At 39.9% G+C, this 60948-nt stretch overlaps 1 protein-coding gene and 1 pseudogene across 2 annotated transcripts; one reads left to right on the top strand and one right to left on the bottom strand.

Moving 5' to 3' along the window:
- Positions 1 to 1171: 1171 nt before the first annotated feature.
- fam163ba (family with sequence similarity 163 member B, genome duplicate a) lies at positions 1172 to 31749 on the bottom strand. 2 transcript variants are annotated; one of them, XM_031278001.2, is made up of 3 exons: positions 30624 to 31749; positions 7332 to 7447; positions 1172 to 3859 (listed from the first exon to the last, which is right to left on the bottom strand). In XM_031278001.2, the coding sequence occupies exons 2-3, from the start codon at positions 7422 to 7424 to the stop codon at positions 3419 to 3421; spliced, it is 534 nt and encodes a 177-aa protein (XP_031133861.1). In that variant the 5' UTR covers positions 7425 to 7447; positions 30624 to 31749; the 3' UTR covers positions 1172 to 3418. The 2 variants fall into 2 exon arrangements, with proteins under 2 accessions (XP_031133861.1, XP_035852431.1); XM_035996538.1 differs by lacking the exon at positions 30624 to 31749 and adding an exon at positions 17073 to 17487.
- LOC116034930 lies at positions 9691 to 49818 on the top strand (annotated as a pseudogene).
- The last annotated feature ends 11130 nt before the right edge of the window (positions 49819 to 60948 follow it).

The raw sequence follows: 60948 nt of genomic DNA, 5'->3' as shown, positions 1-60948 counted from the left end.
AGTGACAGTAATTCCCTGTTACAGTGTCATGTAGAAATAAATGAGAGTTTGAATATAGCCTCATCAAAGAGAATCCATCACAATCTGAAAGGTTTTTCATGTCTGAAGCAGTGCTGTTGTATTAATGCCATCACAAAATGGCTATTCACGTCTCTGCCAGGGAGGCCTCAGTTTGATATGAGCTCCTCTACGCCTCCATCTGTCTATGTATTCTGTGGTATGTGCTATTTCTCATTCATTTGCTCTGACTAATCCTTCTAATAACTACCTCTATTTTCTCTCTGAAATAGTTCTCAGTTGTTTTTCTATTGTATGATTAGTCTGCTTGCCTATCTGACTCACTCAGTTTATTGTCAGAATAAAGCTTCCCATTTTTGTCTTCTAGCCGGATGACTTCTCCTTGTGGCTATCATCTCCTTGCCTCTGACTGTCAGGTTGGTTTATTGGTTTATCGTCACACTTAATGTAAGCATCACATTCTTGTTTCTCAGCCTTCCTATTCAAACATGTTTGCTGTCATGACTCTCACCTCGTCACCTCAGGGCTGACTGGATCTGTGTGCACTGTCTGTGTGTACAGACTTCGCTGTTGTTCTGGTTAGAGGTTTGGCAGGCTTCACTGTTTTATCAGCTACAGTATGTCTAAAGCATATTAATAGGTTCACTGATTTAATTAATACTAATGTTTATAGTATATGATAATTACACCTGTGTTTGGCTGCCGCTGAGCATAACAGTAAATTTCCTCTATGAGTTAAGATGATGAACAGGTGTTGTCTTATGAGCTTCATCAACAACAAAGAGACAAACATGCACCAAGAAAAACATAATTAGATTGCTGTTTTCAATCTACAATGGGTCGTTTTTCAAAGTATATATTGCAGCTAGCTGATATATGCGTTTAACAGTTCACTAAATAAGATAATCCAGGATGAATCCACTGGAGCCATGCCCAGGCAATGCACATTCTCATAAATGTCCATTCATAATCCTTATCCCTATATCAATAGGCACTTCATATAAAAGTACACAATGCAAACATAGTTGTAAATGTATAAATTACTTGAATTTGAACTCCCCAGGCTTGTCATTTATAAACATTTGAATATAAATTTGAGCCATAAGAAATACAAATGATTGAAAATAACAGCAACAACAAAACAGATCAGAAGGATTTTCACACCATTTTATTAGCAACAATGTGTCTGCTAGTTATATATTAGAAACAAGGACAGAAACATTTCTGCTGTACTGTACTGTGTCTAAAAAACCCAGCTGGATCATAAAATAAAGCAAGTAATTCAAATACTGTAGGGAGAAGCAACACTGCATTTGAATATACACTTGTAATAATAATAATAATAATAATAATAATAATAAATTGCTCTCATAATTCTATATGGCACAAAGTTTCCTGTGCAACTGTCACATCTGTTTAAAAAGTAAGGAAAGCATAGAATTGACAACTGTGTGTGTGTGTGTGTGTGTGTGTGTGTGTGTGTGTGTGTGTGTGTGTGTGTGTGTGTGTGTGTGTGTGTGTGTGTATGTGTGTGTGTGTGTGTCATAGTAGTGTATTTGCAGGAAAGCACGTCACAAGAGGAAAAACTCAAAACAAAATCACTCACTGTTTCACCCTTTGGGAATATAAATGGGCATGACTGCTGATAAAATCAACAGAGAGAGAGAGAGAGAGAGAGAGAGAGAGAGAGAGAGAGAGAGAGGTACAACAGCATTTACCATCCATTTTAAGAGGGGGGAGGCTCCAAGAAGGACACTCCAATCAGTTTCATGCCCCTCAGACAACCACAAGCAGTTCTTCTTGAAATCAAGCAGTAAATCATTTCATTCATCGTGTGTCCTGTGTCCATAAAACTCAGCCCCTGTTCCTCCGCTCAGAAAATCAGCCCTCCAGCCAGGCCAATCAGCCAAGCACAGAAAATAAAAACAATCCCAGGAAGGAACTCTCTGAGTACCTCAGAGGAAGAGCAAATATTCCTCAGTCTATCCAGTCGAGAGAAGAGAGACACTGGAGTGTATGCTATGGCCTGTTAAATATTTATAGATGTGCCTTTAAAGGTGAATTCATCTTTTGCCCATAATTCCATATATCAACAAATCAGAGATGACAAAATAGAATGCACTGAGGAGTCCACAAAGTTAAACTTCAGTGAATAACTAAAATGAACATCAAACTCTAAAGTTAAGTGTTGCTGTAAAAACGTTTTACTCCTCTGACTGCCACCTACAACTTGAGTGTGTTATAGCATTGATCAGTAAAAGAAACATTTACAAAATAGATTTTGTCACGTCATCTGGTTGGGTAATTCTCGCATTAGCATAAATTTAAAGGTAAAGTGGCAAACTAATACAATCCCTTCACCCTTTACAAGTTTAAAATATTATTGCTACCCACCGCTAGGTTTGGTATACATAGGGGTGACAGACTGTGTTTAATTGTATGGAATAAGAATCCTGGGGTAACAACTGATCCAGTTATACACACACGCACACATGCATGCAAGCACAGTCACACAAATGCAGACAAATGCAAGAACCTATCCCCCTTTGGCACCTAGTCCACCCTGCTTGCAAGAACTCAGAGGTCTGTCTCTGATGAAGTGTAGTATATACTGTACACTTTGTGTTGTCAGCTCAGAGAAACCAGCCTCCCGTCAAACTGGAGACCTCTATGAAAGGATGTGGAAAACAAGCAGGGATTTTCATCTTCTGTGAGCCCTTTATGTCTTTTATGCCAAATATTAAGTAAAGTCTATCTAAACTGCCAGTGGGTGGCAGCTAAAACATGACATCCCCCTTCCTCCACTGGTGGTGAGTGATATTTTATAATCTCTATAATCGGTGGATGGAGGAACAGACAGATCATCCCATCATAGGAGAGGGAATCACTGGATTTCTCCTAATCATATTTTGTTTGTACAGTAGCAGCTATGGCAGAGAGAAAATCCCTGCCGGTTATGTCATTTTGACATGGCGGGAATCTGTGTATTTTTCAGGCCATGGGTAGAAGAGTCCAGAGGAAGTAGGGCTAAACAAATTCTATCAAATTGTGAAACAAATTCCATTGTTGTTGTTAAAAAAGAGCTATTCAAAACAATACGAAAAGAAATTCATGTTATTGATAATTTAACTTTTTTATTTTTTTTGAAATACTTTATTGGCCCAAGTGTTTAGTCCTGGACCTGAGCATAGTACCTTTAAAAATCCTGTCCTGAGAGCCATCTGAGTCCTCCATTCTGCAAGAGGTGACTAGTAGAACAAGACCAGACTAGATCATACCATACTAGACTTGACTAAATTGGTCAAGATGACAAAAACACAGTCTGACTCAAGCCCAGTCCGGCCTAGGCCATCCCAATTCATTTAAGCACAAACTTACACAGAGTTCCAACCGTGCCCAGCTAAACATCAGTGCTGATGCTACAGCTGCGTGTGAACATGTCCCTCATGGTGACTGATCGGGCAAGGTTTGGTTTACGGTAGTTTGTAATGTTAACAGGCACTGGCAGGTCCAGATCCTGCTGTTGGACGCTTCGGTAGATGATCCGGTCACCTCCGTTCCTCAACCCATCAGGTTGATGATGGATTTGCGGCTGAGGGGGGGGCTGGAGGTAGAAAGGCAGCTCATAGTGTGTACAGGATGGACAGAAGGTCTGTGAGCGCGTTAGTTTCCTGGCCAGTGGAGGGGTGGGGAAAAGGGCGGGGCCATTTGGGATGGAAGAGGCGGCAGCCGTCGCCGCCACAATGTTGTGATTGGAGTGGACAGGTGGAAGGCGGGACGTAACCGCAAAATCTGGCTCCTCCTCCTCCGACTCGGACTCTTCCTTCTTGCAGCAATAATACTGGTGGTGAGAGAGGAAGGAGGAGGGGATAGGAAGAAAAATTATGATGGGGAGAAGAGATGAGAGAAGAAAAAGGGAGGGAGAGGCAGGGATAATATTAGAGCAAAAAGATACCGAATGGTGTAAAATGAAAGAGAAATGAGGGAAAGAAGACTGGAGTTAAAAAGAGGCATAACAGAATAGTGGATTAACAATTAATGCTTACAAGCAGAAAGTAGGAGAGTTTGTACATATTGAGTAGAAGAAATGGCAAATAACATTCCATATAAAATAAATATAGCTTAAATGTATGCATTTACACATATATAACGTCAGGCTACCACAATTGTCTGTGGTTTTCAAACTATGGACAGAAAGCATGCATTCACTCAACACTCTTTAGAGAGAGGAGGTCTCTCATAATCCAACCTCACTTTAGCCCATTTCCCCATGAGGTAATCGCAAATCCACATGACCCCATGTTCATATGTGAAGCTGCACCTGCATGTGCGCATGATGTCAAAAAGGTTTTGTCTGTGATTATTTTCTATCGTGCCAAATCCTCAACTATTACAGTTCAAAAAGATTTGTGAACAGAATCCACTTCAGTGGAGAATTTGTGGTTGCTATTTCTAGCTCACAAAATGCTTTCAAATTCATTCCTGGCATCCTGCCAATTTGAAGCCAAAATCTGTGGATCACTTTTGATTTTGCTGTGAAATATAGGAGTCCCAAGAACTGTAATAAGATCTAAGTGGAAAGGATCATATAGTTTATTCAATTGCTGCCCTACAATTTGCCTCTCATTCTCAGACACACACACACACACACACGCACGCACGCACGCACGCACGTACGCACGCACGCACGCACGCACGCACGCACGCACGCACGCACGCACGCACACACACACACACACACACACACACACACACACACACACACACACATGGCAGTGAGCTACCATACGAGACCCTAGCCTGACCATTGGATTAATGCTAAAGTGATGTTTTACATCACTTTTTTAAGGTGGTAAATATCTCTAGGGTGTTCAGAGCTTTTGAATCCCTATATGTTGGACACTTTTGCCAAAGCCTGATTTTTAGCCATTATGCACATATAAATGTACACATATGATCATCCCAATTTTGACTGTCATAACATATTTTTTCATTTGTTCTGTTCCTTTTAAACTTCATTAAGTAATATTTGACTCCATGCAATGTGAAAAGATTTCTAGTACTGCTTACCCAATTGTGCAGCATTCAGCTAATGTCAGCCCATTGTTTTGGTTTCCAAGCTCCCCTGCTCCTTTTCCCATATAAACTGTGGGCAGGCTGTTTGATTGACTTCTGAATCCCAAAGAATTAAGTGCAGATACACCATATCCACATGCAAAGCATTTAATGAAAAAAGAGAGTCTTGCTCACAGTACCTTTAAGTTTTTGAGATAATGGCAGTAACAGCATTGTGTCCAATCAATTAGGATGAGCTGAATAAACTGCTCTTGTAATTTTTTTTTTAAAATAAATTTGGGGTTTAGAGCAAATCTTATAAAAATATTTTAAGGACCTTTGGAAATTTGGATTCTTTGGTGAAAATATCATTTATGCTCTCTAATGGAAAATGATATATTTTTCATGTCCCTAGATTAAACTGTTGAGACCCAAATGTTGTGTATATTAAAGCTAAATAAATGACTTTATGGTTCACAAATGTTCAAATGAGGAGAGCTGATAACAAGATTATCTTTTTGTCAATTCAAACCACTTTGGTGGGAGTGGCTATAATGCATTGTGATTTAGGGTTCACTTTCAGGGCATTTAGACTGTTGAAGTTGCAGTTTGTTCAGCTGCACAACAGGAAGCAAATATGGGGTTGTTAATAAAGTTGATAAATTAAGGCAGAAGTTTGTTTCAAATGCACAGGGGATCAGTTCAGTGTAACAAAAAGTGTACAGTATAATTTAAAACAGAAACAAACCCACATGCTTTAAAAGCAATCCACACTGCAGTAAGGCTTCCAGGTGGTGTTTCAACCTAATTGGAGTTTGTCAAGCATGAAAACACAAAGCAGTTCTTATCACCTAATTCCATTTTCATTTTATTCTTACAGAATACAGACAACCTGGCCAAGACCAGTGATCTGAACATCAGAGCACAATCCCATAGAAAGATTGACAGCATGATAACTTTTAAACATGAAACAAAAATGAAACTGAAGTCTGTAATACAACTAATGTGGGATAAGGATCAAAGGAGCGTTGGCTCTAATTTTTGTGAGTGCAGACATGGCTAATATTCCTCACAGTGTTGTAGCAATCTTGGGCATTTCCTATTCTACTACTGTAGAAAAGATGATTCACCTGAAGTTACAATTATGATCTGTCATAGCGAGCAGTCACCGAGAGCCAAAGAACCAGATAAAGAACTACTACATACAGAAACGTTTTGCTTCATTACCGAATGTACATTTTAGCCACGCTAGCAGCATGCCTCTAGAGATGGCAATGGTCATTCGTACGATCGGTCCACCACTTTGGTCCAGACTGAAATATCTTAGCAACTATTGGAGGGATCACCATGGAATTTGGTCCAGACATTCATGTTCCCCTCAGAATAAATCGTGTTAACTTTGGTGATCCCCTGACTTTTCTTCTAGCCACATCATCAGGTCAAAATGTTCATTTGTCCAATACTTTGGTTTATGACTAGTCTCGCATTGCCAGACCTCCCTCCACAGTGCTGCGAAGGAGGGTCTAGCTAGTCCACACAGCAATCCAGGATGGGGGAAAAACGTGCTCTTGTTTATTGTCATTTCTTTAAACCAATCACAATTGTCTCAGGCGGTGCTAAGCGCCTAGCGGAGCAAAATAGCCTCGGGAAGGAACTTGTTTTGGTGGAACGTGTACGTTCAAAGGTTGTTTTAGTCGTGCAACAGAAAACTCTGCAGAGATCTGAGGAGCAGTTAACCATTGTCCTCATAAATCATCATCACCCATCACCCATCATCCTCAGCTGTACTTTGTGTTTAGTGCTATTGAAATGTTAGCATGCTAATATGCTAAACTAAGATGGTGAACATTGTAAAGACTATGCCTGCTAAACAAGAACATGTTAGAAATGTTCTTGTGAGAATATTAGCAAGCTGACGTTACTGTAAATTACCATTACTCAGTGGTAACTAAGGGGACTTTCTTTCCTTACAAAGACCAACTATTCTCAGATAGGCTTAACAGGTCCACCTAAAATCATGGCCACCATTCGCCAATTAGCATAAATAGATTATTATTGTATTTTTTTGCAATTCTGAATACAGCTGCAGAGACATTTTCTGTTCAGATAACACAGATGATTGTGCAGTCTTAGCACACACTGTGATTATCCTGTGACTTACAAAGTTCTATACAAGGACATCCCTTACTTGCAGCTCTGCAGAATTTCAGAGGAAATAAAGTGAATGCAACAGTGTCTTAAAGCAGCTGTGGCCTCACCTGTAGCCTACAGTAGCACAGTACTGCGATGATAAGGAGTAATATAACTGTAGCTAGAATTCCACCAGTGATGACCACTGTCCCGGCTGTCATTCGAATGGCTCTCCATCAACACCCTGCAGAGAGCAAGAGGAGGAAAGGATGGAATGAGAGGAGCAGTGAGAGAGAAAGAGTAGAAAAGAATAAAGGAGGGTAGGGAGTGATTGAGAGAAAAAATTACAGAGGAGAAAGCACACAATTCATCAGCACAGTGGCTTCATTAAGTAGATTATAACTGTGTGTCATCTCAGTGGTGCTTATTGAATTATCCAGCAGTTAGGAGACATGTAATAGAATCATCCTACAAATGCTGCTCATAATATAGACGGGATCTCAGGCTGGAACACATAGAAAAAAGAAGTGTGAGAGAATGAAGGAAATCAGCATTCAACAGCAGAGCAGCAATAGAAATGAGAAGGAATGGCAGGGGAGAGATAAACTGATGGTAAGAGAGTTAAAGTGACTGAGCAGAGCAGGCGAAACAAAGACAGAGTGAATGGCAAATTGACATGGAGCGAGAGGGAGAAAGAGGTCAAGATGAGCGGAGTAATAAGGATAGAAAGGGATTTGACGAATGGATATGAAACAGAGAAACAAAATGATGAAGGGGATGAAGAAGGTGCTGAGAGAGTTAGATGGGGAGAGGTAAAACATAAACAGAGGGCAGATGGAAATAAAGAGGAGTGGATAGAAGAAAGAGGAGATAAAGAGGTTATGACAAAGAAAAAACAGGTTCAAAATCACATAGTAACATACTATTCCTGGCATAAGCAGTAACATATTTAAGTGTGCTGGTACACAGTCTGCTGGTAAATCGTTAATTTAGTAGGCAGTATGCAGTATGTTAGTATGTGAATTTGAACACAGATAGGGTTGTTAGATGGCTAAAAAGATTGAAAAAGTTTAAGAGAAAAAGCAATAGAAAAAGCGAAGGGATTTTGCTGAGATTATGTTTTTCGTGAAATTTTCAAGCCAGGTACATGGTTGAATGAATATTTATATATTGTGCACCTAGGACTCATAAATGCCCAATCCCAGAGACTTTTGTTCATGCCCACTGCTTATGCAACATGCAAAAGTAGTAGTAATAACAGTGTAAAACATCTTAATGTGGTCTTAATATTAGTACCAGAAATATATACATAGATAGCTCAGTGGGTAACACCATTGACTTTCATGCAAGAGCCCGGCCCGGGGCGTGGTTAGGGTGTGGCTAACATCGAATCGTCTTCGGCAAGACCCTTCCGAGCAAAACCGAGCAAAATCACAATTAGGAGAGTCATACCGGCTTGAAAGTGGGTCAAAAAGGTCTGCGTCAGGTGTCAGGGAACCAGGGCAACCTGATGAGAAATGGGCTACTGGAACAAGAACATGAAATTCTTGGAATTGGGCGGAGAAACCCAACATCAGAGTTCAGTATTCCAATATCCGCAGCCACAGACTGATATCACAACTAGAGATTAACGAGGTACAACAAAGATGCTATGGCAAGAAGGTGCCAGGACGCAAGAGCAGCTCAGGCTTAACACAAGGGCAGATGACCTGAGAGAGATGATCACAAGTGGCTCACTGATCCACATCACAAGGCTCTACAGCAATGACGTCGGAATGTCATTTGGATCAGATAAATGTGGTCGGATGGTATCAAAGAGAGGTAAGGTGGTCACAACTGTTTGGGTGGAACTACCAGACAACATAGCTGTTCAGGACAGCAACAAATACCTTGGAATACCGCAGGCAAATGGAAACCATGAGTCGGCCACAGCCAAGTATCTACACAGAGTAAGGCAGCTCCTGAAGAGCCAGTTGAATGGTAAGAACAAGGTCCGAGCCATCAACACATATGCACTGCCAGTCATTAGATACCCAGCTGGCATAATAACCTCGCCAAAGGAAGAGATAGAAGCTACTGATATCAAGACAAGAAAGCTCCTCACAATGCTAGTTAGCGTCAGAGCCATAACCTACTAAGATAATTTCTAAGGCAGCAGAAACCCGGTGATGAGGAGACCCTTGCATGACATGTACCACCGACAGATAGAAGAAGTAGCTGATATTGAGAAAACAACCAATGGCTGGAAAAGGCTGGTCTGAAAGATAGCACAGAGGCACTAATCATGGCAGCACAAGAACACACTGTGAGCACAAGATCAATAGAGGCCGGGGTCTACCATACCAGACCCCAGGTGCAGGCTGTGTAAAGATGCCCCTGAGACAGTCCAGCACATAACAGCGGGGTGTAAAATGCAGGCAGGTACGGCATACCTGAAACGCCATAACCAAGTGGTTGGCATAGTGTACAGGAATATCTGTGCCGAGTATGGGCTGGAAGTCCCAAGGTCAAAGTGGGAGGCACCTCCAAAGGTGGCAGAGAATGACAGAGCTGTGGGACTTCCAGATCCAGACTGATAAAATGGTGATGGCTAACCAACCGGCCATCGTGGTGGTTGACAAACAGCAGAAGAAGGTGGTTGTGATAGATAGACAGCAACATCAAGAAGAAGGAACACGAGAAGCTTGAAAAATACCAAAAGCTTACAAAGGAGCTAGAGGAGATGTGGAAAGTGAAGGTAACAGTGGTTCCAGTGGTAATCGGAGCAGTCAGGGCTGTAACCCCCAGACTGGGACAGTGGCCCCAGCAAATTCCAGGAACAACATCTGAGATCTCTGTCCAGAAGAGCGCAGTCATAAGAACGGCTAAGATACTGCACAGTACCCTCAGGATCCCAGGCCTCAGGTAGAGGACGTGAGCTTGAAGGAAGAGGACCGTCCAGGATGGGCCGAGTGGGGAATTATATATGTATAAACAAAATGTCTGTGTTTAAATGGAGGCTATAAGGTCAGTATCTGAAAGTGTTGTCAATACCAATGAAGTGAAAGAGGAAATCAAACAAAAAATCAGCTCAGAATTAATACAGATAGTCAGTGATTTATGGTTCCCTATATGCCTCTCTTTTAAACATATAAGCACAAAAGTATAAGAACAATGTCTACAAAGACATTGACTGGACATCTTATGGACGATGATGTATAACAGGTACTGGAGAGAAATGAAATTCAAATAAGCTTTAATGGCATGACAGACCAGTATATTGCCAAACCAGTACAGAAAATTATTAATCAAATCAGTCTCCTGAGAGGGCTTTTAAAGTCACAATGAAACAGCATTCTAAGAGCAGTGCGTCCTTAATTAGATGCATATCTTGGTGACACAGGGAACATTTACAAGTCTAGACTAAGGGAATATCAGATGAAGGAGAGAAAAAACAAATTAAAAATAGATATTTTTCATTTTGCTCTGATTTATTAATGAGCAGATCAAAAAGAAACAGAATAATGTAAGTGGACAGAGATAAAGATCATGACCTTTATTGAAACATCCACCCAGACAGCTGTGGGTGAGCTGTGAATTCTGACCTGAAGTAAGAGGTAACAACAAAGACAAATGGAGATGTTGACCCATGAGCTTTGAGTTCATGTTCACTAACCTCTGCTTAGAATCGCAGCGCGATAGTTACTGTAACTATCTAATCTATCTTGTTTTTATGTGATTGCAGTTTCTTTTTGTTACTTGCTTTTGTGCAAAAATTGCATGTTTCATTTGTATTTATATTTTTTCAACCTTTATTTATCCTTGAAAGATCGAGGGGCGGCCCTCATTTGCAATGTCATCGAGTGAAATTACAAAGACAACAACAAAACAAACAACACTAAAGAATACACCATCACAAGAAAGATAGAAAGACGATACAACTTTCTGAATTGGGAAAAATTATTTGATAAATAAATTAGGATATTACATATGCAAAAGAAAGTATGTGAATTAGTTACTATGTAAAGCAAGTACAAGTAGAAGTTTGCAGGTTTAAAACCAGATTTCTAAATTGTCCAAAAGGCACAAATGAGTTGATTTTAAGGAAGTGCTGTAATTCCAGGAGTCAGGTGCACTAAAGTTAAAAGCAGTTTTTCTAAGTTCAGATCGAGCTTGTGGAACATGAAGCAAAAGCCAGTCACCGACTCTGATAATGTCCCTCTGAGGAACAGGAACAGAGAAGTTCCGTAAGGTAAGATTATAGTTTTCCAACAAGGGCCTTATAGATAAAGAGATACCAGTGAGTATCATGTCTCTCTTGGAGAGAAGACCACCCTACACTTTCATATAAAACACAATGTTGTGTACCATTGACATGACTGGTTATGAATCTTAAGGCAGAGTAGACTGAGTCCAGAGATTTAAGAGTTGAAGAGGATGCATGTCTATAAATCACATCACCATAGTCAAAGACCGACATGAAAACTGCTTCAAAAACCCTTTTCCTACAAAACATGGGGAAGATGCTTTTATTCCTGTAGAAATGGAATAAAGTTTTTGCCTGAGTCGGCACACACGATTATCAATGTGAAATTTGAAAGAGAGCTTTTCATCAATCCAGATGCCGAGATATTTATATTCTGTGACTCTCTCAATCATAAGTTTGTTCATAGTGGAAATATTAGTAGTAGTTAGTATAATCTATAGCTCTGGCTCTGGAAAATAACATAAACTTTGTTTTATCAGCGTTTAGTACAAGTCTTAGGTCTTTAAGAGCTTCTTGCAACATATTAAAGGAACGCTGAAAGTTTTCAACTGCTAGTTGAACATAATCAGCAACATAATACAGCACTGTATCATCCGCGTACCAATGGGCATGACAGTTTACCAATGATGAAATTATATTATTGATATAGATGATGAAAATAACTGGACCTAAGATTGAGCCCTGTGGAACAACTTTTCTTACTGTTAAAAATTCCGAATTGTAGCTTCCCAGTTTAACTAATCTTTGGAAAGATCAATAAATAGTGCAGCACAGTACTGTTTTTTTTTTTTTATCTAAGGCTGATACAATGTCATTTATGACCAAAGTAACAGCAGTTGTAGTACTGTGCCCTGCTCTAAAGCCTGACTAAAATGGGCTCAAAATGGAAGCACCTTTAATTGATCTGTCTCTTTACTACATCTCAGCAATGTTATTAATTGTCTATTTCATGTATATTATGTTATCACCATATCACTTTCGCATATCCATCGACTTACTTACACCTCACTTTGCACCGGCTTGAACTGCCTACTTAATCTGTACCTTTGTAGCCTATTGTATTTTGTTCTCTTGCACTATGTTGATTGTGAAACTATATGTTGTCTTGTACGCTTACGCTTTTCTTGGCCAGGTCGCTGTTGTAAATGAGAACCTGTTCTCAACGGCCTACCTGGTTAAATAAAGGTTAAATAAAAAAAATAAAAAAATGACCAGAGATTCCAGGACCTACCAGACATGGCAGTTTGGATATTGGTCTATAGTGGTTGAGATAGTCTTTATCACCTCCCTTATGTAGGGGTACAACATGCGGCATTTTCTAAATACTGGGAACAATATCAGAGGAAATTGAAAGATTGAAAATACGAGTTATATTCAGTTCTGAGATAATATGGGCTGAGAGCCTAAGAAAATAGGTGTCCAAATTGTCCTCTCCAGTATAATTCCTGCGATCGATGGTAAGGAGAACATTTTTAACTACACTTGAGCAGACAGGATCGACGGTAAATGTATGCCTGCGATGAACAGTGAATACATTGTTATCAGTTAGAAGGCGATCCAATCCCCCATTCTCAAAAAGGTGACCGGCAGCTACAAAATGTTTATCGAAGGCTAAACTAATCTCTTTATGGTCAGACAATAGACAGTCATTGACCTTGATCTGGGTAGGAATTGAGGAGAATTTGTTATTTTTATTCGAATTTACAGCCTTCCAAAAATGTAATTGATTGTAGTGTAGCTATCCTGTTGTGTGATTCACAAAAACCAAACCATGATCTTTATGTTATCTAGACTACATTTTTTTGTTGATTCAGGTAGTCAATGCTAGTTTTGTTCACACGCAGATAGAAATGAATGCTACAGAATGTAATAAGAACATTTGTAGCAGTAAGATTGACTTGAGACTGAACTGACCTCATTCTCAGCTTATTAGATCAATGCTTCCCTTTAATTACCTCTTTTCAGTCTCTACAGCAGCTGGATTACAGGAAGAAGCCTCGAGCCTAGAGGCTTTAAATATTAATTTTACTCTAGAAAGTAACGTACATTAATCACAAACATTGTGATGTCATTTAAATAAAAAAATGTAATTCCTTTTTTCTGATTTCCCTTAGCTGTACAGTCTTTGAGGCTGTCACATAACTGAGGAGTTTGATCCCTGCAACAGCCAGTGTGTGTACAGTGTCAACAGTACGTTGAACCCTTACGTGCTCACTTATACTACAGTATATTGTGCTACATAACAACAGCAGTTAAGAGGAACCTTAGCTGAACCCATATGGAGAACATGCATCGCTACACTGACCTCAGTGGGACATCACAGTTGAGTATGGTCATGTGTGGTCTGTTACAGTTATAGTCGGGTACTTATGATGACACATAACCGTAATGTATTATGACACAATAATAATTTTGAAGTGCTGTAATGTGTGCAGGGTTTCAGTATGATTACCGTTAGCATTACTGCATAAATTGCACTTGCAAGCTCAGACATTTGTTCATTATCAATGTATTCTTTTAGGTAACTAGAGTATTTCTTGAAAAGTCTTGTAAATCCACAATGTCACCCAATGTTACAGTCACAGCAACAACCGCAGGAACAGTATCTCCGATGCTCTAATTGCATTTCATGCATCTTATCTGACCATCCTTTCTACTATGTATTTATATAACATATAGGGGTGGGAAAAAAAATCAATACAGCATAGTATTACGATATTTTCCGTGGTAATACTGTATAGATACACAGACGCCAAGTATCAGTTTGTCTGCTTGACAATCCCATTTTGCAGATCGCAGTAATATCGTATCGTGACATGAGTATCGTGATGATTTCCCAGCCCTAATAACATAATGCACATTCTAAGTACTCAATTATATTTTAAAGTATAATAGTGATATATAAGTAAGAAAAAATGAGAGTTGAGATGGATTTGTAAATCATGTTTCTTGTTTAAATCAGGCAGAAATGAAATAAATCAGCAATTTAAAAAAGAAAACACTGCAAAAGCTTGAGTGTGCTACAGGAATGAAGCAAATATTTGAGGTAAAAACAGTAAATTATGCATTCAGTTTTTTTTCCTCCTTTCCCATAACTTAACATTGTCTTGCAGTGCCCTTTTGCCCTCTTGCCTTGCGGGTATACTTCACCGCACCACACAATTATTATTTTTTTCAAATAGATAAAAAAAAGTTATTACTCAGTTCCCAAGTTTAGTAACATTCTTGTATATTTGGGGAAAAACCTGCAGACACTTGACAGATGTGGGTACAGACCTTCTTTCTTTTATTACATCCACAATCTGTAAGTGTCATAGGACTACTCCCTCACACTGCATTGTGGATAATTGCCTGAAACCAAAAATAGCACAGCAGGCTTGTTGCTAAGCTATGACTCAATGGTGCAAGACATAATCAGCAGCAAGCACCCAGCAGCATAGGCTGCTGTTGTCAACATGTAACTCAACTAGGACTTAGACACACCCTAAAATAAAAATAGAGAAAAAATAAGCAGGACTGCCAAAGTCATATGGAGCATTGTGAGGTAAATGTAAACAAACATTCCTAATATTTCCTGCTTACCCAGTTCGCAATCTACATCGACTTTATTCAAGTTTCCATTTCCACATCCTGGAGTAGACAGTGCTCTCCATCAGCATCCCTTAGCCTGCTCACATACACTTTACTATAGTGTGGACTATTAACCAAGTGACTGACAGCTCTGATTTTCTCTACTCTAAACCACGTTGAATTCCTCTGTGGGTAACTTGTCTAAACCATGTTAGCTTTCATTGTGAGATGTCTCTCCAGAGATGCTCTATAACGTTAGAATGGATCAGACTGTCTCTACAGTAGCTATCTGACCTGTCTATAAACACAACACGGCTACTCTCCCCACAGGCTGGAATACAGCTGGACTCTAATCCAATCTGCAGCTCACAGTCTACCAACCAAATCAATATGAAGGAATAACAAGAACAGAGCGTTATAGGCTTTGAGTTAAATTGAAGAGGGAAATGTGGTGATTTTGGGACATTTTTGGTGTCAGGAAAAGAGAACAGGGAATGGAGGTGTATTGAATGTTTATTTGACATTTAGGTGACGCGGAGAGTTATTGATGTAATGTAGCCTACTGCAGGCCTCTAATCAAGTCTTCACATATTGCTTAAGTCAGAGCTTTGTTAAAGAGGAACCTAAATTAAGAATTCCAATATGCTATTTCCATGGCCGTGGAAAAATTTTATTTTGTTGAACATGAGCTACTCTCTCCCAAACCAGAAGAGAGAAGTAAGTCTCAAATGTGTGATGTCATCAAGTATAAAGTCTGAGCTACTGCATAGACAATGAATGGGATACTGATTTTGTGAACCCACAGAATGTTTTTTTGATACCGAAATGAGCTTTATTATATTGTAGTGTTCTCAGTTCTGAAACAGAAAAGGTGCCCATATACTAAGAATATTCCCCTGTGTGATCTCAGTATGATCTATAATTTTTTTTCCCAATTTATTATCAATGGAGCAGTTTACACTATACTTCATGACATCATCAATTTTTGGATTTTGGAGAGAGTTGTTCATAATTACTTATATTTTTGGACTGTCTTAGAACATTGATATAACATGGAAAATGGATGTAGTTCCCCTTTAAAAAAAATCAATAACCTGTCTACTCATATTGATGAGCTTCAAAGCCACTAATCAATATTTTGATATTATTGTATCAATAACAGTGGGTTAAAACCCCTCAGCAGCTCTGCAGTTCGCCTCATCTTTATGGAGTGTTTATGCGTCTTTCGGCTCATTGTTTCTATTTTACAACTTCACTGTTTTAGTTAACTCTTACTGCTCTTATCAGTGTTGTTTCCGACCTCTGTCCTGCATCACCCTGTCAGGGTTCTAATTCACAATAATGACTGGCTGGCTCTACATTATCCCTTACATAATATGTTAATGTTTTGTTTACAGCTTGTTCTACTGTCCCCAAGTGGCCAAAAATACTGTACTGGTATTGGTACAGAAATACTCATAGTGCTTAGATTGCTACACTGCTGCCATGGTCACATTGTACGTATAGTATGCTGGCATTTTCAGTTTTACCTCACATAATAAATACAGCCAATGAGACAATTTTCCATGTATTGTTTTTTTAGTAAAATATACAAATTTGGATGTGATGTCACGTATTTGTTGAATTTCAGTTAAAGCTAAAACAAAACATATTATGCTATAGTAAAATATATTATCTATAAACCTGTAAACCTATCCATGTTATGAGCAGTGTTCCTGCGGTGGTATTCAACTGTTTTTGAGAAAAATGGTCTTACTCCGACCTTCTCTAATAAGTGCACACACACACAGTAATAGCATGCACAAAACACACACACACACACACACACACACACACACACACACACACACACACACAGACATGTACATGCAGGATCACTTATGTGCAGGGAAGGCAGGCAGTGTGTATCTCCTGGGGCTCCCTTAATCAGAACAGTGTGTGAGGGATGTGTTACAGAAGCGGTGAACAGTGTTAATTATTTAACCACACACACACACACACGCAAACACGCAACTCAGACTTCATTGTGAAATAGTACAGGAGAAAGACATACTTGTCTGCTCAGCTCCTTTCGCTGGTATTCGTCCACAGAAATGACAAGAGGTTTGGTTAGGCACAAAAAAGAATAGCAGTGGGGACACTCACACACAAACACACACAGACACTCACATGCAATCATTTTAGTACTAGCTAACATGCTCAGACAATGGGCTTCGGAATAAATTGCCACGCTTCGATGAAACATGGCAGGGATCACAACAGAGGTCTTGCTAGGAATAATGGCTGTTGACAGGCTTTCAGTTGAATGGGGAAGCAATACACAGTAGGTGGTGAATTCCAGTCATACACACGAGACAATAACATGCCTCGAGAACAATGGGATGAGCCCTATTACAGCTGTAGCTATCAAAGAAGGATTTCACACACATATTTGCAGCCAAAGACACAACGCATACACACATGCATGGTTCTCTAAGGAAATTACACAAGTCCTAAAAAATTTATTCATGTTTAAAAGTTTGGTGAATTATGTCCTTCAGAGTGCTCAAGTTTTTATGCCAGGTGTTGGTTTTCAACCTCACTAACTTTGATAACAGAGTTCCAATCTAATAATATAAAGAAAGACACAATGAACCCTTCTTCGTGACGTAATCTGATTACAGCTCTTTGTCCTTGATTAGTCTTTGTCTATCATCTAATAAGATATACAATCAGTGAGTATTCAACTAGTATTTGCCAAATTTAAATTTAACTTACATAACTTTCACCTACAGTATGTATGTTATCAGAGAAAATTACACATTCATCACATCTACCATCACTTACATATTGATGTGATGCGCCATCATGAAGATAATGATCCGTCATTGTGATCAATCTTGAACACTTCATTACTGTTCCTTTGGAGCACAACCTGTCCTGCTGTGATATGCTGATGATACAGCTGTATGGCTTTAAAGGAATAGTTCAACATTTTGGACTTTTTCAACTTTTTTTTGCTGTGAGTGAGATGAGATTATCGACCACCCTAGTGTTTGTGAGTTACGTGTGGAACTACAGCCAGGGGACGGTTAGCTTAGCTTAGCATAAAGGCTGGAAGCAACGCCCGCATCACTGTTGACGCAGCACCAAACCGCCTGTTCTCACGCTCCATTTTGCCCTCACTTGTGAACAATGCTCGTAGATACTTGAACTCCTTTGCTTGGGCCAGTAACTTACTCCCAACCTGGAGGCAGCAATTCACCGTTTTCTGGCAGAGAATCATGGCCTCAGACTTGGAGGTACTGACTCTCATCATCTGCATAGAGCAGAGACGCAATTCTGGGGTTCCCAAACTGAACAATCTCCTCTCTCGGGCTGGGCCTTGATATCCTGTCTTTAAAAATCACAAACCAAATCAGTGACAAGGACAGCCCTGTGGAGGCCAACACCCACTAAAATGCGGTTGACTTTGTACTGAGTATATGGACACAGCTCTCACTTCGGTTATACAAGGACCGCATGGCTCGTAGCAGCGACCTTGGTACCCCATATTCCCGCAGTACCTCTCATTGGATTCTACAGGGGAAAAGGTCATAAGCCTTTTCCCAGTCCACAAAACACATGTAGCATAGTTGGTCCACTGTTCCACAGCAAGAATGGAATCCGTATAGCTCCTTCTGGATAGGAAGTTTTACAATCAGTCAAAGCCTTTCCTTGGAAGCTGAGCAGTGTGATACCCCGAAAGTTGGAGCACACCCTCTGGTCCCCCTTTTTAAAAATGGAAGCCATCACCCCGCTCTGCCACTCCACAGACACTGTCCCCCACATGTCAGCCATGACAGCCCAACAATGTCCATAGCATCTCAGGGCGAATCTCATCCACCAATGGCACATAGAAGCTTTTTGACTACCTCAGCGATCTCTGCCAGGGATATAGATAAGTCCTCCCCCGAGTCTTCAAATTCTGTTCCTCAAAATGCTCTTTGAAATGTCAATGTGTCAGTACAATTTAGAATACAAATGATATTGAAGCATATGTGCATGTGCAAATGTTCCCCACAAGGAAGAAGATGAGTTCACTAAACAATAACATGATGACAAAGTTAAATGAATGAAAATGAGCTTTGTGATGTGATAGTGCAACGTTGATTTGACTGTATGTTTATTTATATATTTTTGATATCCATTGTGCTTTAATGCAAGCATTAATATAGACCCAAAAAAGCCTACAAATTCCTCCTCAATCCTTGTCACAATAGTATCCTGTCTGGCTGCACTGACCCTGATTGCTGCATCACTTGATTCTCCCTCTCAGGCTCCTGCTTACCCTGTTCCAGCATAAAATTTCACCAGGTGTACAAAAATTTATTTTGCCATTGTTTCTTTGTGTCTCTGCACTCGACTCCGACCTCATCCTTCTAATGAAAGGCACTGACACACTTAGCTTCCTGTTAACTCTGACCTTGAATCAGGTACCTGGGAAATCCCAAGGGCTGTCGGAGATAGAGGGAGAGTTTGGGGTTGTTGGGTATGAAGAAAATAGAGGTCCTACTGTAGTTTTTTTATTTTAGCGATGATTGGAAACCAGGAATAGTTTTATGCCTCTCATGCGTCCTTGTATTGCCTGGGAAACAATTCTGTAATTAGCGCCCCTCAATGGATGATATATCATAAAAATGTCTCTCGGCTAGAATATAGCACCTTGAGGACGTTTGAAAAAAACGTAATAGTGACCTGGGGGTCTTTTCATTTAATTACACAGCTCGCTAAATGTCTCTCATCCATCTGAATGACCTTGCTTAGTTGCTCTTCCAGTTCAAATATCATGCTGATGTAATGTAACTTTAAACGCGTTGTGCATGCACTGGAAGCAGCGGACCATGCCCTTCCTTGTCCACATGCTGTATTTTTAGACAGTGTATTTTTTTTAGGTTTTCCTCTGGAATCCCAATCCATTTTTAAGAATATGTTGTCAAATTGTAGAAAATGAAGCTGTTTCAGAGGAATATCATGGTTCTCAAAAATGTCTCTTTGGGCCTTGTCACAGTTTTTTGATATAAAACACAACATTGTAGTGTAGTGTTCCCACTACAATATTCCAGTGAAGAAAAACTCTGCAAGTGAGTTAGGTTAAATCCACAGCCTCCTTTAATCTGCTCTCTTCTCCCTCTTAGCTATAAATCTCTTTTGACTAATGTACGTGCATAATCGGGATCTACTATAACAATCACCTGTATTTACCTGAGTCGTGGCAGAAGCGGTCAGCTCTAGTATTTTGTACAGAAATGTAAAAGAACACGGATTGTTTCCCAGTATAGTGCTGTAATCTGGTCATGGAGAAAATCATGTTATGAGGATGCTTTCTTGAGTAGCATCAGTGCTCAGATAAAGGCTCTCATGTCAGTCTAAAAGAAGCAAAATGTTTAAACATATGTACGCCCTATGTTTGGTGTGTGTGTGTGTGTGTGTGTGTGTTTGCAACGTAGCAGCAGACAAACATCTCATGTCACTTCACTTTTAAGAATGATGTCCTTGTAGTGTAATGTGCAAACAATGCCTCTTTCACTTTGAACTGTCTAATTTTACACTGCAGATACAAATCTAACAAAGAAATCTTTTAAAATGATGTAATCTATATATCTGTCAGTACATTATTTTCCCAAAATTGTCCTTTCCCCTGAATGGTTAAAGAAAATGAGCTTTCACTTTCAAATCATCTCAAAATAATTGCATATAATCACAATCTGTCATTCTGTTTCTGCACTTCCTGCTCCTCCCCTCTGCCATGCCATGCTCTACCCTCTGCTGTGCAAATAATACCACTAGTCTGTGTGTGACAGGCCATAATTTTGGCACCAGCAGGCGCTAAAGTTGGCTCAGAGATACTACAGTTCTTTGAACTTTTCAGTTGATGGCTTGAAGAGCAGGTCTTAGCCCTGAAACTATGTGATGCAAGCGGTAAAAAGCGTCCTCAGCGCACTTCAGCTATTGTCATGTTTTAAGTGGGGAAATTATCTTATTATTATTATTATATTATTAGTGGAATTAAGGGCCAAGTTTAGGTTTTTGAATAGCTTAGACAAATAGACCTTAATCTTCATGCATATGTTGGGCATATTATGCCCAACATATTAAGATAATTTCCCCACTTAAAACAATAATCCTATTTTACAGAGCACACAGATTGGTTTCGGAAAAGGAGCCAAATAAGTTAATGAGCATCTGGATACATTAACTCCAGCACTAATGAAGAGAACAAGTAACCCTAAAAAAAGAGGCTGCAACAGGTGTTGGCATCAGTATTTTACCCCATTTAGGTCTGTCTAATGTATACAGTATTGCACTGACTGCCTCTACTGCCGATTCAACAAACTCAATCAGCCACTGGTGACTAGTGCCAGTAGTGTTGGACACACAGCAAAAACTACAGCCAGTGGTCTGCTACAGAAGCTCAGTGATGGCCCAGAGCCACCGGATGGATGAATGTCAGCTTGGTGTATCAGGGCCATTAGATACACAAGGTAATCAAGCAACAATTGCAACCAAGGCATTGATTAAAAACAGCCGTAAAGATAGAATGTGTGCAGACCTCTGTTTAATATACATAGTTGAGGCAAGTGCACATATTTGACTGTCTGTGTCTGTGTGTGAGTACATTATTGTCATTTTTAGGCGAGCAGAGAAGGCAATATTTAATGCTGTAGAGCAAACTATTTATTCTAACATCTCCTCACACACACATGCACGCACTCAAAACAACTTCACTCTAATAGCATGAATATTAGTTACTGTTTCTGCTTAGCGCTGCATAAATATAATAGACAAGAGCAGAGCATTACAGCATCTCCAGTCTCAGGGCCCCACAAAAATAAACTGCTGTTTACGACAGAATATCAGTCTGTTGAGAGAGATATTTATGCAAACTCTCCGTTTGTTCTTTCATATTAATAAATAACAATAACAATAATGAAAACAAAATCACAGCACGTTGCGCTCACCCTTGGCAATGCATAAACTCTGCATGTTTGTTTGTGTGCATAGTGTGCTCATAGGTGTGTCTGTTATTTTCTATTCTATGCTATTGTAACTCTAAAAGGATAATACCAGTAGCTGCTGCCTGGCCTGCTGCTGGTTCACTCCTGGTTTATAAGTTCAGTGTCGGTCAAATCTGCTCCTAAAAATCGCAGTGACAGAGAGGAGACAGTCTGTCGAGACACTCAGTTCGGTTAGGACGTCCTGGTGTGAAAAACATTACCCATGCAACACTAAGCAGATTATACTGTGCTCTGCCACTATGACAGGTTAATACGTTATTGCAAAACACTAAAATATAATCATATGTGGGCAAATACACACACACACACACACACACACACACACACACACACACACACACACACACACACACACACACACACACACACACACACACACACACACACACACACACACACACACACACACACACAGCCTTCCCTCTGGCTACATGGGCTGCTTAGGGTAATACATTACCCTCAAATAAATGCTCGATGGTGTTTTAAACCCCCAACGTCTCCTTCCAGGCAGCGCTGCGACCGTTGACTTCAAGGCACCTAACCCTAACCTTAACCCTAACCATAACCATAACCATAACCATTGCCTAATCCTAGTGCCTTCCAGGCAGCACTGAATGGAAGGAGACGTTGGGGGCTTAAAACACCGATAAACCAAATAAATCTAATTCCTTCTCCTCTTCCTGAATTAGATAAGACACCTTTAAATTATATTTGCTCCCTGACACTTGACAATGATATACTTTTTCCCCACTTTGCTTTCTTTTCCCAAGCAACAGCATAGTACATGTAACTTTGGCCATTGTTTGGGGGCCTGGTTAGCTTAGTTAGTTTGGGTTGACTGTTGAAAATGTGTCTTTAAACATATCCATGTTTAAGCTGCCAAATTTACACACACATATATATATATATATACTGTAACAAAAAAATGTGCGAGCCGTAAGGCCATGTACACGTTTGGAGACGTATCGTCCTTACTGTATTACTATAATCTGTACACACAGCAAAGTAGGCTATGAAAAGTATAAAGTAGCTCTGATGGGTGTGATGATATCTGGAGATGTTTAGCTTCACAGCAAAGTGGATCAAGTTGAGATCAAATGCTGTATTTTACATAATTAATTGCACTAAATGTTATTGGTTGCATGATTTTGTACCTTTTCATATTTCAGAGGAAACATTTCGTCTCACTGTATGAATGTGACAGGGCTGTTGCACAAAGAGCACATCTCTGTTTTTCTTCTTTTAACCAGTAGTTCACATTCAAAACTGGAGTCAACACTCCTTCGTTTTTTTCCAATTTTGGCGCCAGTCAACTCAGAAAAAAACTTGAAGGGCAAACAGAGAGTGCAGAAGTCTGCAAAGGCCATGCCCTATCTCGCAATGTTACCGAAAGAGTAAACATAATTAGTGTATCTGCCCTGTAATTCAGATTTGCTCCAAAATGTAATGGGTTCTTATTTGGTCCATGCTACACCCAGTTTTTCTGCATAATCCTGATGATAAGCAAACAAACAAACAAACAAACCAAAAACATAACCTCCTTGGCGAAGGTAACGACATTCTTGGCACCCTGCCAGTCATGTTATTCACTTTTTATCTTTCCCTTGCTTTTGCTTTCCGCTGCCTCTCGCTCTGTCTCCACTCTTGCTGTCTTTTTCCCTGTGCCCTTTCTCTGTCTGTTTATTCTCTCCTCCCATTTGCTTAGCTGTCTTTGTCCTTCTCTGTTCTCCACCACTCTTACTCTCTGTCTGTCCAGCTGATGTACACTGCCTTAGGGTGCATGGGCAGGTCTCTGTTTTAAACATCACTTTGAATGGCAGTGCCAGTCACAAGCCAAGACAGCGACTCTGACTCGGAGATTAATAGATCCTGCTGTGCGTCACTTTGCATATTCAAAGCGGAGTGTGTCAAGCAAACATGGTATTTACAAGAAGTCACAAGAGTCTCAGGGGAGTCAGATGTTACTATGCATCTGATGCACTGATGAAATCATCACAAAACTGTGGCATACAGCAAAATTGGGAAATTATACCCAGCTTCACACAAAAACGTGCACAGACACACACAAAATAAATAAATAAACTTTATGTTCCTCTCTCCCTGCAGCAACTGGTTAGTGCAGTGTGAAAATCAGTTTACAGAAACTTACGACAGATGTGAATTCCTGCACAGTGAACATTTTGTCTTCTTTTATTTTTGTCTTGATGTTTTTATCTGCTTGCGTTTAGGTAGGAAAACCTGTGCAATATTAAAAAAGTCTACACCGTGCCAAAAAAAAGATTTATTTAGGAAAACAAGGGGTACAGTACAGCCTTAATCTTAATTTCCCTTGGTCATCTTATCTGACACACACATGGTCCATGCAGGAGCAACAGTGGACATGCATGTAAACATGAAGAAGGTGGGCAAGATGGTAGAGATGGAAAGAGACAGCATGAGGAAAGTGATTAGTGGGAGTAAACAGGAAAAAAGAGTAGATGCAGAAAGAAAGGAGAGGAAAATGTAAGTGGAGAACAAATGAAGAACAAAATGCATCCTTTGTGAGGATAGATGTTCTTGATGAACTGTATAGATGGTTGAAGGAAATATTTTAAAGTTCAAAGCTGATGATTTCTTGGGTGTTAGTGCTAATGGTCATTACTCAATAGGCAGTGTGTGTAAAAGTACGGGTCTTCAGTTACTATGGCGACAGGGCTATTACAGACTGACATTTCACAATACCACAGTGTTGGGCAAGTTACTTCCAAAATGTAATACATTATAGATTACTAGTTACTGTCATTTGAGAGTAATTAGTTATATTACAATATTACTGTCTCTGAATTGTAATGCGTTACACTACTTTTGCATTACTTTTGAGTTAATTTCACCAAAATAACAGCGGAAGTTTGACTTGGCAGCTAGCTTGTGAATTTCACCACCGGATCAATAAAGTCTCCTCTTTATCCACTTTAATACATCATAGATTATTCATAATATTTTGTATAATTATTATGAATATGCAAAGTAACTACAGCTATAAAAATAGATAAGTAAAACGTACAATAGGCAAGTAGGAGAAAATGAAAATACTCAATTAAAAGTACCTTACATTGTATTGAAGTACGGCATTGTTGTAAAATGTTTGATTAAAGTACTCGAATAAGAAATTCATGTTGTTTAGTTTAAAACAGTCTAAAGGAAATGGTCAATTATAGTGTGATTACAACTTACTATTTACATTATTTACAGTACTTGATTTACAGCTGATATGTGAAAAGGTACACAACCTTATTTGTTTAACAGTAATTTAGTTTTACTGTGAACCGTCACAGGAAGTGCTTTTATTTTGCTTACTGAGATGAACCATGGATGTAGGGTCCTGACACACCGACCCGATTATCGGCCGTTGGACAGTCTGGCGAAGTCAGTGACTCGAGTCTGTTCAGTGTGTTCCATGCCGTCGTCCGTCGGAGGAGCTGTCGGCCTGTATTTTGGTCGACCCGACATGCTCAGTCGGAGACAGGGCAGTCGGGACTCACCCGGAAATGGCGAGCGGATGAGCCTCTCAAAATCTGACGAAAATCTTTTAAACTGACCTTTGTCGATCTGAAATGAAGACAGATTCAGCAACTGTATGCCCTATTTCTTGCTTAAAATGTTTTCAGAAACACGTTTCGGTGAACTATTTTAGTACAATATGAGATCGTATTCTGAACAAGCCGCCATGACAGTCTGGCTGTGAATTTCCGGAGAAAAAAGACCCACGTGACGCGTTTGTCCTATCAGCTGCCGGTTTTCATTTTCTGGAAAACAATACAGAGAAGCGCCGCCTGCTGCTATGGAGACGTATTACGTTTCGCGCACGCGCAGAGCATACGCTCAACTCGGCATCGCCTCAGTACGACGTACCATCAACTGTTGGGACACAGATGTTGTCCATAGTCCGTACCGTCTCTGGTTCTGGCTCTGACCACGGGAACAGTGACGGGACAGCTCGCTTCAACGCAGCGTAATAACTCCTGAAAATAATGTCCATCTCGCAAATGTATCTGTCTCTGCAGTCATCTCAACCATCGAATACAGCGACAGGAAATAACACTCACAGCTTCTTTTTTTTCCTGTGAAGAAATGTTTCGCGGTGTTGGTGAATTCTTAAAAAATCAACACCACTAAATGTTGCGTTAAAATGCATTGTAACTCGCGATACTGAGATTGTAACGGGTATAATATTACCGAAATTGAATTAGTAATGCGTTATATTACTGGGTTCCAGCAAAAAAGAATACATTTCTATAATTGCGTTACTTTTGTAACGCGTTACTCCCAACACTGCAGTACCGTCACCTTTTCTGTTTTTTGAGTGGGTGGTTTACACTTAAAAGTTCTAACCGTTGCTTGAACAAACCTTTCCCTGCTCACTCACTGTATGCTAATCTCTAAGCTTAGTGCAGTCAGGCAGAATTGCAGAGATGCATAATAAGATACAACACATTGGAAAGTGAGGAATTTATGAATGAGAATCTCTCCTCTCAAGTCCTGTTGTGATCAACTCTAAGTCACGACCTTGCTGAGATGACTTGTTCTTAATTTTTTTTTCTCCATTTCATCATTTTCCAAAAGGACCATGTCAACGTTTGTAGCTTTTTAGTCTCGGATTTAACATTATACAGCTAAACTTGGCTGTTTCCATAAGGAGCGTGTAGGCTTTGGACCATAAAGTTTGTAATGAGAAGGCCCCTCGGCTTCTTTGAAATGTACTGCATATTGTACGTTATACTTACAGACAAAATGCAAATTGTAAGCTTAGTCTGAGCAGCGTGCCGTCTGCCTTTATATTTAGTGTGAAATATATGCAGCATGTTGCAGGCCATATAGACAGACAGGCCAGTTGTGCAAGGCTTAAAGCGAAATTCACAACATTTTTGTAGCTTTAGCCATCATTCCTACCAGTTTTATTCCTGAGATCTGGGAACACAGCAACAGCTGGATAAGAAAATCCCCAGTTTCACCATATTGTCTTACATATTTAGAAGTTCAAAATATGTTATTCATACAATTATTGCATTTTCATTGCAATGATTGAATTTCATGGACATTTCAGATGTGTTCACCACTTTCCCTTCAAGCTAATTTCATCTTTGTTCATTGGAAATAACTGGAATTAACCAGGGTTTGTTTACAACCTGTCTGGTTGTAAACGGATGTTCTGAGTGCTCATCAGTGTCTAGTGATGTAATCCTGTCTTCAGATCCCAGCAATGAAGTTGTTGAGTAAGATGTAACGGTATGGCCACAACTATAGAAATGAGGCCCATCTTGGAACCCCACACACACACACACACACACACACACACACACACACACACACACACACTGTTTATCATATTAACTTATATAGTTATTGGCACTTTTCCTAAAATATGTGCATGGAAATCCAAAAGACACACATGATAATGAAGCTGCTATGAATGAGGTACAAGAAGGGAAGGACAAACAGCTTTTCTTCTGCTGCTGCCTCACCCTCTTCCTGTTCTTCTTCTCCGCCTCCCTCACCTCCCTTCTACTCCTTAGAATGAGCTTTAGTTTTTTTTTTTTTTTTTTTACAATCACTCACTGGGATGAGGGCAGCTGACCAACGGCTTGTGCATGCGCATGCTCGCGCCTGGAGCCCGTGCGCTGGTGATGTTGGTGTCTGCGTGGGAACCCATCTGTGCGTGAGTGTGATGTGTGAGCATGTCAGGGTGTAGCTGCGAGGGAGGAGAGCAGAGTGTGGTGCCGAGGGGGAGGGAAGGAGACACGGGTGGAGGAAGGGAGGAATGGGTGGTGACTGTTTAACATGATCATTGAGCAGCCATATTCCCTTCCCCCAGTCTCAATCCATCCACTCCACTTCTCCCCTCTCCTCTTTATCTCGACCACAGTGGATCTATCATGACTCCCCCTCCCAGTTGTGCATTCTAAAGGTAATTAAGCTGATATGTGAGTACACTTTAAACGCCCAGAAAAAAAAGAAGTGGATTTGCTGCTTCTGTAATTGCATTCACTCTTAGGTGGTTCTGCCAGTGTTTAAACCTACCCTCTTCCTCCCCCCTCTCTCTCTATTTCACATAGGTTCTCTCTACACCTTTCTTTATCTTTTCTCATCACTTATCTGTCTTTGAAATTTGCTTTTTTCCATCCTACTTCTGCTTGTCCTTCAACTCTCTCTCTCTCTCTCTCTCTCTCTCTCTCTCTCTCTCTCTCTCTCTCGCACTCTCTCTCGCTCTCTCTCCTCGTTGTCTCCCTCCTGCTGTAATGACTAAAGTGCTGGTAGAGCAGCAAGCAAGCAGACAAGAAACACACAGTCACTCATAGTCATGCTCCATGGGGGACTGTGTGTGTGTGTGTGTGTGTGTGTGTGTGTGTGTGTGTGTGTGTGTGTGTGTGTGTGTGTGCGCATGCAGGAGTATGACTGATCTCCCATGGGGGCCAAGGTTGTTCCAAGGGTCACCGAAGTCGCCATGGGAACACAAGCCCTGCCTTGTCTTTTATTGTTGTAGGCCCTCTAAAAGCATAGTATGTGTTCGTGTGTGAATATAAGTATATGATATATACATGATATCTATAATAAATTTAGTCCCAGTTGGCTTTCCCAATACTACCTTTAAGTAATGCTGTCTTAAGCTACATGAGGTGATATGGAGTGTTTAAAATCAGTCAATGTGATGCTAAAACAAAGGCAGCATGGGCATGCCTTAGAAAAATAACAGCACTGACATCATAACATAATTCATTGTAGCTCAGTGAACAGCCACACAGCAGAGGACTCCCAGGTATATCTGAGTAACTGTGGAAACTTCAGCCCTCTTTGCCCCCGGGAAATTAAAGGAAAAACCTGCCTAAAGCATCTTAGAAGGATGTTGGAGCACCACAAGCCTCCAGAGCCTCTCTGTAACTGTACTGGAGGGATGAACACCATTCTGCCTAAATATATTTCCTCATTTGGTGTTTTGCTGATGGTGGTGGAAAGTATTGAGTAATGGTGACTGTGAAAGCCATTGCATATGGTTTCCATCATTTTCATAAGTTCAGTGACCCTCCATGCCCTGTATGGAAGCATCTGCATTGTTTTGCTGCACTCATTTATTCAGGTTTCTTCAGTGGATTTGTCACACATCTGTATGTAATGACAGTGATTTGTTGATCTGGTAAGATTCAGTGAAAGAGGAAGATGTGAAGCATTTAGGGAGATAAGATAAACAGACACGAGAAACAACATGTGAGAATCAATATCTCCAAATCACATCTGCTGAAACATAAGCACAGTAGAGCCTGAACTGGGGTTGAACTCTGGAATGAAACAGCACAATGGAGTTTTGAGACTCTAAAATGTAGGGATGCTGTATTACATTGTGATGATATTTTCAAAGAAGGCATTTTACAATCTGGGCAGTATGAAATAGTGTGTTTAGTAAAAGACATCTCAGCAAATTTCCCCCAATACTTTTAAGGTCCATGCTTTCACTATAACACCAAAAACCTCTGCTACTGAGGAGGATGGTTTATGTCATGACTATTCCCAGTCAGACATAAGACACATGAACTACAGAGGTCAGGAGTTAACATCCCGTGGGTTGTGCAAATTCTTTTTTTTTGGCCCAATTTCCTGCTCCCCGTGTTCCATCCCTGTGCTGTTTTTAGAGATAGCAAATATTAAATTCTATCAGATCTAAATACTGTAGAAGCTGTAATTTCATCTTCCCAACCACACTTGTGGGTTTACATTTGAGCTGGTTAGTCATTACTTAATCTACCACAGTCTTTCAAAAACACCCAGTAGGTGGTGGGTTACATCCTGTGTGTTCCCTTGACTGAATGTTTTTTTAGTCACTTTAACTGCATTCAGTACAATGTTTTTGTGTTACGCGGCCTTAATGCTGCTTGAGATGCATTTCCACCCTGCCTAAAAATATCTGGAGCGAACAGTTTGGATGTGACCATGGCTAACAGTTGGTGACAGTAGCTGTGGCTCACAAGCCATGCTGTTTTGTCAGCATGTGACAAACCTGGCCAGCCAGCAAGCCTGTCATACAAAGCACTGAACCTCTCCCTCATCTTTACCCTCTCTTTCTCATCTATCTCTCTGCCTGTTTGTATATCTATATCTGTTATATATCCACTACTCTATAATGATTTAACTTCAGCTTCTAGAAACACACTCGTGTGTAGGCTACATTGTACTTGGATAGATGGACTATAATGAATAATAAATGTTCTGGGTGAAATCATATGAAAACCCTCACATCCTGCTGTAAAACAAGTGTGGTGCTGTCCATGGTGCTGAAACAAGAAACTCATGTAGCAATTTGCTTCTCAGTCCAAGCATCTATCCATCCCTCTATATATCTATCTATCTATCTATCTATCTATCTATCTATCTATCTATCTATCTATCTTCTAACAAGGAGAACAGCCAACTTCTCAAGTGCATGCATGACTCAACAAGCAGATGTATCCGTAAAACCAATGTAAAAATCCAACATAAGCATGAGTGAAATAGAGCAGAGGAGAAAACCTTGTTTCTTACAGTAAAGTGAATATTCTTACTTTCAGAGATAAGAGGAATCTCCGGGTCACATCTAGGGTAGTGGTGGCTCCTTGGAGCTCAGGTATCGACCTCTGCTGGTTGTAGTTTGTCTCGACCTCAGTCACTGAATAATGAGACCAATAGCAAAAAAGAAAAAAAGCGCCCAATCTCGGCTAAGTAATCAGCAAAACAGTGAAGTGCCAGCTATCGAAGTAGAGATGGAGCTCGACTTGAGTCCAAATAAACCCCGCTGGGCCTGATCCTCTTTAGTTGTTAATTTAAAAAAAAAAGACAAAATAGCATATGCCTTCTTTGCAAAATATTCTTCTATTCTTTGCTGACTACTTTTACAGACACATTCTTGTCATTAGCATGAAAAAACATGTTCTGTCCAATTCCAGACCTGCAGAAAGACAACTGAAAATACTCCAAAGACGAAAAAAAGCTCCAATAATAATAATAATAATAATAATAATAATAATAATAATAATAATAATATCTCTGGAAAGATGTGTCAGCCACACACTCAAACCCAGTTCCATCGACCGCTTGTCTGGAGTTGTTTGAACAGTAAAGACTGCTTTACGAACGCTGCCCGCAAAATAACACACTCCTACGCAAACATCATCATCAGCCTCAGCAGCATGTGTGTTGGAGGAGGAGACGGGGTAATGGAAAATCTCGACATCTCCATTTCAACAATCAGTTTTCCACCGTCCGAGGAGGTCGAGGTCAGATATTGTTGTGGTGCTGCTCCGGGTTCCGCGGCCAATCGACGCGGGGTTTTTCCCCTCCCCCTTCCCTTTCTATCCTCTCTATCTATCAATTAATCTATCTCCTCTCTTCCTCCAGTGGGTTTCTCTCTCGGCGCCCCATGTTTGGCGTAAAGCAAGCCGGTCAGTCGCTCTCTGGCTACAAAGTGTTTGCCGCTGGCTGGTTCCAGGGAATATAGGCTACAGCTGTATATTTGATGCACGGTGGCTGCTGGATTTCCGTAGGTTATATTTGCTAAATCCTGCAGAGCGACGTCCGGGGCTGAGCGGAGACGAGTCAAATGCGCTTTGAATTCAGAGGTGGCTCGTGCCTGCAGACCCAGTGAGTGAATGCAGCCCGGAGTGTGCAGCCTGAGAGATGGCGCTTTAGTCACAGGCTTAGATTGGCTGTGGGTGCTGTAGAGAGAGAGAGAGGAGACACGTGTGTGTGTGTGTGTGTGTGTGTGTGTGTGTGTGTGTGTGTGTGGGGTGGGGAGACAAGATGCTGGATTAACTTCCTTTTGACTTCCAAGAAAAAGTCAGTGAGCTGTGTGCGTTTGGTGGGACTTAAATGCATGCAAGGGTGCTGGATATTTAGTGGATGGATGTAGCTGGACATTTTCATTACACCAACAACTAATTTCTTAAGAGCTCTAAGCCATACAGTCTTACACAAACACATTTACACTGCATGTACAATGACTTTTGTCAAAAAGTCACCATGACAAGTCTGGAGAAATAATTGCAAAAGGGATGACGTTGCAAGAGGGAGCGCGTGTCCTCAGACAAATTCTGCAAACCAGCAACCACACCAGGCCTACAGCCTAAATCTGAGAGTTCACTGTGTTCTAACAGTACACTGGAAACCAGAGGCTGGTGCAGCATTTAGAGAGGATTCATGAAGCTTACAAACTTACATTTGCAGCAGTTCATCGCCCAAGCTATATGCAAATGTGACAGCCAACTCTATGAAGATAATTAAAATATTACACCTGTCCTCTGCCCAAGGTTCAGCCAAGGTGGAAAAACAAACTGTCCTTCTGTCTGGAACAAAATGTTCGTTAAATCCATTAGGATGACGGACACAACTGTCCCTGGAAGGATCATTTCTCTCTTTTAGTACCTCCCTCTGTCTTTTGTCCTTTCACTCTGTCTCTGTTTCAGGACATATAAGGAATCCATTCATGGCTGTAAGAGTGTTTCCTCTTAACTCCCTTTCATGTGATCCATGTGCCTTTCTTTGTGCCATAGTATTTCCCTCTTATCAACCTCTGAACATGAACTGTTTCCCCACTTTTTCTTTCTCCATCCCTCTCTCATTTCTCCTCTCTAACTATTCACTCATCGTCTCTTTTAATGACCCAATCCCAACCCAACCCCGGCAACCTCTCGCCTCTCCCATTCAGATCAGGCGAGGGGCAGTTTGAGGCAACATTAAGAGTAGCAGTGTGAGTTTTTATTGCATTAATTATTCAAACTCACAGAAGTGGAGATTAGTGCACTTTGAGTGTGTGGTGTTGAAATATTTATATTAGGAGAGAATGAGATGGTTGGATTTGTCATGTTGAGGTGAATTCTCCTTTCTCTCTCTCTCTCTCTCTCTCTCTCTCTCTCTCTCTCTCTCTCTCTCTCTCTCTCTCTCGTTAGGTGTGTCAGAGTGGCTAAGAGGCAGCTCATCTCATAATTCAAATAAGAGTCAATAGCTAAATTTAAATTACGCTTTTGTGTAATATCAATGAACAGGGGTGTAAACAATAGCATCAACCACTGCAATTGATCACAATCTTTTTGTCAAAGCTGGTTTACCAAACAGGCAAAGTGGGCCCCAGACACCTAGGGGCTGTGATGTCCCAGGTTAACTATACATCAATGTCTATGTGTTTTTGTAGTTTGCAAAGTGTGGCTATGCAACTTCAGAAAAAAGTAATAACAAGTTGAACTCATGAGCAATAAAACACACCCTTGCTCAGTTTAATACACTTAGGTTTTTTTTGTTACAGCCTTACTTGGTCTGTAGATTAAGGTGACGAACATATGTTAGCAAACTTTAAGCAGATATTACTGTTCAACCTGCTGACTTTATGACTCTACTACTTGTGGTTCTGTTACATTACATTTGAGCACTTATCTTTTTTCTGTAATTGCCACGTGTGGCCACAATGGCTGCTTTTCAGCAAACGTTACATAGGCTTCAACTAAGACAGATTCAGTATTATTACCCAACAGTGTGGCTCTGTGCTGTATACAGTATGGGTCCTGTGCAAAAATCCAGTTTTAAGAAGGGCTCTTGTACGGTGGCCGACAGGGGCAAACGCCCTGCAGCTTAAGAAAACACACGCAAATAGACAAAACACAAGCAAATTAAGAAAACAACTTCATTAATTTGACAACAAATGTGCAGCATTCAGCAGACGCGCTGCAAATACACACAACACAACCAAATACATAAACGCGCTGCAAATAAAAAACGATGCAAAAAGAAAAGCACGCAAACCCCGAAAAAAGAAGCGATGCAAAAAGAAAAACAACTTCATTAATTTGACAACACATGTGCAGTATTCAGCAAACGCGCTGCAAATATCACAACACAACCAAATACATAAACGCACTGCAAATATCACAACACAACCAAATACATAAACGTGCTGCAAATATGAAACGATGCAAAAAGAAAAGCACACAAACCCAGAAAACAAATGCAACAAAAAAACGCTGCATCCAGATTACACAACGGAAGTTCTCCAGGCCTCTAGAGGGAGCAGCTAGTGGAACAGCTGGATTTTCGACCCCACGGTGAGAGAGGGAGGGAGGGAGAGAGAGAGAGAGAGAGAGAGAGAGAGAGAGAGAGAGAGAGCCGGGACACGTTCAATCTCAGAACGGTGTAAATATTAAATCTATGTTTGAGATCTGTTTTCTCTCGTTTGGTGGGTGTGTCTCGGCTCAGGTCACAGGTGATACTCAATCAGCAGAGACGTCTGTAAACTTGTGGTGATAAAACATTTAAAACTGCATCAGCGTTTAACGTTGACGTTTGTTTAAGCCACATGAGAGGGTTTAATTTCGAGGTCTGAAATTACTGAAGTGTAGGCCTCCTTAAGTGTAATATTGTGATTATACAACAACGGTTACCAACAAAATAAGTGATCAATCTGTATTCATATTGTGGAGCAATTCGCTCTTGAAATACAAAAAACAGACAGGATGTATAGTCCCTCCCTGTTAGTAAACTAGCCAATTTACCGTGGGATTTATCAAACTGAATAAATCCCGCCCGCACATATAAACACAAAACTGCTTTGCTAACTCCAACGTGTTGTAAGTAAGACATCTGCTGAAAACGTTATTGTATTCATTAGCATGATTGCCGTACTGTTTAGTTCACAAACATCAAACACACCAAAGTACAAACACATAGCGGACCAGACGCAAGCTTTTATTTTGAAAAGCCGAAGCTCGGGGACAGCACCAGCCAGGAGGGCATGAGACGGGAGCATATACTGTATATTAATAATATATTATGTTATTATTAATAATAATAATAATATGAATTTAATATCGGTTAATAACAGTCGAAAATCCAGCTGTTCCACTAGCTGCTCCCTCTAGAGGTCTGGAGAACTTCCGTTGTGTAATCTGGATGCAGCGTTTTTTTTATTGCATTTGTTTTCTGGGTTTGTGTGCTTTTCTTTTTGCATCATTTCATATTTGCAGTGCGTTTATCTATTTGGTTGTGTTGTTGTATTTGCAGTGCGTTTATGTATTTGGTTGTGTTGTGTACGGTGGCCCTGAAGTGCAAATCACCACAGCAATTAGAGAAACGCAACAACAAATCATAAAACACAACGGCAAATAGGAAAACACAACAGAAAAAATGAAAACACGACAGCAAATATGAAAACAAAACGGCAAATAAGAAAACACGACAGCAAATAGGAAAACACGACAGCAAATATGAAAACACGACGGCAAATATGAAAACACGACGGCAAATAGGAAAACACGACGGCAAATAGGAAAACACGACGGCAAATATGAAAACACGACGGCAAATATGAAAACACGACGGCAAATAGGAAAACACGACGGCAAATAGGAAAACACGACGGCAAATAGGAAAACACGACAGCAAATATGAAAACACGACAGCAAATATGAAAACACGACAGCAAATATGAAAACACGACAGCAAATAGGAAAACACGACAGCAAATATGAAAACACTTCAACAAATCACAAAACACAACGGCATTAACTTCTACCGGAAAAGGTAGGGCCTATCTAGTAGAGGACGGACCCTCCTGATTGGACAGACGCACTGTCTGTCTTTTGACAGGAAGGAGAGGTGAAAAAATAAAAGTGCCTCACTGTCTATGCTTTTAACAGACGGACTAGCCGTTTCTCATTTCAAAACACTGGACGAAATGGATGTGGAACTATGAACTGTGTTGTTGGTGAATCGGCGTCAGTCTGCTTGCAGGAGGAGAATGTTCTGTCAGGAACTTTGCTCGCAACGTGCAAAGGTAGGTAACGTTACCGACACCGATAGGCTTTAATGTAAGCAATAGTCGTTTTGTCTTATTTATCCCATGTCAATAAATTAAAAACTCGTGGGAGTTCATGTTTGTACAGTAGTCATAACACTTACCGGTAAGGAGAATTGCAGTAGCTAACCGTTTACATTAGCTTGTAGTTTACTGCATGTATGCAACATTAGCTCATTGTCCAGTAGCTTCTAGCTTTCAGACAAATGCAGTGCAAAATATGATCAGCAACTACAAGGTAAACGCTACCAGCTAATGAGCTACCACAGACAGTATGATATGCATTAAACTGCAAGTGAGAAAGGGTAAATAGTACTGTAAACACACAAGCTACAAGGCTACAACCAACATATGAAAAGTCATAATACCTCCATTGATAAACACCCACTAATACAGTAAAGGTAGGTGTAAGTGTGTTAAATGGTCAACAGTTGTCAGTTAAGACCATGATGAAGAAACTACACCAGTACACAGTTACATGAAGTACCTTCATGTTTCAGTATGCTTAAATATACTTGTGATACAATTCTAATCTTACCAGGACAGGTTGGATAACTACTGGACTAACCTAATCTTTCTCCTTCTGTCTGCAGTCTTGAAGCAACACCATCATCGGGAGCTGAGTCTGATCGCCGCTTCATGTTGAATATACTTGTGTACAGTATATAGTAATGTTTGAATAAATGTTATAATAAAGATACACGTTTCATTAATGTCTTTTTAGAGCTTGTATACCTAACTAGTTATTAAAACAGGTAGCATCTGAATATAATTACTCAGTTAGAAGTTTCCTGTGTCCAGGTCATAATTTGATGGAAAAATAAACATTGAAAAACAGTTTATATTATATACACACCCAAAAACTTAAAAGACACAGACAAACTAGTTAATTTAATGCATTTATTTTTTGAATGGCAATCTCTAATATAGCAAATAATCTATTCAACATCTCTTTTTGGCCTCTGTCTCCCTGCTTGTCTTTTGCTTTCCCTCTCCTCCTCATCTCTCCCTTCTGGTGACGCTAGTGCAGCCACGACGCTGAAGTTGGCATCCGATTCGCAGCTTCTGATTTGGCAGTTAAGGGGAACTTAAAACTGTTTTTTTAACCTCTTACTGTATTGAATGAGTGTTAGTCATTAAGGTAAATTTATAATTATGTCTAAAACACACTTTTAGATTTGTGAAAGCTTTATTGTCTTTATGAGAACACAATAAGTTTTTTTCACATATAAACCACATTAGACTAGGTCTAGATCCACCTAGACTTGTCAAATCTGGACTACATTATCCCAGAGAGGCTAAGGAGTCTTAAAAACACATTTTGGGATTTGTGAAAGCTTTATTCTATTTGTGAAAATGCCATAAAGGGAGATTTTACTGTTTTTTGCATATGTAGACCACATTGGACCAAGTCCACATCCAAAACCACAATACCTAAACTTGTCAAAACTGGACAAGAATTAACTCACTCTCTCCATGTCATTTATTATATCCATGAGCAGGTCTTCCCCTGTACTTGTGTAAACACGGTAACGCAAACTTGGTAATCTACAGTGGGCAATACAGCACCGTAAAGAAAAGACCTTTACGACAGCAGGTGTGGTGAAAATACTACCACTTTTGTCCAAAGTGGCCGCTAGAATTAACACAAACTGAAAGTTACATATAGCCACTTTAAGTCATAGAAAAAAATGTCTTCATGAATATAATGTGGAACTGCTGTAGACCTATCTCTGACAGCAACACATTTAGGATGTATTTGATCCTGTCAGAAGACACCATGGTGCACACTTTATCAGAGAGTGTGTCACAGCTGTCGAGGAAGTTTGACAGGTATTTCACAATCCTGTCCAGCTGGGTTTCATCATCAAAGAAGATCGGGACCCAGCGTTCCCCAGAAGTGGGGTTGCTCCTCACCTGAGACAATGGCCTATGAAGTATGAATTAAAAAAAATCTTAATAAATACTCAGTCCTGCCTCTTTTTCTGAGGAAAGGTGAGAAAACAACACTTATGTTGAAGGAGAAGGATTTGAAGAGTAAATTAAACCACTGGCAAATCTATGACGATATTTGGATTGATTTCCAAAAGGTAAAAATAACTTTTTCTACTTTTCTTTTGAAGTGAGAAGGAAGACCTGCTCATGGATATAAGAAATGACATGGAGAGACGTGGACTTGTACGTTGAATGTTAATTAGCAAAGGCCATGCTGTGGCAATAAAATAAAACAGTTTATTTAGCCTCTCTGGGATAATTTAGTCCTGATTTGACAAGTCTTAAGTATTGTGGTTTTGGATCTGGACCTGGTCCAATGTAGTCTATATGTGAAAAATACAGTAAAATCTCCCTTTATTGCATTTTCACAAATAGAATAAAGCTTTCACAAATCTCAAACTGTGTTTTTAAGACTCCTTAGACTCTCTGGGATAATTTAGTCCTGATTTGACAAGTTTAGAAAAATGGTGAAATCTCCCTTTATTGTGTTCTCATAAAGACAATAAAGCTTTCACAAATCTAAAAGTGTGTTTTAGACATAATTAATAATTTACCTTAATGACTAACACTCATTCAATACAGTAAGAGGTTCAAAAAACGGAGGATCAGTCACTTAGCAATGTAAATTATGTTTCCCTGCTGAATCGGACAGTTTTAAGTTCCCCTTAAATTTCCCCTTAACTGCCGAATCGGAAGCTGCGAATCGGATGCCAACTTCAGCGTTGTAGTGCAGCCTCCATTTGTTCCTTAGTCCCTGTTAAAAGACAGCAAACACAATAAAAAGATCTTTACCATTATAAATGCTATAACGGAATGTTATACTTGTTACATGGGAAACTACTCATACATTTTAGCTTTCATTTAACGTTGCTAGTGAAGTTAACAAGGTGCAGCTTTACCTCCAATCCTGCAGCTACAACTGATAAACACACCAATTTCTAAATCTCTGCTAACATTACGCATATACAGTAACGGCTTACAAAAAGAGATGAAAATGCCACCGGACATTAAACTTTACGAACACAAATGGCATAAAAGCCAGCAACACAGCTAGCTAGCTAACAGCCTAATGTTAAATGATAGGTTCAGTTAGCTTAACGTTAGCTCGGGGTGTATCTACCTAATTATAATAGCAATTTGTACCAGCATTAATGCGTAACACTTGACATTGATGTAACACATTAACGGTGATAACAAATGTACGGCAAACACTAAATATACTTACATTTAAATGTTAATTGTGCCATCAGCGATGCCGCTCCAACTCCCACTTAGGTCCGCCATTGTTGTTGTTTTTTTAACGAGCCGGCAAAGCCGCGCGCATAGGATTGTGGGTGATTTGGGAGCGCGAAAGACAGACAGTGCGTCTGTCCAATCAGGAGGGTCCGTCCACTGCTAGATAGGCCCTACCTTTTCCGGTAGAAGTTAATGCCGTTGTGTTTTGTGATTTATTGAAGTGTTTTCCTATTTGCTGTCGTGTTTTCCTATTTGCTGTCGTGTTTTCCTATTTGCTGTCGTGTTTTCCTATTTGCTGTCGTGTTTTCATATTTGCTGTCGTGTTTTCATATTTGCCGTCGTGTTTTCCTATTTGCCGTCGTGTTTTCATATTTGCCGTCGTGTTTTCCTATTTGCCGTCGTGTTTTCATATTCGCTGTCGTGTTTTCATATTTGCCGTCGCGTTTTTCTTATTGCTGTTGTGATTTGCACTTCAGGGCCACCGTAGTTGTGATATTTGCAGTGCGTTTGCTGAATGCCGCGCATGTGTTGTCAAATTAATGAAGTTGTTTTTCTTTTTGCATCGCTTCTTTTTTCGGGGTTTGCGTGCTTTTCTTTTTGCAACGTTTTTTATTTGCAGCGCGTTTATCTATTTGGTTGTGTTGTGTGTATTTGCAGTGTGTTTGCTGAATGCTGCACATGTGTTGTCAAATTAATGAAGTTGTTTTCTTAATTTGCTTGTGTTTTGTCTATTTGCGTGTGTTTTCTTAAGTTGCAGGGTGTCTGCCCCTGTCGGCCACCCACCGTACCTAATAGTCTCTAAAATTACCATTGAGCTAAATCAACAAATTTGATCTCTAATGCAGTTTTTGTAAAAGATGAACATAGTTGCAGGACTATTAGATAGTATTGCTTTATATGATACATTTAATCTAATGCAACCAGACTCTAAATGCAATGCAAACCATGCATAACAGAATACAGTACCACTTGTCACAAAACATAAACTATGTTCATAAGCTACAGATTAGATTACTAATTATTTATTTTCTGTGTGTCCATGCAGGAACTTCTCCCAAACCGAAAGAAAAGCATGATGGGATAGTTTATGGGGAAATATCGGGATTGTTCTAGGCAGGATAATGTCAGATAGACCCCCAGGCTTTTTGCATAAACACGCACACACACACACACACACACACACACACACACACACGATTACTCAAAGGGACCATCATTCTCTCCCTAAATCTGTTTATCCTTACCCATCCTCCATTCTATCCTCTTCTTTCTCTGTCATTTCCTCCAGATCACAGCTGACTTTACGGCATTTATGTTTGCTGACACATCAGTATCAGCGGCAGAAGGATAAGTTTCATGTGAGAGAAATGACAAGGCAGGAGAGAGCAGTGAGACAGAGGGGAGACAGACTGGTTAAGATGGTGGTGTAAAAGAGAAGAATTAAAAAGAGACATAGAGAAAGAAAAAAATATTGAGCCTCACATAAGGGGCAGAGACACACGTGTGCCTGAGGGACTATTGGTCTTTATTACATTAACCAACACAATACCAGTCTGTGCCTTTCTGTTCTGCTCTCTCTGTTTTCTGCTCGGATCCAAACCTTTTCCTTTACGGAAAATGGATTTGTTTGACGTCATGTACAAAATGAAATCAAACGCACATAACCCTACAGCACATTTGATGACAAGCTTTCTATGGAATTCACAGGAACATGAGATGTATTGAATCCTCCCTACATGACATGAAAATAAATGTGACAAACTAATATGCAAATGAGGTGGCATCTCCTGTAAACTGTCCATCTATCCATCTATCCTATATTATCACTACCCATATTACTTTGAGAGTAATAACACCAGGCTGAAAAGCAGTGTTTCACTGCCCTGTCTGGCTGAAAGCCTGTTTCACTTGGATGTGGTTGGGTGTGGTGGTCAAACGTGTGCGTTATTGCCCCTGTAACCACACCCAACAGTGATGTCACAGGGTTTTTGGAGTACACCTGTACATCACTGCAGCAAGATGAAAAGTTGAACCACTGGAGGTCAGCAAAAACTGCATTTTCAGAAGTGTAAAGTTACTCTTTAAAGTGTAGTTAAACATCAAACATAACACTCTCCTACCAACCACAGACAGGGGCCTAAACTTCTAAATTGCTATGTTCCTTTAAATTTCTTCTTTTTTTTCTATTTGTTTTGAATCATATGTATTTTATTTACAATGCATATGGAGAATTCTATCAATAGACCCTATCATAACCCTTAATATTATATGTATTTGTATATGACTTTTCATTTGTATAGCTATATAAAAATCACATTTTGCCTTTTGAACTTCTCTTTATTTAGATTTTCTACAGTTCTTTCTTCAACTGTCGTGTTTTTCTGTATAGTAATTCCTGATTGTGTGTGTTCAACCTCCCTGTTTATATTTTTTTAAATGTTGTATAGATTCTCAAATGTGTGTAGAAGATGGGGACAGGCCAATGAGCAGTGTTTGATTATTCTTTGAATCAATTAAAATCCATTTGTCCACTGTAACAACGTCTGTTTTTTGCCAAATACAAACACACACTCAGACACAAGCACAACATACTTTTGTCAATGGGCTTTACTAACCTTTAAAACCAACCTGAATGTGTCCCCCTTGTGTTTGAAACCCATAATTGATTGATTGTTTGATTAGGTCTTCTGTAGCCTGAGGCGGGGGCTTTATGCCTCCACAAGTGCTTGCTGCCCCCTAAATCCATTTTTAATCAAATACCCAACAAGGGAGGTGAGAGCCCTTGGACCAATTCTATTCACCTTATATATGCTTCCTCTAGACAATATTATTAGGAAACACTCCATTAACTTTCACTGTTATGCGGATGATACCCAATTATACCTATCAATCAAGCCAGATGAAACCAGTCAGTTAGTTAAACTTCAAGCATGCACTAAGGACATAAAATCCTGGATGACCTACAATTTCTTGATGTTAAACTCAGACAAAACCGAGGTTATCGTGCTGGGCCCTAAACACCTCCAAAACTCATTATCCAAAGATATAGCTACTCTGGATGGCATTGCTGTGGCCTTTAGCACTACTGTCAGAAATATTGGTGTTATTTTTGATCAGGATATATCCTTTAGAGCCCACTTAAAACAAATCTCAAAAACAGCCTTTTTTCACCTGCATAACATTGTCAAAATTAGGCACATCCTGTCTCAAAACGATGCTGAAAAACTAGTCCATGCATTTGTTACTTCAAGTCTGGACTATAGTAATTCCTTACTATCAGGTTTCTCAAGTAAGTCCATTAAGACTCGCCAGCTGATCCAGAATGCTGCAGCGCATGTGCTGACAAGAACTAAGAAAAGAGACCATATTTCTCCTGTATTAGCTTCTCTGCATTGGCTTTCTGTAAAATCCAGGATTGAATTTAAAATCCTTCTCCTGACCTACAAAGCTCTTAATGGTCAGGCACCATCATATCTTAAAATGCTCATAGTACCTTATTGTCCCACTAGAGCACTGTGCTCCCAGTTACTTGTGGTTCCTAGAGTATCTAAAAGTAGAATAAGAGCCAGAGCCTTTAGCTATCAGTGGAACCAGCTCCCAGTCTGGGTTCGGGAGGCAGACACTGTCACCACATTTAAGAGTAAACTTAAAACCCTCCTCTTTGATAAAGCTTATAGTTAGGGAGTGAGGAGTGGCAGTGACAGACATATCACCCCTTCGCTTCTCTGCTTCTCTTCATAGTCGTTAGATTCATCTATCGACCCTTATAGAGCTGGCTCAGGTTTGCTTTGGACCAGCTCTTAGTTATGCTGTTATAGTTTTAGACTGCCGGGGGACTTCCTTTGACACACTGAGCTCCTCTCTCTTTCCATCTGTGTGCATCCATGTCCCAGAAATGCTTGTTACTAATTTAGCTCGGGGGACATTATTCCCCAGAGTCCTTATGTTTTTTCACCCCGCAGTTGTCCTTGGATTAGGGTGGCACCTAAATCATAATTGCAGCTGCCGCCGTGGTCCTGCTCCACGCCCTGCTATGCCCTGCTACGTCCTGCTATACTGCTAAAATTGAATTGAATTGAATTGAATAGAGCTATAGTGTGTGGAATACTTTTTGTCAGGAAATGTACAAGAAAACGGAGCGGGCACTAAAGTTTAGTTAGTCTAGTCTAGTGTAAGTCGCTTTGGATAAAAGCGTCAGCTAAATGACATGTGATGTAATGTAAGCAGATTGTCACTGATAATGTCCAGGGCTTGGAAACAGAGAAACCTAAAAACTGGAAAGTTAGTAAAACTTAAAAGAAAGCCAAACCTTTTAGAAAATGAGGGCCTAAGAGGATAGAAAACATGGGAAGAAAAGAGTTAACATCCTCACCTGACCACTACGAGGGAGATATTGAGTCTACTGTGGCCAGAAAGGAGAGCAGAGCTGCTGACAAGGCAAACAAAACCAGTGAGTGTTTGAGTTTGAAGAGTTAGAGCTCTGTCTGTGGTCCCCGTGGCGTGAGATTGGTGTTTTTGCACAAGTAGCCGGCGGACGGCTTGCTCATAATCACATAGTCAAAAAAGATGTTATCCTCTCCTGCTAATTGGAAATTGGTCAAACTGCACTAATAGCTGAAGTTCATTTGGAAACCATAACCAGATATTAGCATATCAAAATTGAATCATGTGCTGATTAAGATGTGTAAAAATGTCTCATTTCAATTTCATGTCAAAGATTGAGTAAAGTGCAGGGACAGCTACTGAAGTCCAACTTGTTCTTCTGTAATGACTGTTAAATATTATATATTACTTACTTATCACTCTCTTTTTTTCCTGAAGGTCTATCACTCTGCCATGCAGAACAATCACTCACACTACAGGCATTGTGCACAGTGTTTAAATAGCTCTTCTCATCAATGTCTAGAAATAAAGATGTTTTTTTAACTACTTAATATATGAAATTAAAATTCTTTCAATTGTTTTCTTGATCACAATAGACATCAGTAAAGGATTTTAATCTGTTTAGGTAAAGGTAATTGATTCATTTTCAAAATCGTTGGCTTCAGAATCTTTTGCAGTTTGTGTGGAACGGTTATATAAGAGGGACGGAGAGGGAGACAGAAATACAGAGATCTTAGGTGCTATTCTGGACAGATATGAATGTGAGAAACATAACAGAAGCAGATAAACTGAGCTGTTGCAAAGCTTCCTGGCATTGAAGTGGAATCTTTTACACTGGGGTAAGAAGGTTTCACTGTAGGTATGTGTTAATCTTAAAAATAACAATAGCAACATTATTTTCTTCTAGTTGATGATTTAGAAAAAAAATGTATTTGCCCTTTATATTTAGTATACTCTTCACCTGTTTGCATGGACACAGCTCCCCCGAAATTTCTTCAGTAATGGGTGAATGAGTTTCACATTGCGAAATTATCTCTGCTACGAACCAACTACACCCTCCGTTCCTCTATTTAAATAAAAAAGAGCTGTTTCCCTTAGTTTTTACTGAAAACCTCATTTAAGAAAATGTTACCCATATCTACTTAAAATCATGGCTATATGTGATTTGCTAATATCAATGTGCTCTTAAGTATTTAGTTGTGTCTCTTCGGTTTTTATTGGATTTGTTGTGTCTTGTTCTTCAGGATGCGTGGAGCGACAGCGAGGGTCACGTTTCATTGGACAGCCAACAAGACTACGAGTTGTTGGAAGCCAAACACAAACCTGACAGATTCTACCTACTCTTCAAGAGACCGTTCAGTACCTGTGATCCCAGAGACTACCTCATATAGAGGTGTGTGTAACTTGTAATGTGTAATAATGTGTCTGTGTACATGTCAGGGAAGCTGTAGGTCTAGTGTGCACTTATTAGAGAAATTAAGTTTGGCCTCTGTTTCTCCTTTATATCCATAATCTTGTGTTTGCAGAATTCTTTCAAATGTCCCCCACGAATCAATAGCAACAAGTAATTCTAACTACTAAAGGAGGGTTGACACCATGGGTATAGATGTTTAAACTGCCAGAGCAAACATAGAATCGTATCTGTTGATACCTCAATGAAGAATCCTGTATATTAAGGATGGTGTATTATAACATCCTAATGAAAGGAATTAGCTATGTTTTTATTGTAACTTCACTGGCTTCCTTATAACACTACTGCAGTGTTCTGCTGTTAAGAGTCTCCTATTGTTCTACTGTTGGAGTACTGTTCTATCTTTCTGCTGTCTTATTTCTGTGTCCCCTGTTAAGCGTTCTGAACTACACTGTATGAAACCTGTATAACCTGTGTGAAAAGTACTATACAAATGTTTGACTAATGCAGGATCTTCTCCTGTACATTTATGTCACCCCTCCATTCTACCTGAACGCATGTAAAGGGCGAGCACACTTGTTGTATTATATTTTGCACATGGCTTGAAGCCAAAATAATATCTGTCAATCCTGATCTGACTGAACTTGACAGTTAACAGGTGGGGAGAAGATAACATGTCAGGAAGGCGGTAAAGATGGCGTTTGAGTGCACATGTGTGTAACCTGACACAGTCTCACTGTATGTGTTAGTTATGAATGTGTGTGTGGGAGGGTGTGTGTGTCTGCAGTTTGTGATATTTCCATTGCTGTCTTTAGTGCATTATAAAAAAGCAATGAGACTGATTATCATGGAGAGCTCATGGTTTCAAGTGTGGACATAAAATCCTCAGACAGTTGGACTGATCAGCACAATTTCCACTGTAACATTCATTATGATTATGGTTTCCATGGTGCCGCATCAGACCTCTAAGTTGCAGACACAAAACCAAACCTCATCACCATGACAACATAATGAAAAGTTGCTTTCATAGGGAATTTCAGCCAAATAATAATCCTAAGGGACTGTTAATTTGAAAAACACATCCATGCTGTCTGTGTTCTGCTTTGTAACCATCAAACTTTATTTTCTGATTTATTTTGTGATTGGTAAGGAGGGAACTGTGCACATCATCTATGGATTTTTGGATAAACCACTTGCCTCACTGGAGCAGCTGAACCTGTCCCAGATCCACACGGGAGTACAGAGAGTGCTGATGCTGCGCCCCAACACGCCGTCACCCACCCTGCCTCCAGATGTGCAGACGCTGGATGTCGTGGCTCCAAATGTCATCATCCCAAATCAAGAGACCACCTACTGGTGCTTCATACAGAAGCTGCCTGAAAACATGCCCAAGAACCACATTGTTATGGTAAAAATGCCTCTGAAAATAGAAACGCTTAACATAGAGTTTTACACACAGTAGAGATGGATAGGGAGATTGTGCACAGGCAGCTATTATTATTGCTCCTTGTTTACCAGCTGGGCCTAACGAAACAAGAGAGGCATTGTCATGGTTAAAAAGAACCAAAAAAAAAACACATCACCTCACATTCTTATTCCTTTCTCACAGAAATATGAACAGGTTGAGTACAAAAAAAGAGTATTATATATGACAATGGAAGCTATTGGTGCATAGAATTAATTTCAGATATGTGTTGTTCTGACACCTTTTCTAAGGTAAAGCAGTAAAAACACATAAAACAACATGACTCTCACTTGTTTCTTTTTTCCATCTCCCTCTCGGTTCCTGTCAGTATGAGTCAGTGGTAACTCCAGGTAACGAGGCTAACGTGTATCACATAGACATGTACGAATGTTCTCCGGATGTCAGCAACGTTTGAGAGTATAGCAGCTCCTGTGATGACAAGATGAAGTCGAGCAAGCTCAAGTTTTGCTGTCATCTGCTTGCTGCATGGGCTATGGGTGCTATATATATATATATATATATATATATATGTATATATATATATATATATATATATACACCAGTCTGCTGGTGGCCAGCACAACAAAGGACAAGGGAAGAATTAGTAAGAATTATCACCTAACTCGGAAGTGTTTTTGCCTTTTTTAGCTTGTTTTAGATTTTGCACCCCACAAACTCACTCTTATCAGTGTCGTTTCTAGCAATAGCAGCCAAAACAACTAACTGATTAACCCACAGTACAATACCTGCAACCTCCGACTCCAAATGAATGCTAATGTTAGTCTACCTGGCTGTAGGCAACTGCTTGCTAACATTGTTATAAGGTGATATGTCAATGTTGACTAGCAGCTTGTTCTGCTGCCCCCAAATGGTCAAAACAACGAGTATTTCTAACATCCTGGATGCGGCCCTGACAGGCAGCTAGCCAACTACTCAGCCAGCTAAAAGGTGGCAAAAAGAAGAAGAAAAAACGCCTGAATGTTCAGTCCATTAGTTTAAATCTATTTTCAACTAATGGAAACCATTAGGAATAAACACAGTGCAGTGCTTTTTTGAGGCAGAGCTCCAACTGAAATAGTCAGTACAGGAGAAATGCACCTTTTTCCTAAGCCAGCTAGTCAGTCAGTCATGGATCACGCATTAAATCCGCCCACTTACGTACCATGGCTACCAACCAGCCAGCTGACCAAGCAAGCAAGCAGTCTTTTGGTCACATAAAGCAAAGAGGACAGGGAACGGTGAGCTAGTCACCATATTTCTCTGCTCCGCTCCCCACTGTATCATAGCTAGCCTGGCCTCTTGTCTGATTGGATTATCTGCCAGTCAAACAAAAACAAACAGGATGCTTTCTGTGAGCTGTGAAGACAAGATTAGGTGGGAAATATTCAGGCCTCTTTCATCACCTCCTAATAGTGTTGTTTCATTCTCCCTGGCACCGCATCAGAAGGGAAACGTGGCCTTGCAAAAACACAAAACAAGAGAGAAAGAGAAAAACAGAGTGGGAGAAGTTTGAAAGAGGAGAGAAACAATAATGTATGACACTGTCAGAATGCGGAGAGGAGATAGCACCAGAGAAAAAGAGATGCGTGTGTAACTGAGAAAGCAAGTCTCTAAGGATGTTACAAGATTAAATCAAACAGTTCTCTCTTCCATTACAAACTGTGTGTATCAGCAGAAGTGGCTTAAGGTGGTCTGAAATACGATTAAATTGAGTTTCCTTGATAAAAGCATGGAGGTTTGATGGTTAGTGGTGAAATTAATATTTGGCACAATAAGCAGAACAATTCTGAATCCAAGGAGTGAAAAAGGAAGAAAAAGAAAATAAATCTCCCAAGTTCAACCAGCCTCTCAGAGGGTGCATCCGAATGACAATACAACCTTTCTCTGTGTAGAAATAATCAATGAACATTGTTTCAGCCAACTCATAGATCCCTAAAAGACCTTAGACATTTGAAGGTTCTCAACAAAGGAACATACTTGATGCAAAGGCTAAACTGGTTTGAATCTATGAGGTTATGGTCCATTTTCTGCATTATAAATCAGTTTATAATATACTTTTCCTTCTTTCTGTTACAATTTTAGACTCTGAGTGGTTGGGAGTTTGTGAGTAGGCATGCCTTTAATTTTAGAGGCCACCATCAAGCATTGTTTAGAGAACCCCACTAGTAGAGCCAGAGAGGCAGTCTACTATCTCTGCAGTGTGGACAAGAAGATGAATATGACTGATATAATTGTGATTCCTTATATATGTACCATGTTGAGGGGAGCACATTTTAAAGAGGACTGATTTGAGGTGGATTGGGGAACCTGTTATTGAATTTTACATTCATCCTACGGTGGCTGACATGTAACGTTCTCACCTAGAAGATTGAGAAACACCTGTCAAGACTCCAGAGAGGCCAGATATATGTGTGTTTTAACACTTAATTGGCACGTTTGCACAGGAATCTGGGTTACTTTTTTGTCATCCTCTTACAATGTCTGTCTTGATATGTCTGTGTTTCCATTGGGGACTTAAGCACATTAAAGTCCCAGCATGTGATAACAGTTTGGTTCCTTTTACTAAAACAAGTGTCCACATACCCATACATTCTTAGAGTTGCTTTGTATGCTGCACACCTCACAATACTACATAAATGGGTAGACGAAGATCCTCCTAATATTACAATGTGGTATGAAAAATGTATGTCCATCTTGCCATTGGAGAGATTATTACATTTACAAAGAAATACGCTCAATGTTTTTGTAAGGGAATGGTCCCCATTAGAATTATACCTGAAAGAAGAATGGCCTAGAGTAATATGTATAGGGGTAGGAATTTGAAAAGTGACTGAAAAAGCACATGAAATATTTAATTTTGCACTGCAACTGCTAGTTTTATTTTACTTACTCTCTTATTTTCATTTTTTCTTTTTTTTTCTTTATGTGACTGTATGTTTATGTTTATGTCTTGTATCACTTGTGGTTTCTTGTATTGTCTCAAATGAAAATAAAATCTTAAAAAAAAAAAATAAAAAAAATAAAAACAAGTGTCCGCATCCAATCCTCTCTCATACAATGCCTATAGAATATAACAACAATCCAAAAGTTATTGTGAAGATGTAACATTTTCAGTAATGAAATACAGGAATAAAAAATGCACCTGATTTTGACTTTTGCACATAAGGAACAAAAATGTTTTTACTCAACAGCTCTAAATCATCTGGACTCTGTGTAGAAGAGTCTTTGCTATGACTTAAAATAAGCAGCGCATAAATAAGAGGAATTATGAATCGTCTTTCTGTGTGTGTGTGTGTGTGTGTACTATCCTCCTGATGCAGGGCTGCCTATGGGTGGACCAGGTTCTTTCGTCTGGAGGTCCATTTCCACAACCCTCTCCTTATATCTGGTACATACAGTCCCTGTGCATAAGCTGTAACACATGCACTCTGTCTTTTTTCTTTCTCTATTACACACACACACACACACACACACACACACACACACACACACACACACACACACACACACACACACACACACACACACACACACACACACACACACACACAGGAGCAGGATTCAGCAGGATTCTCTGTATCTGGTACATACAGTCCCTGTGCATAAGCTGTAACACATGCACTCTGTCTTTTTCCTTTCTCTTTTACACACACACTCTCACACACACACACACACACACACACACACAAGTGCGTCTCACTATCTTTGTGGGGACCTGTCATTGACATAATGCATTCCCTAGCCCCTTACCCTAACCTTAACCATCACAACTAAATGCCTAACCTTAACCCTTACCCTCACCCTAACCATAACCTAATTCTAACCCTAATCCTAAAACCAAGTCTTAACCCTCAAACAGACCTTTAAACTTGTTGGGTCCAGCATTTTGGCCCCACAAAGTTGTCCGGACCCCACAAGTATACTGTATTCCCGGTTTTTGGACCCCACGAATGTAGTTAAACAAGAACACACACACACACACACACACACACACACACACACACACACACACACACACACACGCACACACACACACACACACACACAAGCAGGATTCAGCAGGATTCTCTGTATCTCTCCATTGAGTGCTGGACTTATCTTCAACAGAGCGATTAATTTAACATTTTCCAGATACACCTTTTGATCTCGCCTGTACAAGTCGCCTTACAATTTGCAAATATCCTACAAAACTTTTCTAATCTTACTCTCTGTTTTAAAGTTGCTCTTTACAATTGTGCTGATCATCTCTTTCTCAAACTTTCCGTTAACAGAGAGTGAAGGTTTGCATCAACTTGACACCAATAATCAAGCCAGAATAAAAGCAACACTGGTGTGATATTGTGCTGAATTCTTTGCAATGTATGCCTTAATTAGAGGGCTGACTAATTCTGGTTGGTATTTTACACACCCCAAGTTTGAGGCGGTACGATGCAGGGATCATGGAGCTGGGCCTTGTTTACACTCTTCTATCTCTCTTGCTATCCTTAAAAAGTGTCTGCCTGTTTGTCTATCTAGGCTTTGCCTCCAGGAGGAATCTGTATATTTGCGTCCCAGCTGCACACCCACATAGCGGGGCATGGGGTGAGGACAGTTTTGGTAAGGGGAGGCAAAGAGCTGGAGGTGGTACAGGAAGACCAGCACTTCAGTTCAAACTACCAGGTGAGCAACAGAAAGTCTCAGTCTCACCAGAGGAAAACAACAGGGCACTGTAGGTTTTATCAAATTTACTCAAACAGCAGGAAATAGTGTATTTGTTGGGAATATTTTATTTTAGATTATTTTTTGGCCATTTTGGGCCTTTATTTGATAGGACAGCTTGAGACTTGAAAGGGGAAAGTGAGGGGGAATGATACGCAGCAAAGGGCCACAGGTAAGAATTGAACACACGGCTGTTGCGGCAAGGACTGAGCCTATGTACAAGGGCCGCAAGCTCAACCAGGTGAGCTGCTCAGGTGCCATTGGGGAACTTTTTTAGCAGTGGATGAATACACATGTGTTGGTCTAGTAGTGTATATCTCAAAACATAGTCTATATCCACGACGTTCCACTTCTGGGATTGCTCTGTTGCCGACAGAAATTCCGCCGGATTTCTCATTTAGGCCGGATATCCGTTGCCTTGGGCTTTCTTTGTGTTAGCATTTTAAACGCCTGTCTATTTATGAGGACTATGGTTAAGCTTTTCTCAGATCTATCCAGGTTAAATCCAGACAGCTAGCCAGACTATCTGTCGAATCATTTTTCTGTTGCACGACTAAAACACTTTTGAATGTAAACATGTTCCACTAAAACAAGTTCCTTCCCGAGGCGATTTTGCAAAGGTGCTGTTGCTCCGTCCGGCGCTTAGCGCCACCCAAGACGATTGTGATTGGTTTAAAGAAATGCCAATAAACTGTGTATGCTGTGTGGACTCGCCACGTGGTCTGGCAATGAAGACTACTTAAAACATGACACAAATGACAGTGCCCATGTTTATTGTAATGAAGGAACACATCAGCCAGTGCAACAGTGTGTCCCATTTATGTGTTTTTGTAATAGCTTACAACAGAGCTTTTATCTGAACTCATGGAATTTGCTATGATCTACGATATACAGTCACAGATCAGTCATGAAATAAATTTAGGCATCATAAGGTATCCACAAGACAGCCGAAAAAAACCTCCTGACCATCAACTCCACATCAAAACTGACAAACAACAAGCAGACAACATCTGTCCGACAATATCCCGGGGCAGGTAGAGAGAGAGAGAGAGAGAGAGAGAGAGAGAGAGAGAGAGAGAGAGAGAGAGAGAGAGAGAGAGAGAAAAGAGAAGGACATCTGCTAGACTGCCTGATAAAATCTCCAGCTGCTGTTGATGTGAAACTAATCTGAGTGTACCTGTGTGGCGGTGTTGTTTCAAACCCTGCAGCCTAATTATAGCCATGATGAGTTTATCAAACCAGAGCCCATCTATGGAGAGCCTGTTCACTTCCTATTAAGCCCCATTGTACCGAATTTGGTTGCAGTTCCACCAGAGTTCCACCGGGGGCGATCGCGGGCGAGTGCAAAACGAATGGGACTCTATGGAGCTAGACGGCTAAATTTGTCTCTTTCGCCTGATTGTTGTTGATAAATCTCAGATTTGATTGTAGGTTTTGCAAGTTCAACATGGATTATGGGTCGAAAGTTGAATGAACGAGTACTTATGTCCTTTCGATTTCTTACAGGTTGAGTCGTTGTTGCCCATAACACGCTAGCATTCTGCTAATGAATGCTGATTGGTCAGTGAAGGACTGATTACGATCAGAACTCCCACTTGATGGCATCCGAAGCAGAACCAGAATGTCAGAGCCCGTCTACGTCCGTCTGCGAATATTTCGGTGTGGTCTTTAAAACATTAGCAAACCAAAACTCTTTCTAGCACGTGTACTGACACCTAACCTGTCAGCTGTGTTGTCAATGCCTCAAGAGAAAAAAGGAAGTGACTCAGAGCTTGCCGTAAAGCAGTATCTTTGGCTGTACGATGTGTATGACGTCATTGACATTTTAAAAGGCTTTTTAGAACAAAAAAGCCACTTTAAAAAAATCTAACACTCAGCAGTCTGTATTTTCTTTGCCTCCACTTTCGAATGCAACATTCAAATTACTAGACAAAAAATTATATCCTGAAAAAAGTGGATTTTGAGGGGTTTAGCTTCATAGACCTCAATTCATTCTAATCTGATCTAATAAATTTGATCTCTACGCCTGCATTTGACAAAGGCAGTGACTATTACATGTTTTAGTTTTCCACTGTGCAGATTTTACAATCTTTTTCTATTCTGCAAACTCTGCCAACCACTACTAAATGATATTTTCCCAGTTGTATTTTTTTTTCTCCCTTTGCATTTAAAGTAATAAATTAGAATAGCTCGTTGCTGCATAAGGTGCTGCTTAAATGAAGTGGAAATAGGCACAGGCTGTAAAATTGGTGCTGTAATAAAATGTTCTCAGGAGACAGACAAGACAAAACCGTAGCAGCTGAGCTCCACAAAGCAAAATAACTGGCCACTGGCTCTTTTAAATAACTCATATTCTGTCAGTAACCTTAAATAATCTTCAGTGCTCTTTGTTGAACATAAAATATGGTGAACTGCTGGTGTGTTTGTGCTTGATCCTGCAGGGTGAAGTCCTCATAACAAAGTGTACTTATAACACAGAAGATAGGAGCAAGCCTACTATTTTTATATTGCTAAAGTTCACCTTGAGCACTGTTAAAGGAATACACCACCGTTTGTTGAAATAGGGTTATTCCTCTATATTTATATAGGTGGGCAAACGCATTTTTGTCTCAGTGCATGCATTGTTTTAGTCCGGCAGCGCCACCGCTAGCTTAGCTTAGCGTAGGGAATGAAATCCTATGTTGCCGGTTAGTATGTTGTGAGTAAAAGTGACCCAACAACAACAAAAAACAACCTAATTACTTATTGTGGCCTGCCTATTCACAACGAGTACAAATAGCAATGCAGATTAAGACTAGACGATTCCCTAGGCAGATATTGACTTGGGACTATATTGGGTGGAAGTACAGCCGAAGCACTGCTACTTGGGCGCGGGCACGCTCATCTTGATCTGACACTTTGAGCCTGGTCATCGATAGCAGTACCTTGTCCCGCTCGCCACAGCACAGACACTCTATTTCAGTCGGCATAGGTTAGCATATTCCCCCACACTCACACCACCAGATCGTGTTGGCTCTCATCCTCACGTCCTCGGGGTGTTGTGCGCTTGCAACCTCCTCCTCCTGTTGTTCTATTTCCAAAGCATGCAGCTCCTCTTCTGAAAACTCTGGTTCGTAGAGGCATGCTTCTGGATCTTGACTGTCTGAGAAGTCATCCTCTTCGTCTCTCACAAAATCTGCCATGTTCATCGCCATTCACTGTCTACTGTAGGAAAAATAGCCAGCTAATATTCACACCGATATGTTGATGGAAATTGGGGGGTTTCAGGTGCTGCGTGATATCAAAGCGCCCGAGTAGCAGTGCTTCGGCTGTACTTCCACCCAATATAGTCCCAAATCAATATCTGCCTAGGGAATCGTCTAATCTTAATCTGCATTGCTATTTGTACTTGTTGTGAATACACAGGCCACAAGAAGTAATTAGGTTTTGTTTTTGTTGTTGTTGGGTCACTTTTACGCACGACAACATAGGATTCCATTCACTACACTAAACTAAGCTAGCGGCGGCGCTGCCGGACTAAGCCAATGCATGCATATTCCTTTAACAGCAACGGAATAAATATCTTGAGTAATGCCTGCTCTAATCTCTCTCCTCCCTCCATCTTCCTCCTTCATATTCCCTTCATTCTCGTAATCCTTCCGTCTCTCCCCCTCTAATACCTACATCTGTTCTTTGTACTATATATCTACACCTTTCTCCATCTCCATCCAAATCTCTCTGTCCTCAGGGAGGTTTTGGCATCATGGAAGAAATGTGTGTTAACTACGTTCACTACTACCCTCGAACTAAGCTGGAGCTCTGCAAGAGCCACGTTGACCCAGGATACCTGCAGAAATACTTTATTAACAGGTAGTTCTCTCTCTCTCTCTCTCTCTCTCTCTCTCTCTCTCTCTCTCTCTCTCTCTCTCTCTCTCAAATCATTTGCTTGTTCCCTTTGTCCTTTATTCTTTCTTTTTCATTTTCCTCTCCATCTTCCTGGTGTGACTAAGCAATTTTTGCTTTCAGCATTCCCCACTTCCCCCCTTTGTCCTTCGCTCCCGGGATCCAGTTTTTTATATTTCTTTTAATCTCAAAGACCAGATGCTTTGTCCTTTAAAGTGAAACTGTGTTCTCCCAACGCATTCACCACAGAAGTGCTGGACTCCCTTTACAATACAGCCCCCATCTCCATGCACTGCAACTAGTTGAATGCACACCTCTTTCCTGCAAGCCCCCAATCTCACACACACACACACACACACACACACACCTTTTTTTATCAGAACAAAAGGTTCCTACATCAGTTGTGCAAGTGCAAACCAGGAAACAAATTCCAGTAGTGTTTGGGTAAAAACATCAAGAGCACATTTTAGCACATCAGGATGAGGCTCATGAAAGGAAACATACTGCTAGATCTCTCCATACACAGATGCTGTCAACCAAATTAATTTTCATTCATTTATTTCATTAACTTCAACTACAAAACTGGCACGCATTCCATTAATGGTGCCACCACTGGAAGGCAGTTGAAAGACTTCGGCTACAACTGCTTTTAAGATGTTTTGGGTGAAGCCATCAATGCGTGAAATAATCTCAAAGTAACTCAACAGCCAAATGTTAGTCAGGCTCTTACAGTGTTAGTCTTTGTAGTGTTGATAATCCATATAGAGGGCAGAAGAAAACTTAGCAAGGAATGATGAGGGTTGCACCAACTATAGGCAGGAGCTCTTGCAAAACATTAAATTAACAAAAAAAAAATGTTTGTGAGGTGCAACAAAGACAACTGAAAGCCACACTCTCACATTCTTCTGATGCAGACAATTGACTTACAGTACTGTAAGTGGCAAAACACTGATGAGAGTGGGACAAACAGCTTGTACCGATGGTTACTTCCATCCTTGAAAAACCTAGTTTTTGTGCATTAAATAATAAATGACACTAAAATGTTGGCAGTTAAACAGGAATTTATTGAGACACAAATTGCAAATTGCAGATAAAATGAGTCTGGTTTAACATTACGTTTACAATTGTACTGGTCATTTATGATATTTGAACTGGTCAAACAATTCTATTAAGACATTTTGCATTTAAGAATCAACTTCACCTGCTTTCTATCATCAAGACTTTGAGCAATATTTGCATCACACTACGAAAGGAAGAGAAATTCTATAAACTGATAAAACACTATCACTACTGTTCCAATACCACAATGTGTCCACAGGTTGTTGTTGTTTTCTTCTAATTCTGTCTGTTTCACATTTCCCATATAAATCCTGTTATAACCGTAACCTAAGCCACTACTGAGAACAACCATTTCAATGATTAATGGCCTTCTGGGCTGAATCAATGAAACCACATTAGTAAATATTTTGTGCTGAAAGTGCAGCAACACACATCTAAGAGGTAGTAACCATACAGAGAAATGCATTCTACTACTTTAACACACTTTTCTGGCTGCTGTTCACACAATGTGTGTGTGTGTGTGTGTGTGTGTGTGTGTGTGTGTGTGTGTGTGTGTGTGTGTGTGTGTGTGTGTGTGTGAGATGAGCTTTGGGTTTAGTTTGGCCAGAACTGTGTTGGTGTCAGTGGATCTAAATACAGGCAGGAAATATGATTACAATCAAATTCTATGTTTCAAAAGGTTGTAGACACTTCTTTCAACACAAATAATTATCAAAACATGCTGCACCTACCTGCATTTAGGACATAAATCAGCTATCAAGGTGCTAAACTGGTGATTTCTCTTTTTGCTGTTTAAGTCACGGTTTTCCTTTCAGAAATATTCAACATGAGTTATCGACAAAGAAACCAGAAGCTATTAGCAGTTTTACATTTTATACACACAGTGTATACATGTAAAGACACCATAAATTCTCAATGAGTCAGTAAATTGTCAAATTAAGACCTGTCCCAAGGAACCTATAAGGACTTGGCTAGTTGATTCAGCATATATTGATTATAATTACACAAATAATACAATACAGTCCTGCCATACTCACTTCTGAATCAAGTTCATATTTTGAATTGAAAGTAAGTGGTAAGAGACCAAGGCGCTGTTTAATGTGCTGTTGCAGAATGCCTCCTGCAGATGCTTCCCCCTGCTGGGACAGCCGTAGCGTTAAGCAGATGTAAATTATAGTTTAATTCAACAGCAAAACAACACTACATGAAAGTTCTTAAGAATTCCTGAATTGGTAGAGAAGTCTTATCTAATAACAATGCATGTGTTTAAAAAACAAAACTGAGAGAATTGAGTATGCAGCGACAGCAGTTTAACCCGCAGAGCACAGCAACAGCGGGGCAGATCAGAAAACAAGGGGGTTATCTGTAACAGCTGCTTTCTGATAACTCTTGTCTTTTTCTGTCATTTTTCTCCATCAGTGTTTTGTCCCTGACTGGTACGCTGTGCCTCAGGTTTTTTTTCTCCCTTTCCCTCCAACTCTGATACAAGCAAGTGAAACTCTGTTTTAGTTATTATTATCAGCACAAACATCAGTCACTGTAATCTGACTCAAACTGCCAGAAGGCCAGTGTATAGATTGAGAATAATTGTATCCCCTAATACAGTCCTCATTGCCTCATAGGATGAAATTAGAAATGAAATATTACAGCACTACATCATAATATAATATAGTGCACTATAAGGACAACATCTGAATTAACAACTTGACTCTAATAGTAGCTTTCCTAATTATGGCTTACAGGGGTTAACTTTTTAGTGTTAAGTACAAAATATGTATGCATCATGTATATATCTTTACCTGTTTTTTTAGCCCTATCATCAGTACTTTGGGTACAAAGGTAGCAACTCTCTTTGCTACATATAAAACATTACCATCATACCTATAATCATGGTAATAAATAGTCCTTAGGTTCCTGGTTATGCTACTAGTTCTTTATAAAGATAGATTAAGATTTCCTGAGTTATCTTCTAGTGTTATAGACATTCTGAATTAGTTTGATTTGACTGTTGATTGTTTGAAAAGAGCAAAGCTTGTTCTATTTCTAAAACCAAACATTGATAAAGATTCTGCTGTTATTTGAGTACTTAAGATCAATCCAGGAGACGCAGGCTTATTCAAAGTTAGCTGGATCAGAAATAGTTCTTTTTCAGTTTACCCAGTGTAAACTGTACTGGTAAAACTTCTTTGATTACTGGAGATAATAAGATGAATGTGTTTTCATAGTGATACATGAGATCGTTCACAAGAGAACAGTGTTACTCTCAAACCCAGAGCTGGTATAAAAATGTTGACAAAACATTTATACCAGAACTAAATCAGCACCTCTTTTAGATCTTGATACATATTTTTATACCATCTATAAAAGTTCCATCTCATCCCCTCCAATTCCATCACATCACAGATATAATCTTATATATTAAATTCTAATATAAAATGATCATATTTAAGATGCATAGTATTTCACAGAGGTTTAGAGTAAAACAGCTGCACCTGCATGTAAAAGAATCAGTTGCACCTATGTTTGCAAAGGGTTGGAAAATTTACTGTAAATTTCCAAAGGAAGTAAAGCTCGGGAATATTTGGAATTTTGCTAAATATTAATATGAAAATCATAACTTTTAATATTGAACTTATTTGGGAGAAAAATACACATAAAAAAATAATACTAGGTCTTATGGCATGTTAAAAGTATGGCCATTTGATCGAATTGTAACCTTTCACTGCATTCAGCAGCATCAACATCACATGTACAGATGATTTGCCAGCATCCCATTAAATGTGAATTAAAAGTAAAGTAAAATTACAACTCTCTGCATGCACAGTGCATTCTTCCATCATATGTGCAGCTAACGCTGCTGCATTGTCTGAGCTAAAGGACTACATGCTTTCATGTAAATTTTGATTACATTACTGGGGTTAATATGTTATATATATTTTAGTTAACTGGCAGATAGTAGTCTTAAAGCAAAGTACACTTTGGTAACTTGCTAACACCTTCTGCTAGTTTTTGCTAGCTAGCTGTTACCATGTGGGAAGTAGTTTGATTGAGCATGCTAATTCAGTAGTTTTTATGAATTTATTTGAATTCATTCTTCATTGCAAAACATTTCTTTTATAAATTATTAAGTTATAAATTTGTGGGCTGTAACACAGCTCACATTAGACTCGTTTGAGATGAGCCAAGTCTGCGCAGAATCGATCACTGGCGATCGCCGCTCAATGCATGCCGGTTAGATTTTTGTCCGACTTGATCCCGACCTGCTCTGACGTCATGCACACGTGGGCAACGATAACCTCGCGAGATCAAGGCGGCTGCAGGTTTGAGATGCAGGCAGCGCAGTTGCTTTTCACCGACTGCAAGACCCAGGCGGACCCAGGGTATGCTGAGAAACGCCTGCCTCTCGGCTGATCTAACAGCTGATTGGTTCAGAATCGACTCAACATGATGACGTTTTATATAAACTTTTTATTGATTTTGAATTGGAGGGATTTTAACTGCTATTTGTCTGATTTAAAGGCTTATGCTTTACAAACCACATGTGTGGCTGATAGTTACGTTTGAAGTCAGAGACTAAATCTGTTCAGATTACGGATCATCTACACCAGTGGTTCTCAACCTTTTTTGAACAAACACCCCCTGACCTCTTCATGATCCTCTTAACACTTAAAAAAAAAAAAAAACCCTGTCAGAAATATTATTACAGCCAAACAATTGCAACACTGATACCTGAAGCCTGAGTTTTTGGTAAAAAAACTGAAACAGAAGTTGCTTATGAGTGATGCAGCCTCTGTTGTAGAAAAGGCCTTAAGTGGTTCTATTTCTGTTGGTGTTTTTTATTTTGTTATGGGCGACATAGCATTTATCAGTAAGCTAGTAAGTCTGTCGTATAATCAGAGAGTGTTGGCAGCATACTTGAAAAATATTGTGTTTGGGAAAAAAGCAAAAACACATGGATTGTTTGAAAGGTATTGCAAATGTATGTATTTAGAAATTCAAACAAATTCAGGCTCACACACACATTTTTGAAACGGCTGTAAACTGTCCGTCTAGACAGCAGATTTTTGTCACTGCCCCCGGCTGCTGCCGCCTGCTCTCCTTCACTTTACAGGCGAGGTGCAGTTTATCTCGAACGAGCCTAATGTTTGCCAGCGGCAAGCCACGCCCACCTTTGAGTGATCCAATCAAATATGAGAAACCTGATTTAAATCCCTTTTGTAATTATACACTGCTCGATTATACATTTATTTTTTATAAATTAATTGTTCACTTTAAACTATAAGTTTGCACACAGATCACATTGTCTGCTTACATTTTCAAAGCACCTTTCCCCATTAGTTAACTCGCTAGCTCGCTGGCACATTTCACTTTGTATGTATTTGACAAGTCAATAGATTATGTCTGCTTATGATATGGTAAAAGGTTTGTTTCTATCTGCATATGACAGCCTGAGCAGACAACCCCTATATATCCATTTTATTCCTGTTCCTATGGAAAGTTTCCATTTAATAGTCATTTTGAAACCCTAGTTGCTGCTCTCTCAGCCTCATTCTCTGACCAGTGTGTTTTCTTCAGTTTCCACATGTGTTCCTTCTCAAGCATAGATGCCCTTGATGCGTTAATTCTCAGTGGAGATGGTTGAAATGGAGATTTGAGGTGGGCCTTTTAATGCACACTTCTTGTGAAAATAGTGTTCCCAGCTGGCATAGCACTCCAGAAGTGACAATTTCACGGTGTTCATATCTGACAGAAGAGAACGGCACAGGAGTCATGAAACGCTGAAAGCAATCCATTCACTCATGAGTCAATGTAAGCTCCCTTGTAACCCAGAGAGCTAATTTTCACTGACTGACTCCCCTTTCCCTCCCTGCAGCTCTCCCACTGATCTGTCACTCTTTCGTTCACACACATACACAGAGCTCT

The sequence above is a fragment of the Sander lucioperca genome, chromosome 1 (genome assembly GCF_008315115.2).
Source record: "Sander lucioperca isolate FBNREF2018 chromosome 1, SLUC_FBN_1.2, whole genome shotgun sequence".
NCBI classification, from domain to species: Eukaryota; Metazoa; Chordata; class Actinopteri; order Perciformes; family Percidae; genus Sander; species Sander lucioperca.
Note: the sequence above shows the minus strand (reverse complement) of the source record. Positions and strands in the feature narration are given on the sequence as shown.

Excerpts from the sequence above, each read along its gene's own strand:
- fam163ba (XM_031278001.2), bottom strand. The coding sequence starts at position 7,424 with ATGACAGCCGGGACAGTGGTCATCACTGGTGGAATTCTAGCTACAGTT. Across the intron at positions 3,860-7,331 it reads TGTGCTACTGTAGGCTACAG|TATTATTGCTGCAAGAAGGA; the intron begins GTGAGGCCACAG and ends TCTCACCACCAG.